Here is a 60,948-nt window from a genome sequence, read left to right as displayed (position 1 = left end):
AGGAGAGGGCTCCACCCCTTCCAAGATGCCTCAGGCTGAGGGATGGGTATGTGATGAGGTGACCACCAGACTGGGCCCAGCAAGGGTTCAGCTGGATAGGGCACCCGGACCAGTCAGACCCCTGCCTCTGGCTCCATCAGATTCAAGAATGGCCCTAGGAGGGAGGTGACCATGGTCTGCATGAGGGGCAGTGGCAGGGGCGGGAGCTGGGAGCTCCGACAAAACCAGATTCAAGGAGTCATGAATATGGCATGGATCCACGGAGAAAGTTTCCGTATTGGTGAACCCCCTAGAGGATGGGCTCGTCTTGGTGCCTTTTTTTGACCGATTCCTTCTGAGAGCTGCCTCCCTCTCCCCACCCAACAGGATCTGCAGGTTGGGGGGCAGGGGGCGGTCCTGGCTTTCCCCCAGTGAGAGGACAGCCAGCACCTTGGGCGGGTCCCTGAGATCAGAGGAGCCAGGGCTCAGGCTCACCCCAGCCCAGCCACAGAGGGCCTGACCAGGGGCCCAGAACTGAATCGCGACACTGCCAAAGGCAATAAAAACCCAAATTCGTGCTTCATCTCCAATGTCAGCTGTTTATTATTGAGGGCCAGGGCCCAGGGAGGGGAGGGTGTTGAACTAAAGCAGCATTGCTCTCTTTCCAGGAAATGTTGCGAGCTGCAGTGAGCGCTTGAGATGTTGCATTTTTTTTTCAACTCAAGCATGTGTTTTTCAGAAATATCATCCTTCCCCACCCCTTACCCCACCACTAATTTTAGAATCAGACCAAAGCCAAGCTACTGTCCTCTGTTTCTGTTGGGGAAATACTATATTTATTCGAGATGCAGAAGTGTGTCTCTGCAAACCTCCGATTGCTTCAGGAAAACAAATCTGCTTTAGACTATACAGAAACCATGATACAAAATTTATTTCATGCTAGAATCGCTTTGCATAACATTGGGCATGCAGTTTTTTTACTCTGAAGTACTAAATTGCATACAATGCCGGGTTGTGCCTTAATAAAGGTGGAGGAGGACCAGCCCTCCCGCGGTCCTGATCTTTTTGGTGCTCTGAAGGAACACTTGGAAAATCCATAAGGTGTTGATTATCTACTATGAACAATTTGTTATGAAAGTTGGTCGCACTGAATCTACACACCGCTAAGATGATCGAATCAACCTAGACTAGCCGCTGTCAGGGGTCTTGGGGAGACGTCCGCTGGGTCGCAAGCATGCCAAACAGAGGGAAGAAGGCGGCAGTGTGTTTCCACAATTCTATTTGGAGCAAAGTTCTCAGTTTCCGCGTGAGAGATGAACTATGAAGGTGAGGTCAATATGACCGATGACTGACCGACTGCCCTTTTGGGAACCTTTACTCTCCATCTCGATCTCGTGTACAAAATGGAAGCAATCCGTTCCCCATCCCCACCCCTCCCCACCCCCCACTCCATTCCCCCCCAAAACGTACAGGTTTCTACCAAATGCCATTTACAGTTTGGCTCCAACAACATGTATAAAAGGAAAGCGCTTTGAAAGAAAATAGAGGACTCTGGCTTGTTTCTCTTCGTTGTTGCCGTGGTTTAGGGTAATCATACAGTTGCAGGGGATTGGTGGGTTTGGATTGCTGGGTTTTTCTGTTGAACTTCATGCAAGTCATGCTAAGGAACCCTTCCATCCCACCCCTTCCCCGAATAAAATAAAATTTTTAAAAAATGAAAAGAAGGAAAACAAATCCTCTACAGTCAGTTACCATTTGGCCGTAGAAAAGCTACGTCCGTCCTAGTACAAGGCCTGGGCCACTCGGACTCGTCCGGCAAACCTGCATGGCGTGAATTTACTCTGTCCGAGGGTGAGGAGGGGCTGCAGGTCCACCCAGATGCTTAATAGCCACCAGTGTCCTGGGCCAAGCCGCCTGGTCAAGTCACTCTCACAGCCTCTGTCGGCATATACTTAGCAATGACAGGGCTTTCTTTGCAAAGATCTGTATGTAAAGAATACAATTAACACTTGAGCTTCTCTTCTTGGCTTTCCCATCCCGCTTGGTACTTAGTTTTTACGGAAGGAGGAGGACAGACAGAACAGCCGCATGCAGAGGCAGGCAGATTCTTCTCCAGCTGGCTTGGTTCTCCCATGCAGTGAGCCAGCCTAGCACGCCTCTTTCTCTCCCTCCTGGGGGAACGGGTTAAGCTCCTAACTCTTCTCTACCCTGCACGTGGCTTACGGCCTGGAATCATCCTGAGAAAAGCAAGTCCTCGGCGGCTGTCATGACTCCATAAGAGCGGGGCCGGGTGGATGCCGGTGGGGGCACTTCACCCTCGATGCCTCTGTGGGACTGCGGAGTGGGTACCACCTGTGGACAGTGGTTGCCACTGGACTCCCTGGCCACTACAGGCTGCTTCTGTCCCACACAGCCTGGGCTTCTAGAAGCCCGGTAAAGAGACTCTCCTGTCTGCTCTTTTAGGCCACACAGATTGATCCAACATTCAAGATGAAGGAGACAGGCAGCCTACGAGACCTTACCAGGCAGAGCACAGCCACTGGGAATGGTCTACCTGCCATCCCCTGAAACCCCCTGGGCTGCCCAGTTCCTGGCTTTCTAGAGCCTCCACTTGGGAAAAAGCCAGTTGTGAAGGGGAGCATCAGGCCTATCCATGGAAGGCCAAGGATGGGGCCCGCCCCCGGGGCCAGCAGCCCCCCTGCCATGCAGCACCATGCGGGAGGTGGTATGCCACACTGGGGTCCAAGGGACCTCCAGGCCGGGCAAGGAAGCAGGGACCAGCCTGGATCAGGTGAGCACACTAAGCACCAGTGACCAGAAGGACTTCCCCCGTCTCCCTGTGGGCTGCCTCTCCTCTTCTGGGTTTGCCCTTTATTTTGAGTTCTATGCTTTCTCCTTGCATATTGTTGAACCATTTCAAATACTGGAGCAGTTGTGAATGGCCACCGGTTACCCCAACTGTTGCTCTAAAAAACCAACTATCTGGCCCAGCCTGCTCACCCCGGTCAGCATGCACCCCATGTGAGCCTTTGAGCTGCTTCCCAACATGCATGAGCCGCCCAGCCAGTCCACTGTGCCGAGGATGGCTTCCTCTGCCTTCCAGGCCCTGGCCAATGCCTGGAGCCTGGAGCTAAGGTGCGCTGGGCCCCCACCCCAAGCCTCTCCGCAGCCCATGCTCAAGCTCTAGTGGAAGCCTTTTCCCCAGGGGGTCAGCCTAAGATAAGGGTCCGATCCAAGGAGACTTTGAGCAGAGACCGCCACGGGGCTCAGCCTTCACCAACCACAAGGGGGCGCTGACCACACCCAGGGCCATGGCTGACGGGCGCTGGGGACAGAAGGGGTTGCACAGAGTCCTCCGTAACCACCTTCTCTTGGCAAGTTCTCTATCTGCCACTAGCAGTATTCTGACTGGCACATACCTTACCTCTGCAAGGACACTGGCCTCACCTCCAAGCCCTGAAGCTACCTTTCTCTTCATGCCTCCCCACCCACTGGTCTGTGGATTCTCTTTAAAGGATGCCACTTTCAGAACATGGATCTTGGTTGGCTAAGCCCACAGGGTCCTGGTCAGACCAGGCCCACCCCGTCGCCCTCCTCAACCAAGGGACAGGGGAGATCACTTTGCTTTTGGGGTCTGACCTGCCAACTGCCAGATCAGCCTGGGGGAGTTGAGGCTCCTCCCACATCCCCGGGTACCCCTCTGCCTTGGGGGCTGTAGTTGTCCAGCCTGTCCCCAAGTCCCTTCCTACCCCTCAGCTCAATTCCAACCCACAGCTAGCTGCCTGGACCTCCGGTTCTCTCGGCCAGCCGGCCATCCCACTTGCAACATTGGGACTCAGACCTCCGGGGGCCGACCCTGGGGCTCCTTGCCCCCCTCAGTGTGCCTGCCTGCCCCTCAGGGCCCCTTGCCCGCCGCCCCGCCCACCCATCTGCAGGGGTGCCAGGCAGCCTCCTCTACATACCCTTTCTCACTCCTCCACCAGGTGGGCACGCGTACTCCCCGGTTGATAAGAGGAAGCAGGGTCCGTATCTCTCGCGGGTGCCCGAGCGCGTAAAGGGCAGGCCCTCATCGGGAGTGAGGGCCTGGTCTATGTGGGGGCAGTCTTCGTTCGCCAGCGCGGCCTTCGCCACCTCCCCATTCAGTTTGGAATCTTCAAACATATAAGCAGAAGCTATTGAGACACTGAAAACTGTTTAGTGGGGGGAGGGGGGAGGGGGACAGGCCAGAAGTAGGGCATCGGCAAAGGGCAGCCCGTAACTGAGGATGGAGAAGCGCGCAGGCCGTGGAGGGAGGCACAAGGCTGGGGGTCCCCGGCTCATTCAGGCAGCCCTTGGGCTGCCCACAGTGCTGGGGAGGAGGGTTCCTGGGTTTGCTCAAAGTTTGCAAAAAGATGAGTTGGTGATGGGCCCAGCAAGCGCAGTGCTGGGGGCCGGGCCCCAGGTCCAAGGCGGGGCCGATGAGACAGGATGGTGCGGATGCAGTCATGGGTAGAGGGCCAGACACAGAGCTCAGGGAGAAGACAGACAGACACGCAGAAACACTCCTCTTCGGAGAGGCAGCCTTTTCTGACCCCTCTGCTGCCAACCAGGGCCCTGCTGCTTCCCATCCACATCCAAGCTGGCTGCTCAGGCATCTCTGGCCCCATCCAGACCCCATCGATCGGCTCTACACCAGGCCCCATTTGGATCCCCTCTGGTCACTCGCTTCACGCTGTCCCCCTCCACACCCTATCTGGTCACTCAGTCCCCCCATATGGACCCAATCTGGTTACGCTGTATGCTCCATCCCCCATACGGACTAGGCCTGGTCACACAGTCTCCTGGTCCCCCATGCAGACCCAGTATGACCACTCAACTGCTCCATCCCCACACAGACTTAAGCTGGTCACTCAGTCCACTCTGATCACCACACAGACCAAGCCAGTGTCTTCCACCCCGCTCTGCCCCAAGCAGTCCTCGTCAGCTTGCACAGGCGCAACAGGAATGTAGGCATGAGGCAGTGACAGCGGCCAGGATTTGGGAGGGGCTCCCATTCCTCTGTCTCCTCTCGGCAGCATCCCCCGCAAAGCAGAGCAAATGGATGTGTAAAGACAACAGTGGCTGATGGACTCGGGTGGGAGAGACGAGTCTTGGCCTCTGCGGTAGCCTGAGAAGGAACCTGGGAGGAAGTTTGGGGCGCATTTGGTGAGGGCGAAGCGTGGCCAGAGCAGGGAGCTCTCCCTCCCCCAAGTCCAGGAGCAGCGCCGTGATAGCCTCTGGAGCTGGCCGAGGTAGCTCCGTCGGCCTCCGTCCCCGCCCATCACTCTCGGGGACTGAGCCTGCCCCACGCTCTCTGCCCTCAAAGCAGACTCTTCCTGGCCAAGGTGGCGCCGACTCGGTCCCCAGGGTGGGCACTGTGGTTTCCTCAAATACTTCCTCTAAGATGACAGCCTCAAGGGAAGACAGACCCCACGGGGCGTGACCACACGGGGAGGCCCTCTGAAAGACTAAAGAGGGGCAAAAAGCTGGAGACAGTCTCCACCCGATTTGACCCTCTTCCATGACCCTGTTCACATCATGTAACTACACGCAGAAGTGATCCTTCTCCGTGTGCACACACTCAGCGTGCCCGCGGGCGGGATCACGGCCCGTGTACATATGTCACTACAAAGAGGCAGGCAGTCAAAAGAGAAATGGACCAATCAGGTTTATTCGTAAAGCAAATCCAAAAAAAAAAAAAAAATCCCATCATAATTTTGGAACTTAAAAAAAAGTCTGTCGTACAAGATGGCAAAGCATTTCACGTACAGTGCGTTTCTTGACAAATCCCAGGGGCTTCACTCCCCAATTTACTCTGAACGAGAAAGGCCAGTTACCAAGGTAACTCTGATACCACGTGACTGGGGCTGGGGCCTCTCTGGGGTCTGGGGGCTGCCTAGCACTTGGGGTGTGTCTGAGGGCACACACATGTGCGCACAGACAAGCCCGGTTCTGCCTCTCAGTCTGGCTGGTCCCGTCTTCCCTCCCAAGGGTCTCCGGAGAGAGGGCAGGGAAGTTTAAGGGAGGAGGTTGTAGATGAGAGGGCAGAGGTTGGGGCCCACAGTACCCTGCACACAGTTTCCTCAAGGGGAAAACAGCGAGTCCTACCAGGCAGCGTCTCCGTCTGGGAGGGGAGCCAGGACTTGCTGTCTCTCTGCTGGCCATCGTCTGTCAGTGGAGGTGTCTATAGCCTGCAGGGCTTACCCAGGGGTGGGTCAGAGGTAGGTGGTGGAGCCTGAGACCCCTCATCTGACTCTGCCCCCCAGCACTGTGCCCCTGGAGCAGCCAGCTCCCACAGCATTTAGAGGACCCAGAGTTGAGGCTGGTTTCCTGCAGGGGTCCGGCCAGGGGGCAGTCATAAGGGATCCCTGGGTGGATGTGAACTGGACACCCTTCCCTCCCTGGAGCCTGCTTCTTCTCCCAACCATGGCCTATGAGAAGGGGCTGAGCCTGGGGGCTGTTGGTGGGGGCAGTGTTTATGTCCCTCTCTGTGCAGGAGCCGGCCTCCCTGGGCTGCTGGCTAATCTCCAGTTTGGTGAGCTCTCAGGAACTGGGAACATGCTCCCTTCCCAACGCCAGAGGGGGGCTGGAAGAGAGACCACCCAAGGGGGGCCAGCTCTACAAACCTGGGAAAGCCATGGAAAAGGCCAGAGGTGCTAGCCCGCCCAAGACTCCCCACCCCCCTGCCTGCCCCCACCCCGTCCTTTAGATGAGATGGCCACCAGGTCCCTCGGCTCCCAGCGGCTCCCCAGGAGGCTGGGAGCCCTGCCTCCCCTGGCCCAGGGCCCCTCGGCCCCCACTAGACCCGAGGGCCTGTGATGATGAAATGGCAGCGTGGGCAGCGTCTCACGAAGATGGTTTCCAGGCTTTGAAATGGGCTGAGAGAGATGAGCGTCCGCGAGAGGGTCATTTTTTTTTAAACTTTGGAGCAAGGAGAACCCGATGTCCGGCCCTGAGCCAGCACGCTGGCTTCTGTGCCCTGGTCTCCAGGCACCGCCGAGGTACTTACTGTTCACACCAGCAGCGGGCGCGCCGGGGGCGCACGCAGGGCTGGGGCGGGGCGGGAGGGGTGGCTGGGAATTTCCTCGGGTTTAGCCCCGAGGGGGCTGCCCAGCCTGGGGCTCAGGGAAAAAGTCCCAGGCTAACTGGGGACAGTCTGTGAGAGACACGAGCAGAGTACAGTCACGAGAACCGGCACAAGTCATGCAACAAAACGAGGAGAGAGAGAGAGAAACATGATTAGTGGAGAGAGAGAAAGAGAGAGCATGTGAACAACACAGAAAAGAACACCCAGGCCTGGCCCTCAGAGCCCCTCATTTCTCCGCTCCTTCCCCCTTCGCCCGCCTGGGGGCCACACCGACCCCACTCAGGGCTCCCGCTGCCCACCCTGGCCCTGCCTCTGAGCAGAAACTCGGTCAGCCCGCTTGGAGGGGCCCTGCCCACACCCTTCCTGGTCACTGTTGTCCCAATCCCCGCCACCTCCCCTGCCCTGGGGGCTACACCCCTCCTGGCCCAGGAGGGGAGGGGTGGAGGGCTGGGGCCAGGGGCGCTTTGGACTCGGCAGCTCAGGGCAGAACCCAGAGGCTGCAGTGGTGGCTCCCAGGGGGCCCAGGCAGGGGCTTTTCGGGACCTCACTGCTGCTCTACGTGCTCATGGGCAGGAAGGGGGGTCTGGCCACCAGCCATCCCCCGTGCCAGCCCCCTCCCTGCTCACCTATGGGGGGACCCTGCAGCCCCAGACGCAGCACCCCAGAGGACCAACCCACATCACAGGAGCAGGGATGGACGAGACACATGTGAATGCACATGGCAGGACAGAGGGAGCACTCCGAACTGCCCAGAGCAGGTGGTCTGGGCCCCCGACGAAGGGGGGAGGGACCCCCCTTCTGGGAGTGGAGCAGCTTCTCCTGGGCTGTCAGTCCCAGGCAGTCCCTGACCATAGGGGCGCCCTCCTGGCATCCCCCCGTGAGGCCCTACAACCCCTGCCAAGACGAATCCCCCGAACACTGACGCCATGCCAGCCATGGTACAGAGGAGACCAGATCATCCCTCACAGACACACAGACCTGAGGTTTCAGGAGAGACCAAGAGATGGAGGTGGGGGGAGGGTGCTGCTGACACGACTGGGATGGCGTGCCTGAGTCCCAGGGGTCTAGCCCTGGAGGTAGGGGGTGCCCTCAGAGCCCAGCACGCTGCACTTGGCCCCAACCCAGGTTCTAAAAGTGGAATTGGAGAAGCCCAGCCCTCGCTGAGGCCACTTGACTGCCCTTGGGTGTGGAATGAGATTGGAAAGGCCCGGGGGGCTGCATCTCACCTCTCCACTCCTGTAGGGTCCAGTCTCCCCTCCACTTGCCTTCCTCACCTCTGGCCTCCCCCACACTCACTCACTGACTCACCGAAACCCCACGCCCATCTAGGACCATAGCTGTAAGCAGGAAAGGAGGCAAATGGGAAGGGACTCAGGGGTGCCGGGATGAGGAGACACCCCCTAAAGACCACACACCCTCTTGGTGATAGATAACCTGGGTCTCACACACCAGCTTTCAGAGGGAGGAGTGTTCTGGTGAGGTATGAGGCTCAGAGGGGTCTGGGATCTCAAGACAGCACCCTCAGGAGCGTGAGAACTTGGAAAGGGGGCGGGGCAGAGTTTGAGGATGGGAGGGAGAAAGGTAGGTGGAGTTGGGCATCTGGGCTCCAGAGGGCAAGCTCGGAAGAGACCCAAGTACCTCCTCAGCCATAGAGACCCGTGCAAGCCAGGACACTCTGGATCCCTGAGACCTGGGGCTGCAGCGAGGAGGTTCCCAGGAGCCGGGCTGCCATGGCTATGGGGCCCAGGGCCTCCAACAGGAGTGCACAGGCTTTACAGGCCTGCTGCAGCATGGCAAGAGGGCTTGTGTCCTGTGACTAGCTGGTGTACCTGCTAGCACACACACATCTGCACTCCGCGTGTGTGTGCACGTGCATGCACGTGTAGGTGTGTGTGCGTGTATGTACGTGTGTGCGTGCATGCACGCCCTCAGCACATGGAGAATACTGGCATTGTCTGGGAGTACTGAAGAATTTGTGCCTGACTGGAGTGAATGAGGGATCCTTGACAGGTGGGCCTGGGGCACCCATATTTGAGGCACCGATCCTGAAAGATTCAGCGTTGGGAGGATGTGAAAGAGGTCCAAGGAGCGCCATGGTGATGCCACTCAGGCCGAGCTCTTCCTGCTGGGGCCTGGAGTGAAGCTGGGGGGCTAGGCCCGCCCAGACCCTCCCCTAGGGCCCCAGGAATTTTCCTTGCCATGATGGCGGCTCCTGAGGTCAAACAGAAGGGCTAGCTAATCCAAAGCAGTGGGGTGGGGCAGGAGCTTTCCATGGCCCATGCCTGGCTTGCTAAGCAGGAGCCACACCTTGGCTGGGGAGTCCAGCCCTCCCGCCCCGCCAGGTCCCCCTGTTCCAGCCTCTGAGACCCCTGCCCAGTCCCTGGCCCAGCCCAGAACACTAGCCACGTTCCTCTCAGGTGCCTACAGTAATCCCAGGGAGTGGGGAGGGGTATGGGGCCAGGTGAAGGGGCTGGCAAGTTCCCATGGACAGAGAAGTGGGCCTTGGGGGTACTGCTCTGGGCAGCATAGCTGTGGGATGAAGCCAGATCAGGAGTAGGATGGGGGTGGGGGCCATTGGGGAAGAAAGGGTCAATCACCCACTGGGGGAGGCCACCCAGGCCAGGGGGCACTTGCTCCTCTAGGGCTGAGCTAGCCTACAGCCCCCCCTGCCTGCCCTGGGCACAGGGGTGTCTTCTGTAGACTAAACGCCACCTATCACTGACTCAGCCTTCCTCGCCCCGGCACGCCATCTTAGCTCAGTGTGGTCATTCTTTTCAGGGTCGTTCATTGCCTTCAAATCCCTGTGTCCACAGAATAAGTCGATGGTATTCCATGGGTAGAGGTAGACTATGGGCTTTATATCTTCGGACCAGAGCCCCATGATCAACTTTATGTGCTATGTGCAGGTTCTCATAAAACTGAGATAGTCCCATAACGAACCACTAGCCATGGAATATTAGAATATATCCCACGGTGACTAGTATTGTTTCATGGCCCCCCTCCCCCCTCCCTGACCCCCACTGAATTCACGGGAAAGTGGTTGTACACTGGTTGGGATGTCGTGTATTGCTGCTGCAGTCCCTACCGCCGGAAACGGGGAGAACTCTGGGTGGGAGGTTGTTTGCTGGTCTGTAGCGCTTTCATCTAAGCTGCCGGGTGGTGGCCCCCTCTAGTCCTTCGCTCACCAGCCGCTCCCATCAGAAGGCCACCGGAAACTCCCACTTGACCATCAACCCAAACAGACAACGTGAAAGCTAGAGTCACTCCAACAGGTTCCTAAAGATAAACGCTAAACTCTAGAGTGGTGGTGGAAGATGAGTTGGTTCCGCATGCTGTGGGGTAAGTAAGCTTGTTACGTACGGAGGGCAAGAGGCGTCTCCCAGGACGCGCCTGGAGCTAGGCAGCCGGCATCAGAGCAGGAACGCTACTCAGCTATGGAGACAGGCTCTGGTGGGGGTGAGAATCCTTGCTGCTGCCTTTGCAGGGACCTTCCCGCCAGATCCCATGCACCATCTGTACCACACGCACAGCCTGAAGGGAGCCGTGTAAAGACCGAATCAGCAGCTGTCTGGCATTTCCGAATCACACCCGCCCCCGCCCTGCCCCGACACTGGGTCAGTGGCCTGAGTCAGCGACTCATGCTCCACTCCTGCCCACCAAGCAGCAGTGCCCCCGGGGCTCCTGCCAAGAGAGTCCTCAGCAACCTCGCGGGCCATGTCATCTCTTCAGAACCCCACGAGACCAGCATGTTAACCTCCTTACCGGGGGCCACCAGTGAGGTTCTAGCAGGCTCTTGCCTCGTGAATTCGGCTGCCCAGCATCTCCCTGGGCCCCCAGACTCCACACCTCGAGATTGAGCGCAGGGTCCAGGGTCACCCATGGAACTAAGGAAGCAGTCTGACTGAATCTGGAATCATCGCTACAGGGGGCGGAGGTGAAAGGTCAGATCGACATGCCTCTAAGAGGTTTCCTACCTGCTCTGTTAATTTCTAAAATTTCTTCCTGGGCCAGCGGGCATGTGTCACTCTGAGTACTGTGGTGTGGAGAGTTTACGACAGATTTACAATAATTGGGAGATCCCAGCTGCGGTGGCCGCGGAATATGCTTCTTTTTTTTCTTTGGTAGTTTCTGCTTAGCCATGGCTAAGGAGTAATACATCCCGAAATTGTTCACAATGACGGGCACGGGCATGGCGATGGTCAGCACACCCGCCAGCGCACACAGCGCTCCCACCAACATGCCGGACCACGTCTGCGGGTACATGTCTCCGTAGCCCAGCGTCGTCATGGTGACCACGGCCCACCAGAAGCCAATGGGGATGTTCTTAAAGTGGGTGTGCTCACTGGCACTGGGGTCATTGGGCTGCGCCCCTATCCTCTCGGCATAGTAGATCATGGTGGCGAAAATCAGGACGCCCAGAGCCAGGAAGATGATGAGCAGTAAGAACTCATTGGTGCTGGCGCGGAGAGTGTGGCCCAGGACGCGCAGGCCCACGAAGTGGCGGGTCAGCTTGAAGATGCGCAGGATACGCACGAAGCGGACGACACGCAGGAAGCCCAGCACGTCCTTGGCTGCCTTAGAGGACAGGCCGCTCAGGCCCACCTCCAGGTAGAAGGGCAGGATGGCCACAAAGTCAATGATGTTGAGCGAGTTCTTGATGAACTCCACCTTGTTGGGGCAGAAGACCACACGCATGAGGAACTCGAAGGTGAACCAGACCACGCAGACGCCCTCGATGTAGGTGAGGAAGGCCTCCGTCTCCGCTTCCCGGTAGTAGCGCACTTGCGTGCCGTTCCGAACGTTCTCGATCTCTGTCTTGTTCACGATGGGGTTGAAGCGCTCGTGGGTCTCCAGGCAGAAGGTGGTGATGGAGACCAGGATGAAGAAGAGGGAGGCAAAGGCCACATACTGTGGAGGAGAAACACACAGTGTCAGAGGGGAGGCCCTCCCCCCAGAGCAAAGAGACCCGGGGTGCCTCTGGGCTGGGTCCAGTCAGGGGCTGGGCTGCGGAAGATGCCTGCAGGATGCCCCTCCTCACATAGGCCAGGCTGACAGGCCACCTTTCCCTCTTCAGAGCACGGAGCATGGGGTTAGGAGGCCCGGGGGTTAAGAGGTTGTGGCAGAGATTGCTCTGTTTTCACAAATGCCTTGCCTTTCCTCCTGGATGCACAGCTAGACCATATCTCCCAGCCTCCCTCGGGGCTGGGTGGGGTCCCGTGACTGCGCTCAGGCCAGTGGACAGCGCACAAAAGGGTGAGGGTGTGTACTAAGGCCGGGCCTGGCTCACAAAACCTTCCTGCTCAACCTTCCATGCCTTCTTTCTTCCCCCAGCTTCCAGTCAAATGCTGAAGCCCTAGGAAGCCAGCAGGGCCACCAGAAGGAAGCAGCCTGGGTCCCTGAAAAGAAAGACAGCCACTAAATACATGGGTGGGAAATAAACTTCTACTGTCTTAAGACACTGTGATCTGGAGGTGATTTATTAAAGCATTTAGCTCTCCCTGACCCCGACTAATAAAAGTGACCTAGGTGGCGGAGGCAGGGGTTGGCAAAGAAAGGAGAAGGGGGAGCTATGGTGGAGGCAGGTCCCTCAGAGGCCACATCTCCCATCTTTCTTTTGTCCCTACGCTAGTCTATTGACTCTCTTTTTCATGGATCTGTACCTCATTCATGCGGTCTCTTCATGTTCTATCCTATGTGGAATTGCAAAAGATATATCTGCCCCAGGGCCTCGGACATCTCTTTTACCCACTTTTCTCTATCATCCCAGGAACTCACACCACCATCTTGGAAGTGAGTTCTCCACCTTGGAGCTATTGAAATAGAGGCTAAGTGGTCATTTGTCAGAGATGGTGTGTTACAGGTTAGGGGTCCTCACAGGCACCATAAACCACAGGGTCTGCTTCTCTCCTACTGCTGCCTGCCAGCCCCAGGGTAGTGACGTGGGTGGGAGGAAAGAAGAAGCTGCTGGGGCGCTAGGCTTTCCAAACATATGTGGGCGCTTGCTCCTTTCAGACCCCCTCCCCGGTGAGAAGGAAATGGCCAGGATAACCCAGCCTGTCCAGAACCACCTGCTCTGGCCCTGAGCCCCTTGAGAAAGGTTTGGTTTGGTTTGGTGGCCCCAGCTGATGACCCCCTGGGCTTCTCTGGCCCCCAGCAGACATGGGTACCCAAGGAAAGAGAGTCAAGCAGCTGAGTTTCAAACCCTCCTGCTCAGACTGAATTCCAGGCAAGGGCGCTTCTTACAGCCTCCAGTCGGGGTCCCTGGAACACTAACCCCTGGCCAGGGGTTCTCCTCCGGGGGCCCAGCTGGTCATGTTCCCACTGCTCCCCTCTCCTCTGGGCCCCCCTTCGCCCAGCCTGTCAAGACAGACCATGTCCAGTGCAGGGCCCTCTCCCTGGAGGCAGCTCTGGGCTATAGTCTAGGATGGGCGTGGCCAGTTCATTCTCCAGAGCGGCCTCCACAGAAAGCTTCAAGGAGTGCCAAGGCCCCCCCTGCATCTGCCACAAGAGGCAGCCGTGCTGCTTCTAGCAAGTTCTTTAGTTTGTACTGATACACCTCCCCACCTGGTGGTGGCCCTGTCTGGGCTGACCGTGGCCACGGGACCTGGCATCCAACCTGGCACAGATCCAGAAACCAAGACCTACGTAGACCTTCCAAGACACATTTCGGGTTGGGGGAAGGGGAGAGAAAAGGGGAAGAGACAAAGTCAGCATTTTAGAATGTCAGAGTAAGAGCAGCCTTTAGAGATTATCTGGTCCAAGACACTACATGCTACAGATGGGAAGTCTGGGGCCCAGAAACAGGAAGTGGTCTGCCCAAGCCACTCATTGTGGCATGCTAATACTCCTGCTGGCTTAGAGCATCGTGCAGTTTTCAGAACCTTTGTCCTAGCCTGCTATCAAGTGTGACCCCTATGCATCCTTCCATCCATCCATCCATCCTTCTTCCCTTTCTTCCTTCCTTCCTTTCTCCCTCCCTTCCATCCACTCATCTTTCCTTCCTTCTATCCTCTCTCCCTCCTTTTTATCCACACATCCATTCATCCTTCTTTCCTCCCTCCCTCTATTCCTTCCTTTCTTTGTTCCTCCCTCCCTCCTCTCCCTCTCTTCCATGCATCATGCATTCATTCATCCCTTCCTCCTTCTCTTCTTTTTTCCTTTTTTTTCTTTCCTTCCTTCCTTCCTTCCTTCTTTCCACCTACCCATCCATCTACTGGCCCATCCATCCATCCATCCATCCATCCATCCATCCATCCTTTCTTCCTTCCATTCTTTTTTTTTTTTTTTTTTTTTTGCGGTATGCGGGCCTCTCACTGTTGTGGCCTCCCCCGTTGCGGAGCACAGGCTCCGGACGCGCAGGCTCCGGACGCACAGGCTCAGCGGCCATGGCTCACGGGCCCAGCCGCTCCGCGGCATATGGGATCCTCCCAGACCGGGGCACGAACCCGTATCCCCTGCATCGGCAGGCGGACTCTCAACCACTTGCGCCACCAGGGAGGCCCCTTCCTTCCATTCTTCACCAGGCACCAGGTTATGCCCAGCATAGAGTGGAACAAGACCTCAGCCCAACCCCCAGGGAGGCCCTGCACAGCTGAAGGTAAAGGACACACACAGAGAGAGACAAGTACAATGCAGTGGACTGAAAAGGTGAGTCCCCTCAGCCCTGTGATGCAGGTGGGGTTTGGACAAGGTGAGGCAGGGACTTAAGCCAGGTCTTCTGACTCCAGAAACAGCTCTTTAAGGATCCAGATAGTGCTGACCCGGGACACCACAGAGGTAGATCAGGAGAGCAAAGTGGAAGCAACTGGAAGAGGCCACCAGCTCTGACCCAGGTTGATCCGGCTCCAGAGCTCTTTCCATCACCAGTTGTCAAAGCCCTTGGAGCTAAGAACACATCCCCGAATGCTGGGTACTTGGCCCTACATTCCCTCTGGAGGGCCCCATCTTAGAGCTTGGAATTCACAGCCCAGGTTCCCAAGGGGCGGGTCACATTGCTCCCCTGGCCTTTTTGAGAGAGGGGAGGAAGACACACACTGTGAGTGTCTAAGGGATGCCAAGAGGCAGGGTCCGCTGCACCCCTGGGCTCCTGATCCTGGCCAGTGGTGGAAGGCAGGAGGCACTGCCCCGCCCCCTGCCCCATCAGCCACGGCATCCGCTTCCCCAACCATCCCACAGCTATCCTCCTCTGTCCCCTCGACTCATGTGGGACTCTCTCTCAATGGGGCCACTGCCATCAAAGCCAGCATGCGGTAGGCTTCAATCTCGGCCACGCCCAGTACAGTACAGCCTCCACCCAGCTACCAGAGGGGGTAACCGTTGGAATTCCAGCTCTCTGCCCGCCACCTGGCCATGCTGCCCACAGAGAAAAACCCTGACTCCTCAGCCTGGCACATGAGGCTCCCTGTGCCCTGGCCTCATCGACTTCCCAGGGTCCCCTCCCTGCTGCACCCAACATTCTTGCCTCATGCAGCTGTCTGCTATATGTGACCGCCCCCCCCCCCAACCATCTCCATGTCTTTGCACTGCTGTTCCTGCCTCCAGGGTGTTCCTGCCGACCTCCGTGTGGAAAAACCCATCCGTGCCCCACTAAGTAGCCCTTCTCCCGGACACCTTTCCCGGTGAGACTTCCTCTTGGCAGCTGGGGCCTTTAGGAGGCAGCAAATGCAGGGACCCCCCCCCCAACAAGGAATGTCTAAATCCCCCTCCAGGGAGGCAGTGAGCCTGTCTCCGACTCGTACTCGTTAGTGCTTGCGGAGTCTCACGGGAACGGCTCAGAGAGGGCACTGATGTCCCCGGAGCCTTCTCCCTCCCTCCCAGGTGCCCCCAAAGGCCCTCAGAGCTCTCGTCCCATTTGCTCCTCTCACAGGAGCAAGTACTGATGGGAAAACTGAGGCCCAGAAAGAGGTCAGGTCTTCTAAAATTAGGGTAGACAAAATCCTTGGTTCTCAGCCAGCAATGGCCATCCCGTCTAGATTCTTTCCTCTCTGGGCCCCAGTGACCAAGGAGTGGGGCCGGGGGGTGGGCAGCAGCAGCCAGGCCTAGAGCCAGACACCAGGACTTCTTCCCCAGGGGAGCCGGGGAGGTGGTAGCCAGGCCTCCTACCCTGCCTGGGCCTCCTGGGTGCCTTCCTGGACTCTGCGGCCCGTACACCTGGTCCTTGGCCACAGGCAGGGCCCCAGCAACATCCGGGTCCAAGTGGGCCCTTAGGAGGGCTGTGGAGGAAGGTGCCCCTGGCTTGCTCAGACTGCCACAATCTCCTAAGCCTAGCGACTAGCAGGTCAGCCCCAGCGCATCAAAGCCAAAGCAAGAGCCCACAGCCAGGTGAGTCCCCAGCGCCCTCCTGTCCATCCTCAGGGAAGCTGAGCCAGGAAGGAGAGAGGAGAAGCTGTCAGGGCTGAGGACCTACTGTGCGCCTTTAATCCTCCCACAGAGCTGGTGAGACAGGTGGTCGTACCCCATTGCGCCAAAAAGGAAACCCAAGTACAGAGAGGTTCAGGGACTAAACCGAGGTTTAAGGCTAGTGATGAAGCTGAGGCTTGAACGCAAGTGGATCCGGCCCCATAATCTAAGCTCTGTCCACCACCAGAGGTACCAAAGATCTCGGGGGCTAACAACACAGCTCTGCGCAGTGGGGAGCCAGCCCTAACGATACGTGCGTGGCTCCATCTTGGAGGTTGGCACCCACAGCTTGGACTTCCTGAGGGCAGGTTATGTCTGTCCCCAGTGAGGGAGAGAGCCAGGGTACTTGGATCCACAGGCTGGAGCCCAGGCACACCTGAAATGGTCTTGGGCCTCATTGCCCAGGGCTTGCTAGCACCTGGGGCAACGGCAGCCCCAGGGGCGGGGAGGCTGCCCCGTTCTGCTCAGGGAGGCAATGCCGACAGCAGCCCTGGATGCCTCAGCCTGCATGGCTCCCTGGCCCACCTCTTGGTACCACAGTTTGTTCAGGGATCTCAGCCAGAGGGAGGGGGTGGGTGCACGGGGACAGGGATGGGGAGTTCCGGGATCAGCTGATGCTGACAGGGAGGGAACCTCTGCCTGGCAGGCCCAGGTAGCAAGCCTTGGAAGCCGTTTCTGCAGTCACCCTGGGCTGTCACTCTCAGGACTGTAGGGGCTGCAGTCAAGGGCCGGGGCCTGCACCCCATGTGAGCTGTCTGCCTTCCAATCCCCAGTCACCCAGAGGACAGTCCCCCACAGACATGCACAGCTACCCGGAGCACGCGCCTCACCTGTTACCTAAGTACCTACCCTGTGGTGCATGACCGCACATACACAGAAGACACAGGGACGCATGGATCATACTGAAACATATCACTGCCCACCAAGCATGAGCACCCAGGCGCTGTACCGCGAGGCGCGCAGCCCCATACCTCCCCCTCGCAGCCTGTGCGTATGCACTCGGAGTACACGGACGGTCACCACACCGCGCACCTCCTACAAACACCCCAGACCCCAGGCATTGCTGCACAGCTGGCCCCTCCCCTGCCCACCTCGCCCCCGCTGGGTGGGACTGACTCGGTGTCTGTCTCTCCCACAGGACTGCAGCCCCAGCCCATCTCGCCTCAGCCTCCTCAGCCTTCCCTGATGCCCTCACCTGTCTCCTTGCCCAGACAGTGCCAGCTCCTGGACCTCCCGTCTCTACACCTGCCTGTCACCCACTGGCTTCCTGATTTCCTGCTACCTGCCGCACCCCATCCCCTTCCTTCAGCCCACCACAGCAGCAGCGCCCCACACCCAGGACCCAGGCCAGCTGGGAGGCCAGCCCTCCTGGGCTTCTAGTCTAATGGGGGACACAAAGGGAGCTTTGCCCAGCAGCCCAGGGCCAACTGTCACCCAGCCTGGCCACACCTCAGTGGCCACCCTGTGAAATTTCAAGACAATGCAGGCAAGATAGCCTGATAATGCAGCATAAACCCAAACTGGTAGTTCTGGCTTTTCTTTCTTTCTTTCTTTCTTTCTTTTTTTTTTTTCTTTTCAGAATCACAAACTGTGAGAGACCCACCAATTGTGTTCTAGAAAGAGGTAGCCATGGCAACAGAGCGAAGCATCCCATTTCTATGGTAACCGGGGTGGTGAGACTGTTGGCTGTAAAGTCAGACAAACCTACTAACGATCTGTTGACTTAAGAAGATATTTTATAAATCACCAAGTTATTTTTATCATAACCCCACCCCTGAAACTATAAATCAGAAAGGCAATTTACTATCTATTAAAATGACCAATATGTGTTATGACTTTCATTATAAATTATTTATGCCGCAGTCATCTTTAGAAAATTGAGCTTGTCTTTTGGAACTGTTCAGGGGTTCACCGTGGGGATCTGTGTTCTTGCAGTTCCAGGAGCAAGGCGATGGCTGTCATGTGGTGCAGGGACCAATATTCTGGTCCGGCGGCTCACTCGCTGCGTGACCTTGGCAGGCCACCTCCCCTCTCTGGGCCTCAGTTTCATCATTGGTACACTGAGGGCTGGACTTGGGCCCTTCTGAGGATTCTGAGACCGGCTGAGGCTGTAGGCAATGGGGCTAATCAGGGGAGCCCTGGCTCATGTCCAGGCCCCAAGCCCCTAGAGGCTTCAGGTCAGTTTTTCTGCCTAATTAAGTCTGCGCAGCGGGGGTGTACAGCGTTTGAGTTAATCCATGCAGAGTCAGTGATGCAGAGCAGGAGGGATGGCCAATTGGCCTAAATAAATTGTCGGTCAAGTTGAGTTTGGAAACTGAATTAGACTCGTCTGGACTTCCTTGGGCTGGGCATGCCCAGAGTAGGCTGTGCTGGCTGAGCACATCAGAGCTTATGGGGGGGCAGGAGGGGTCTTTGGGGTCCAGTCCCATTTTGGTCTGTTAATAAATGCCTCCGCATGAACCCCCAGAGGCCTGGCTCGTCCTGAGCACTCTGTCCAGCATCCGGGTCTCCACCCCATTCCTTCGCACTAATCGTCCCCTTTTGGCACCCAGCTCAGGAAGCAGCAGGTGGGAGGTGCTTCCCATGGTGTGGAGGGTGTGAGCGGGAGTGTGTGAAAGTGTGTGCAGAGAACATGCCGTGTAGAAGGTCTGTGTGCTGGGAGGGGAGTGTGGGGGAGGGGAGAGGTGGCGTGTAAATGTGGAGTAGCTGTGTACATGGTGAAGGTGTGTCACCTGTTTATGTCACCTGACTCTAGGCATGTGCCAGAGGCTCATGTAAGTGGTCACTGTGTGTGATGTATGTGGTTCATATAGGTGGTAGAGTGTGTTTGTGTGTGCATAAGGACATGCATGGGTGTGATGAGTGTGTGTATAAGGACATGTGTGAGGTGTGATGTGTGTGTATAAGGATATGCCTGGGTGTGATGTGTGTGTGCATAAGGACATGCATGGGGTGTGATGTGTGTGTATAAGGACATGCATGGGTGTGATGTGTGTGTATAAGGACATGCATGGGGCATGATGGTGTGTGTGTACAGGGACATGCCTGGGTGTAATGTGTGTGTGTGTATAGGGACATGTATAGGGTGGGGTGTGTGTGTGCGTGTGCGTGTGTGTATGGGCATCTCCTAGGAGAATCAGGGTCTGGCTGGGCACTGTGGACATGTGTTCTCTGAGTTGAGACCATGACCCTTGCCCATGCCAGAGATGGTCCCTCACACACTAGCCGAGGGGGGTGGTGCCCCTTCCCTGGAACTGTCTCTGATTGAGAGAAAAAGGGTAGACAGGGTGGAGGTGGGCTAAAGGCCGCTGCACCAGCCCAGGGAAGGCCACAGGGAGGCCGGGCTGTGCCCAGATGGGAATCCCCTCATCCTACTGCACTACCCGCCTCAGTCCCGGGTGCTGTAGCCTGGGTAGTGGGGGGCCAAGGTCAGGAAAGGCCATGCCCAGGCCTCAGGGAGCCCAGACTTTTCCAGTAGGACAACAACCGACTTCACTGAATTCATTCTCTGGATTCCAGACCCAGGTCATATCCAAAAAGGGCTGCCTCAACAGCTAGGCTGGCAACTTTTGAGGTGGCAGAGGTTCTGTGTTGCTTTCATTCCAAGATGCACATTTTGGAAATGAAAATGTCATAAAATATACACATCCTTAAAATAGTATATCTTCTCATATCCCCAACATGCTGTTATTTAGCTCATGGCATAGTTGAATCGACGGTACTTTGGACTTAGGAAAACAGTCCTTAGAAACGCAGAGCAGCAAGACAGAGGGGCCCTCAGAGGTTTTTTACCCAAAAGCCGCCCCTTGTGGCCGGAATGGGGAAATGGGGGCAGAGCCTCCCGCCCAAGGTCATGGAGCTCGCAGGGTGGAGCAGGGGTGAGAGTCAGGTTCTCCTGAAACGTCAGTTCTGGGCTTTCATCATCGTGGCCTCTGAGCCTTTGCTCATTTAACACGTGCTCCCAGGCCTCTCTGCTCTCCGGGTCCCGCCTGCCTTCTAGATCCTGGGTCAAAAGCAGCACAAGTCCGTCTGTCAAAGGAGGCAGCAGCTGGAGCAGAAATGGCTGGACCTTGAGGTCAGACCAGCCTGAGTTTGGGGCCTCGGCTGGTGACCTTGGACATCGCCCCTTTCTGAGCCTTCATTCCTGGACAGGGAAGGGGTGAATAACATTCCCTGCCTCCCGGCCGGTTGTGACGACGGGATGAAACAACACACAGAAAGTAAGCAGGAGGTGCTTGTATGTGTTGCTTCCGTCCCTACAAACTGGCCACCTCTCGCCTCAGTGGGCCCTCCCGCCCGGCCCTCTCCCATCACAACAGCACCTTCCGCATCAGAGCACCTCAGACGTAAAAAAGCCAAGAATCTTATAGTCACGGAAACGCTGAGCTGGAGGCACCCGGGAGACTGAGGCGGACATGCCCCTGCGTCACAAAAGAACACGACTGTCCTTCACAGAGCAACCCCACGCCCACGCTCAGCCATGTGGCACGAGTGAGGCCGAGCCCACGCTTCTGTGCAGGCCTGGCCGAGCAGCGCGGTGACCAGTCTGCCCCTCCGAGGGCCAGTCCTGGTCCCTGAGGACAAGGGGAGGGGTGTTTCCTGAGGGATGGCCCCTGAGGGACCCAGTGGGATAGGGTCAGAGGAGACGTCTCTGGATTTAACAACAAGGGGAACGTGGCGGGGGCCTAATCCAACGCCCTGGAAGGGTGGAAGGGAAAGCAGGGAGTAAGAGGCCCTCCCTGGGAGAGTTTGGTGGGGCACGAAGCAGGCGGCAGGGGGCGGAGGCCAGTGTGCTGGGGGAGCACCGCGGAGTGGAGATGCACATGCGGAGCCCTTGGCCTCACCCAGAGGTGTGGGTGGGACCAGACATTTACCTTTAGTTTGTGTCCTCAGTCGTTCTGATGCCGCCAGCCCCATCCTGGCACATGGGATCTATGAGGCCAGATAAGACCCAACTGCCTAGCAGCTCTGATACATAACGGACCTCATCAGCCTGAGACCACATTTAGGGGCTGGGAAGCAGGCGGCAAGGCAGAAGGAGAAGAGTCCTGGGCTTGACTTCAGAGACCTGAGTTCAAATCCCAGCTCTGCCACTGGCGGTATGACTGTGGGCAAGTCACCTTTTGGAGACTCAATCCCATCATTCTTAAAATGTGGACAATAATAAGAATAGTAACACACTCCAGGAAGTAAGGCACTATGGAAGGGCCTGGGGGAAAAGGCCAGGTGTCTAGGGCTTCCCCAGATCCAGGGTGGAATTCTAGGGCAGGAAGAAACCCCAAGACTGCCAGTTCCTTTGCTCACTGGTATTCCAGGAGCTGGGCCAAGGCTTCCCTCCACAAAAACCCAAACACAGCATTTTGGGTTTTTTTCCACCCAAATCGTTGGGGGTGGGAGAGTGACTGCAAGGGGAAGCAGCAACAGCTTAAGGGAGAAATGTGTCTAACTTCAGGGTTTTTTCCCCCAATTTTTTCTGCTCCTGTTGTGACCACTTGCCTGCAAACAGCAAACCAGGAGCAAAGGACAGCCTCGTGAGAGCCCACAGCACAGCCCGCAGAGCCTGTTTCCCGGGGCCGCGGCCCAAGGTGGGATTGTGTCCCAGACCCCGCACCGCAGCCTCCAGCTGGCGAGGGCCACGCTGCCCAGGGCAAGGGTGACGTAACATGCCCACTTCCATGGGGTCTTCCACGTGACCCCCGGCCTTCGGGCTGGGAGGAAATGAGGCTTGACGGGAAAGGACACCCAAGGTCACGCGATGAGCTCCAGGCTTTCCGGCCTAACTCCAGTGACAAGAGGGAGGCTGATAACAGCAGCTGCCTGGTCTCGAGCAGCCCTGCTTCCTGGGCTGTCTGTGCATTGTCTCATTTAAACTTCACACCAGCCCAGGGTGGTAACTTCTGCTGTTACCACTGCTTTTCAGACAACGAGTCTGAGGTTTAGAGAAGAGAAGATTCTTGCCCAAGGTCTCGGAGGTCCTCAGTGGCAGGATAGGTCCTACTTCAAAGCCCTGCATTCCAGGCCTCCCCCAGGCCCCTTAGGCAGCCAGGCAGGATGTCCACAGTGCAAGTCGGCTTGGCTGTGCCCCGTGAGATGGACACGCCTGCTCCAGCTTCGTTTCGACTTTAGCCAGCCAAAAGGCTGGGTGCCTTAGGAGAGTGGGGCTGCGCTGTCCCAGCGTGCCCCTGCGGTCCCACAGGCCAGGAAGGCTGGGTGTCAGGGTCCCAGGAGGGGCCATCAGGAACCAACTTCCCAACCACTCCTGTGACCTTAGAGTCCCTTCTGGAAAGTAGATAGTGAACACCCTCTCCCATTAGCATCTGAAACTTGGAGAAATACCAGTATTCCCACAGGAAATTCCTCTTCTAGTTTAGGACTTCGAACTGCGTCAACTGTTTCCTGACGTGCTTGTCTACTTTTCTATTAGTAAACGATGACTTATGGAACCCTTCATATTTCCTCTTTTGCTCTGACTGCTAGGGAGCTCAGTTAAATTTAATGCTCAGTTCCAGACCAATCTTTTACGTGGGTTTGGGGTATCACTATTTCTTCTCTTCATTATACGAGTCTTATTTTTTCTTTTATTTTCTTCTTTATTTCTAAGGATTCTGTTGTATGTGTATCTCATGGGCCTCAAACATCTTTGTGCTACAGATTGGAACAAGAAATACGCGACTGAGACACCCAGATGAGGAAGTGAGTAGGAAGGCACTCCCTACAGGGGCAGTTCAATAATCCCCTCTGGAGTAACCCTGAGCAGACGTCTCTGCTGGTGACCGCCAGTGATGGGGAGGTCCCGAGGCCACATTCTGTCTTTGGACAGCACTCCAGACATGCATTTCTTTCATGTTTAAGTCAACCTCCCTGCCTCTTTCTCCCAGTGATCCCAGTTCTGCCCTCTGGGGTCACCAGGACACACCTGCTCCCCTTTCTCCCTCTGACAGCCCTGCCCACACCTGCAGATGGGCCTCAGGACCCACCCTGAGCCATCCCTCCTGTGCACCAGGCTTCCTCCAGCTTCCGTCCACACTCCTTTTCTTGCGCCAGCTCCCCCGGCTGTTTCAGAGCCTGGTTTTGTTAAGCGCTCACTGTGCGTGGCCACATGGATGGCACACTTTGCCCTTTTCAATGCTCACAACCACCTCAGTAGCGGGAATATTTGTCTCTGTTGAGCCTCACTGACCTCTGCTATAAAGTAATAATGACGACTGTTGCAAACATGATCTCATTTATCTTTAAAAACCTCCCCAAGGGAAGTGTCATTAACTCCACTTTGCAGATGAGAAAACTGAGGTTCAGAGTGGTTAAGACGTGTGCAAAAAAAAAACAAACCCCACACAGTTCGGAAGTGATAAGCAGAATTTGAAACCAGGTCTCTCTGACTCTAAAACCAGCACACTCCAGGGCTTCCACTTATAAATCTCTTTCATATCCATCCACACACACACACACACACACACCAGCTGAGCCATCAGCCAGACAGCCTTGATTGCCCCCATTTGGCAGATGAGAAAACTGAGGCTCCAAGCTCCATGAAGTGTCCACTAGGAATCCACTGGGAAATTTTCCCCCAGTGCCCACTTATGTTTTAGCATCGAGTCAAGGGTCCCGACTCCCCATAGGGTGTGCATGTGTGTGTGTGTGTGTGTGTGTGTGTGTATATATATATATATATATATATATATATATATATATATATATATATGTTGGGGGCAGAGGAATAAAAAGATGACCCCAAGAGGAAGAGATCAGGGAGGGCAGTGGACACAACCCAGGTGGGACCACAGCTAACTGCCCACCTGTGCTCCCTCCAACAAAGATGTATGCCTTATCCCAGGCCTGTGCTGGGCACTGGGTACAGAATGAGCAAAAACAGCCACAGCTCCTAGCAGGGGAGACTGACATTTATCAGATAACCAGACAAGCAAATACGTACCTGTATGAGGGGACGAGGGCTTTGAGGGGAATGCACACGGCATTCGATGGGCCTTTAACAAGTCTTGGGGTTGGAGTGGCTCCCACGAGGAAGTGACAAGTGTACAGAGGTTGGAAAGATGGGTAAAAATCACTAGGGAAATGCAGGATGCAAGGAAGAGCATTCTAGGCAGAAAGAATGGGAAAAATTCCCGGTCCTCATGTTCCTTGACCATCAGCAGCGTCTGAGACAGCTGATCACTCCCTCCTTTTTGTTACACTTTCTAGGGCCCTGCAGTCTCTTGATTTTTTTTTTTTAAATTAATTTATTTATTTATTTTTGGCTGTGTTGGGTCTTCGTTTCTGTGTGAGGGCTTTCTCTAGTTGTGGCAAGCGGGGGCCACTCTTCATCGCGGTGCGCGCGCGGGCCTCTCACTATCGCGGCCTCTCTTGTTGCGGAGCACAGGCTCCAGACGCGCAGGCTCAGTAATTGTGGCTCACGGGCCCAGTCGCTCTGCGGCATGTGGGATCTTCCCAGACCAGGGCTCGAACCCGTGTCCCCTGCACTGGCAGGCAGACTCTCAACCACTGCGCCACCAGGGAAGCCCAGTCTCTTGATTTTCCTCCCGCCTCACTGGCTGTTCCTTCTTGATGTCCTGTACCATCTTGTCCCCAGCCTCTAACTCTTGGGGTGCCCCAGAGTGCAGTCCTTGGGCCTCTTCTCCATCTATACTCATTCCCTTATCGATTTACCCGGTCTGAAGGTTTAAATACTATCACCTATTCAAACACCATTGACTGCACACTCCCAAATATTTATCTGCAGCCCAGCACTTCTCCTGAACTCAGGACTCCGGCATCCAGTTCCCTTGCGTCTCTGTGGTGGAGGTCTACCAGCTGCCTCTCCAACTCAGCATGTCAACTGAGCGCCTGTACCACCTCCACTGCCGGCAGCTTTCTCCATCACATGAGATGGCAACCCTATCCTCCCAGACATTCTTGCCAAAAACTCTGGAGTCATCCTTGACACTGCTCTCTCTGTCACACCTCACAGTTAATTATAAGGAAATCCTCTTGGCTCAGACTGAAATAAATCCAGAATCTGACCACTTCCCAGCACCACTATTACCACCCCGTCCCAGGCATCATCAGCTCCCCCTAGATTACGCTAAGAGCATCTTAACTGGTCTCTCGGCTTCCAATATTCCTGGTGCTCTGGGACTGTTTTCAACACAGCAGCCAGGTGATCCTTTCAAAATGTAAATCTGATCGTGCCATTTCTCTCCTCAAAACCCTGCCCTGGGTCCCCATTTCTCTCAGAGGAAAAGCCAAGGTCCTCGCAACGCCCTGCAGGTCCCCGCGTGATCAGGTCCTCCATTCCCCTCCGAGCTCCTCTCCTATCACTGTCCCCCTTCGCATGTTCCAGCCACACCGCCTCCTCAAACATGATCCTTAAACACGCCAGACACATGCCCGCCTTAGGGCCCTCACACCGCCTGTCCCCTCTGCCCAGAGCCCCCTTCCCTGCATCCTCATGGCTCATTCCCTCGCCGTCTCACGAGTCCCACTCTGACCCTTCTAAAATCTCAGCCAGCGCCCCGCACTAACTGGATTTTCCTTCCTCTGCTTTCCCCCATTAGGCACGTACCATCTTTGAACACTAACTTTTCCCCAGCTTTACGGAGGTATAACTTATATACAATATACAGATACCTTTTATATACAATCTATACAGTAACATTCACCCATTCTAAGTATCCAGTTGGACGACGCTGGCACGTCACACCATCCAGTTTGCTTATTTTCATCTCTGTGGTTTGTCTCTCTCCGCCCTGAGCATGTAAGGTCCATGAGGTGGCTGGATCTGAGGACCAGGACCAGCCCCGCCTTCTCACTCAGCCATACCCCACCCCCACTAGTAGGGGAAGAGGGGCCCCTTCCCCGGGAACCAGGAGCACAGCTAAGCAAGAGCACAGCTGCCCATCCTGTGTGTCTGCTTGTCTCAACCCATCCACCTACACGATGGGTACCAGAGTTTAGTCCCGCAGCCTCCTTAGGAAGCGACCCCTCCTCCGATGCCCACTTTCCCTCACCTGCACGGGCAGTGCACACGAGCACTGACTCACTGATACCGCATCTGCCTCTACCCTGCGACGCACACAATTGTTGATTTCAGACCCATGTGGACACCAGCACTGGCCACACTTACAGCAGATGTGTGGCCACCCTGGGAAAAGGATCATCTCTATCCGTGCATCTATGACTAACCTGGCCACAGATGCAGTCGCTAATCATTCAGCTGTGCTCTCATTGGCTCCTTCCTCACAGAGGTTGTGTGTTACACTGGCAATGGGCAGTGACTGAGCGCAGATCCAGGTCTACACTGGCAGTGGGTACACCCATTGACAGCAGACTCATGTCTACACAGGCAGCAGGCGCAATCATGTTCATCTCTCGTCAGTGGGCACAGAGACCTGCATCCCCACTGGCCGTGAACGTGGATGAGGAGAGTGGGCACAAGGGCACGAAGTTCCTTTTCAGAGAGGGCCAGACATAGCCTCCCCTCCCAGCAGGCTGCCAGCTGAAGGCGCTCGTTGTGGAATTCCACAGCCCGAGTCCTGCCTAGGGGACAGAACTGGCGTGGGAATGTGGAATTCAAAACCCGCACGCGGGCCCTGGAGTGCAGAATCTGGAATCTGGGGCACATGGTGAGGAGATGAGGCCACGTCTATTCCCAGCGCCTTGCGATCACTCAAGGTGAGGAGAGACTCGGGCTGTGTGACTCCCAGCGCTGCCCGCCCCCTCCCCACCCCACTCCCAGGCCTGGCCCAGCCAGCCCAGGCTTAAAAAAGCACCAGGAAATGTCACTTTCTTTTTGAGGCGGTGCGATGGGAGGAGACGGCCCAGGCAGTTTAGCTGCCGGCCTATTCAAAGGCAGGGAACAGTGACAGTGCCTTCAAGTCCTGAAGCCCGTTTCCTACCCGGGCTGGATGGAATTCCAGCCCCTTCTCCGGCGGGCGGACAGAGCCCTGTCTAGTGCCAGCCCAGAGGCCCCAGACTGCCCGACAGCCCAGCCAGGGTTCTGACTGGGGCTGCATGACTCCTGTGTCTGCCCAAGCCAGGACAGGGCCTGTGGCCTGAGCAGGCTCAGGGACTCAGGGGCTGTGGCTGGACCAGGTACCATTCACTGTGCTGGGCCGCTGTGCTAGGCTGGCTCAGGGTGGCAGCTCTGGGCCCTGGCCACTGACTGCCGAATGTTTGGCCTGGATGATGCCTGCTGCCTGCTCCCACTGTGCTGCCATTTCCCCATCTGCAAAGCGAGAGGTGGCTCAGACACCCTCCAGCTCCTCTTCTAGGGTCCCTGTGTTACCCTCAAGAACATCTCGATCCTACCAGAGACACAGCCTGGATGAGGGACCAGTGAGGGTGGATTCCTCCTGAGGGAAGGAAGCTCCAACGCCATCCGGCCAGCCTTGCACGCAGCTTTCGCTAATTCGTTCATGCATTCAATCATCAAACATTCACTGCGTGCCTATTATACACCAGGCTCCACTTTTCACAGCCACCTCTGGAAATCACAGCTTTAAATAAAGCTCCGGGCCTCCCTGGTGGCGCAGTGGTTGAGAGTCCGCCTGCCGATGCAGGGGATACGGGTTCGTGCCCCGGTCTGGGAGGATCCCATATGCCACGGAGCGGCTGGGCCCGTGAGCCATGGCCGCTGGGCCTGCGCATCCGGAGCCTGTGCTCCGCAACGGGAGAGGCCACAACAGTGAGAGGCCCGCATACAGCAAAAAATAAAAAAAATAAAAAAAATAAAAAAAATAAAGCTCCCAGCACAGAGCTAGGCACATAGTAGGAATTCAGTAGTGAGGGTAAAGACACCTACTGTGCGCTACATCCTGAACCGGACTCATCCTAAGCACTCTCACACACCCCGTCTCATTGACTTCTGCACCACCTCTGGGGTCCTTACTGCGGTTACCATCCAAATGCCACAAAGAAGGAAACTGTGGCTCGCAGAGGTTTAGGAAGTTGCCCATGCTCACACACCTGGGAGGTGATGGAGTTAGAAATCGAAACCCAGCTCTGTGTGACTCCAGAACACACGCTCTTAACCACTCTCCTGGCCCCTCAACAAACGCTGATTGAATGAATGCCTGAGTTAATGAATGAAACTTTGTGTTGGTGCAATTTGGGGTTCATGAGTGTCCGAGGCCATCAGCGTGCATAAGTGTGGGGAGCATGCGTGTGCAGATGTTTGTGTGTTGGCACGCGGAGCTGTTTTATGGATAGACTCTCCCTCCATTGTTGTCTTGGCCTTGTGTGTACTGGAGCTATACATAGCTGCAGCTGTGACTGTAATGAACAGCTAGCAGCGCACCAGGCACTCTCATCAGGATCTGGTTTCCCAGGGAGATCGCCGGGGGCCTGTGTGTGTGTGTGTGTGTGTGTGTGTGCGCGCGCGCGCACATGCGTGGGGGTGGGGGTGGGGTGCAGCCCGGTGCTGGGGAACACTAGAGCGGGGCTTGGGGAGGGGGCCTGGAGTACTCAGCACTGTGCCTTGTGCAAAGGGAGAGCCTTAGCTCCGGCTGGAAGAGTCTGCTCCCAGCTAGCTCCCAGCTAAGCCACTAGGCCCTGCCAAGCTCAACTCTTGGCCCCCTGTGTCTGTGGGCCCTTGACTGGCCCTTGCTAGGCAATTAGAACGAAAGTCTTGGAGCTCACGTCTAGAGTTTGGGAATTGATGCAAAAAAGCAGTTGGGTGATCATGGACCTCAGTATACCTGAGCAAGGGCCATCCAGGGCCTCAGGAGGGGCCCCTCCTCAGCCAAGGGGCTGAGCATGTCCTGCCAGAGCCATCAGGGGGGCTTACTTGCCAAGGCTGGGGACCTGAGGAGGAACAGTGGCCTCCCCACCTCAGAACAGACTGAAATCACAGCTATGCTCAGTGCGGCCTGGGGTTCAGAGGCCAATCCCCCACTCACTGCCTGCCCTCCAGTGGCCGCAGGGAGTCTGGAAAACTCCGGGCCCTGAGGTCTTCCCTGTCACATGGCTCTGCCTGTAACTTCTTTCCAGCCTGTCCTGGGTCTGCTCCATCAGAGCTTCTCACCTTTGAGGTTGAGCCAGTCCCTCAGGTCAGTCCCTGCCCCCAGCTCTCAGCTCCCTCACTCCACAAACCATCCTCACATCCAGCAAACCCACACATGGGCTGGGTGGCTCCATCCTGCCTTCCACCCTGAAGTCCTCAGCTTCCAAACCCCATCCTCTAGAATGTTTTCATTTAGTGAGAGGTAGGACTTCTTCGCCTACCTTGAAGCCAAGAGACTAGAAATTTATCCATCTACCCTCACATCCATCCATTTGTTCACCCATCTGCCAAGCTACCCACCCAGCTGGGTATCCATCCATACATCCTTCCTCCCATCCATTCATCCGTATCCATCCACGCACCCGTCTTTTTATTCATTCTTTTATCCACTTGTCCATCACCCATCCGTCCATCCAACTACCTCCTTCTTGACCATGGAACCTAAACATAAGAGCACAGGAAGGAACATGAGCACTGCTCTAGTTTACCTTCTTAATTTCCCCAAGAAGACCTGGCCATGTTTCCCTTCCTCAATAAAATAGGGTTAATATCTAATCTTTCTACCTCACAGGGCTGTTGTGCGGTACATTGTTTTAGCAAAGATTTATTGATTCCATATTATGTAACAGGCACTATCATTTCTTAAGGTGGCCCTTGTCCTCTAAGAAGCTGCAGCTGAGTTGGGGAGACATGTCACCCCAATAGGGTAGCTGGGTCAAGGGCAGGAAAAGTTCTCTGGGAGAGCAGGCTGTTCAGGAGGGGAATCAGGAAAGGCTCCAGACAGGAAGCCTTTTCCAAGCTGGCCTCCTCGAAGGATGGATCCATCTTAGCTATGCAGAGGTGGAAGAAAGGGCATTCTTGGTGGAGCGAACAGAATAAGCCAAGGCAGGAGGCAGGGGAACTCGGGCATCCTGGGGGAATGGCTGGTGTGCCTGGAGGTCAAGGGTGGGCAGTCTGGAAAGACAGGATGGATGGGATTTCCTAGGCTGGCACAACAGGGTCTGCGGAGAGCCATGAAAGCGGAAAGACTCGTCAAGTCAGTACAAACCACAGTGATTTCTTACTCCGAGGCGTTTACTCAGATCCCCAGACTGCCAGCCAGGGAAAAAATATCTTCTTGGTGACCCCCAGGCCTCGGGAGACACGATTCCTGCCGCCTAGAAGGGAAGCCAGCACCTGGCATTTCTGATCTTTGTGCCACTAAATATATCATTGGTGACAGCGGCTCGTGCCCCCGATGTTATGGGGCTACCAGACGAGGCTTCCACGGCCTGCCTCCCTGTCTCTGTGGCTCAGCCAGGGCCTCCTTATACCAGCTCCCCTGGGGAATGTGAACTCAGGACCAGGTTCAATGTGCCCCAGGCAGCCAGCTCCAACACCCGGTAAGTGCCTCCCATGTGCTAGGCTCTGTGCTGGGGGCTCTGCCCCTCTGGGACTCTTCCCGATTCCACAGGAGGAAATGGCTCAGCCAGATGCCACCTGGCCGAGCCCACCCTGAGGCAGGGGACACCAAAACCCTGGCCTGGCCATGGCCAAGGCCTGTGCTCTCGCCTCTACCCTGTCCCCTCCTCACGTTCCCCCTGCCCTTGGGATCTGGTCTCCTCCCACATACAGCCTTGTTCTGAACCATATTTTCTCTCTCACAAACTACCCTTCTGCCTCTGGTCTGAGTGAATTCTCCCAGCATCCCTGAGAAGCAGGTGATGCCGTTATGTACGCGTTGCAGATGAGGGGACTAAGGCCCAGAAGGACAAGGGCCATGCTCCACGGGTGTGGGCTGGTCAGGGGGCCAAGTTAGGAGCGTCCATGGCAACACGAGGAGAAACACACTGCCCTGGGGCTGGCCCTTAGCAGATGACAGCCACATGCGCTTCCACGAGCCCTGCCCTCGGCCCAGGGCGCTGGCTGCCTCCAGGTGACCCAGCGGGTGACTGTGTTCCTCTCAGCTGCTCAGAGAGCCCCTGAGGTTGAGCATAAAACATTAAGTGCTAAGATGGTGGCCCTGGCGGGAGGCTTGGTCTGACATACATTCAGTCCTGCCCTGGTGACAAGGCCCAAGGGAGTCCCTCCTCCCCACTCTACCACCTGAATGGGCAGAGAAGGGCCCCGGGGGACCACCGAAGCCTCCACCCACCATTACGGCAAGCTGTCAGGTCCCTGTTCTCAGAACCCCCCGGGCGGGTGAGGCCAGCGTCTGCAGAGCGCCCTTTACAGCCGAGGTGGCCGAGGCCCGCAAGGTCACAGGGCTCACGGTCAGCGGAGCCAGGTTTGGACCCTGGCAGTCGGAGCCCCGCAGTCTGGCTCCAGTCTGGCCCGTCCCCACCACACTAACCATGTCTCTCGGCGCACCCGGAGCGAGGGCTCTGCCACCGGAAACTGCCGACAGGACCTTTGCCTGGAAGGGCCCCTCACCACTGGCTCCCTCACCTGTCTCCCTCCAGCCGCTCACCCCAGCCTGGTGGCAGCCCTGTGTGGCCCCAGCATCTCCCCCTGGGCACACCTGGCCTTTAGGGAGAGGAGGATGGAGGCCCTGGATTGTGGTGAGGCAGGAGCCCTTCTCTGAGGCCCGGCTCCCTGGAGGTCCAGACTGTGCAGCCCCTGTGGCCATGAGAGGGGAGGGGACGGCAGTGCAGGCGTGCGCGCGGCTGAGCGCTGGGAGGGCACACACAGGCGGTACCCACTGTCAGGGGCCCAGGGGGGCTGTGGGGAGCTCTGCTCTTTCTGACCTCCCGCTGTCGCCTGGCTCTGTGAGCCCAGCCCAGGACACTAGCCTCCCTCTGTGCTTAAGCCCCAGGCACACACCTGCTCAGGACTTTTGCATGTCCCGTTCGCCCTGTTCCCCAGATGTCACATGTCTCCCTCCCTCTCCGCCTGCAAGTCTTTGCCGAAATGTCACCTGCTCAGGGAGGCTTTCCCTGCCACACGAGTTAAGGTGCCACCTCCAGGACTTCCTGTGTCTTCCCTCCACTTTACATCCCCAAAGCGGTCCTCACCATCTGACACAGGATATAGTCCATGTATCCATTTGTTTCTTTTTATTCTCCCTGCGTGAGGATGTAAGTTTCTTGAGAGCAGGGGTTTTTGACTGTTTCATTCTTTGCTCTATTCCCAGCTTCTAGAGCAGCGCCAGCAACCTAGTAAGTAGGTGCTCAATAAATATTTATGGAATGAATGAATGAGTGCTAACAGCAGCCCCTGACAGGGGAACTACATAGACTGTCTTTATGTGTATAGTAGGGGTATAGGGAAAACAGTCCCTTCCTGCACTGTGGATGGGGAAGGAAGGAAGTGGTGGGCGGGCGCATCACAGGCAGTGGGCCAGGGGCTCACAGGCAGGAGCCAAAGTAGAGCAGGAATAGGGTTGCCAGGCTGGCAGGGGAAGGGTCTGGGTTGAGCCAGGGTGGAAGGGGCATCCGAGGCCCTGCACAGGCTTGAGTGAGCTTCCTCTGGCTGCTGTGGCCCGGTCCGAAGCAGCATCAGAGCCTGGGCCCAGTGAGGCTGGCTCCTGAGGCCCTCTGAGCTCAGCTGTGTGGGGCTGCCCCAGCTTATATTAGCTTATCCCCACCCAGCCTCAGAACGGGTACTGTCCAGTGGCACCAACAGGAGCCCCAGGCCTTAGCCCCCAGGCTCCTGGGGCCTGCCTGGCCCCCGCTGCCACTGCTCCCTGTGCCTGCGCATCCCCTATAAAGAGGAGACATTTCAACGCCCTGAGCTGTGGTGCATGGCTCTTGCCCACCAGCCCCACCACACTGGTACACTTGTCAGCATCTCAGGCCCCCGGGCTTGGCTCCCGATCAGAGCCTGATGTCAATGGCCCCCCCTCCTCCGCCCCCCGCAGGCGGAAGTTCCATCATCCATCTCTCTCATTCCCCTGACACCTGGGGAGGCAGGCAGAGCACGGACGAGTGGCCCAAGACAACAGATGGGGTGACTGAGCCCTCTGAAGAGGGCTATGACCCGCCCATGACACAGAGCAGGCTCATGGCAGGACCAAGAGAGAATCCAGGCCTGCCTTCCAGGCTGACCACTGAAATCTGGTCCCTGGAGACAGATTCTGGAAGAAGTGGCCCCTGGGGCCAAGTAGGTGAGGTGATCCCTAGAGAGGTATTTGAAGGGAGAGTCAGTTGCTGAAAAAAGGAAGGAGGTGGTGAAGAGGTGAGGGTTTGGCTCTTCTAAAGCCAAGCGCTGTTAAAAAGACAATAATGGAACCCACGATAATTAAGCACTTATTATGTTTCGGGTTCTGGGCTAAGTGCTTAACATATTCAATCCTCCCAACTTCCCTGTGAGTCAGGTGCTATTAATATCCCTCTCTTGAGGCACAGACAGGTTAGGGAACTTGTCCAAGGTCACACAGCTGGGAAGTGGAAGTGGGGCCGGGATTCAAATGCAGGCCTCCTGGCTCAAGAGGCCATACTCTTAGGAGATAATGGGGCTCCAGGGCATGTTGCCAATGTCAGGTAGCCAGGAAGTGGGGACCAGCCCTGAAGCTCATGCACTTTCTACTGAGCACATGACTGAGGCTTTAAGCAGGGGGATTTGGGACAAAAAGCATCCTAGGCCTTCGAGGGGAAGAGTCTGTATTGAAAACCACTAACTAATGCCTAGAACGTCCCACAAACACAGCTGACAGAGGAAAGGGAATCATGAGAGGGGAAAGGGGAGGGAAGGAGGTGGACGGAGAAGGAGTTGGGGAGGGAGAGGGAGAGGGAGGAAAAGGACCTGGAGGGCCTTCAGGAGAAACAGAGTCCCAAGGGGAGTCAGACGTGGGCATCAGGCTGGACCAAGTGTACCTGGGAACTCGGTGTCCCTGCAACGTCACCATCCTAAGAGCTGTGCGTCCTGGTTTTCGAAAATAGTTTCTCAGTCTCTGAGCTCTGGTTGTGGGTAGTGGTTGGGCCGCTGCAGAGTGAAGCAGGAGTATGGAGAGATGGAAGGGCCAGGACGTGAAGAGCCTCATCTGGCCCTGGGTGGTGAGAGCGGCAAGTGGGACACTGCCCTGACTGCGGTTTGCCCCCCACGTCCTGAGTAGAGCACTCCAGCTCTCCTATCACTGCCTCAGCCTCTGCCTCTCCATCACTGCTCCAGGCTTGGGGGGATGGAGGAATTGTGTTCCCAGATGAGGCAAAGAAGGGTAGGACCAGCCAGTAATAGGCTCAAAGGCGTCATGCCAAAGTCTGACCTAGGTCTTGAACTCTAGCCTCCTTATCCATTCTCTCAATGAGTACATATTTAGCATCCACTATGTGCCAGGCCCTGTTCTAGGTGCCAAGCACAGAACAATGGGTAAAAGAGACAAAAATCCCTGCCCTCTTGGAGCTTATATTCTAGTGAGGGGAAAGACAATAAACAAGGTAAATGAGTAGAATATAGTCCGATGGTGTTAAATGCCAAGGAGAAAACGGGAAAGCACAAAATGGGGGAAGGGAATGCAAGGGTGCCATCCGAGAGGATGACATCTGAGTCCAGGCCTGAAGGAGGCGAGGGAGTACATAGTGAGGGGAAAGGCTCCAGGTGGAAAGCAGGGCAAGAGGACAGGTCCTGAGGCAGAAGCAGAAGCGCTGTGCTGGCGGAAAACCAAGGAGGCCAGAACGAGCTGAGCAGGAGAGCGGCAGGAGAGCAGAGGGGGAGGTGGTGTGCGGGCAGCTCGTGTGGAGCCTTATAACCCTCGTAGGGACCGGGGCTTCTCCCCCAGCGAGACCAGAAGCCAGAACGAGCAGAGCACAGCGGTGGCCAGATCTGATGAGTGTTTTACCAGGAGGGCCCTGGCTACCCTGTGCAGAAGGCGTGTGGGCAAGGGCAGGAGCAGGGGGGACAGTTCCCAGTAATCCGGGGGAGAGAAGATGGTGGCCGCAGCCAGGAAGGTAGCCGTGGAGGTGATGTGATGAGGCCGGGTTCTGGCTAGGCTTTCAACACAGAGACTACAGGATTTGCTGATGCGCGAGAAAAAGAGCTGAATCAAGGATGGTGTCGAGGTTTTCGGTCTGAGCACTCAGATGGATGCGGCTGTCCTTTACTGAGCTGGGGCCTCACCGCCCAGGCACGTCGCCCTGATGTCAATGTCTTGGGCGCGAGGAAAGATCAGAATCACCCGTGAAGCTCTGTCAACCCGCATGCGCCCATCCAGGCCTCTCTGTGTCCTGATACTTCCCCTCCACTGGGAACTGTTGCCTGCCTCAGCACTTCTCAGAATCTGATGTGCGTATGATTCATCTGGGGATCTTGTTAAAAAATGTAGATTCTGAATCAGTAGATCTGGGGGTGGGGGTCTGGGGCCTGAAACTCTTCATTTCTAACAAGTGCCCAGGTGATGTGGATGCTGTTGGTCAGAGGACCACACTGAGTAGCAAGAGCCCCCACGTCCCAGACCCCACGGCAAGTCCTCCCTCTCTGAGTATCAGCTTCTCCGGGGAGTGGAGTAAGCATCCTGACCACCTCCTCCCAGATCTAAGAGTCAAATTCTCCTGGGACAGAGCCCAGGAGCCTGACCTTTTGAAGCATCCGAGGTAAACTGAGAGTCACCCATGGGTGGAAGTCCTCCAGCAAACACCCCTGCAGCCCCCATAGCAACTATTACAAACACCCCTACCCCAGCCCCGGCCCATCCAGCACAGCAGCAGCTCACTGTCCCCCTCTCTGCAGCGCCCCTACACCAGTGGAGTTAGACCCCAGACTCTGCTCCAGCCCCTACCGCCTGGCATAGCCTCTCGTCTCTGAGTGCACCTTTCTGCAGCTCCTGGAGGGCAGCCAGCCAAGAGAAGGGCCTGGAGAAGAGGGCGGCAGGTGCCACCCCCTGGGCCTGAGCAAGCGCACTGTAAAGAGGTGGTACCCCCAGGGCTGTGCCACGAGAGGGCTGGATGAGTCCACATGCCTGATGGCTCACAGGGGCCCCGCGTCCGTGGCGACCCCTGGCAGGACGGGATTACTATGCCTTAAATGAAGGAACGAGAGCAGGCTGAGGGAGCCTGAACGAATGTAGGAGGAAGCTTCTGAGACCCCCACTCCTGGGCTCCTGCCTGCCTGGTACCGGGAGAGCGCGCATGTGCCCTGGAGAGGAGAGCTGGGCCGAGGATGTGGAAGGAGAAATAGGGAAGGACTAACCTGGCTCCCACAGCGCCTCCGGGAAGGTGAAGCCTGGAATTCTTAAACTCCTGGAGTGTCAGACTGGAGAAGGGACTTGGTGGTCATTTAGAAGGTCCTCTGTCTTTCACAGGGAGAGAAACTGCAGCCTGAAGGGGCAATGGAACTTGCCTACGGAAGCCTGGTTGGCTTAATGGCCTGGGTACAGATCTTGCTCTGGTGTAGTTGCCTGATACCTACAACTGGGGTCTTGTCTGTGGCCTCATCTCTCCATGTCCCTGGGTGGGTGCTAAGCCTGAGGGCCTGCCTGTCCCCAGCCACAGGCCCCCAGAGCTGACCCACTGACCTCCAGCTGGAATCATGCAAGCCTGGGGACTTCCTGTCCAACCGAGACCCCTCACTCCCAAAGGAGGTCAGTGAGGGCAGGAGCAGCCAGGCTAAGCATTAGGGACCTCGGGGGATGGGCTTTCATGTTCAGCAAAAACTAGAAAGGACACTGAGAGAGGGAATGGATGAGCAAAAACCTAGAGGTTGGAATGAGGGCTGAAGATGAGGAGGCCAGGGGGGAGCCTGGCAGAAGGCAGCAGCGGGACGCACGGCCAGCTTCCAGAGCAGAAGGCCTCGAATGCCGAGCTGAGGAGGAGCCAGCATGCTCACCATGCGCCACCTCGTGCATGTTAACTTCTGATCCTCCCAAGCCCCCTGCTGTTTGCCTGCAGGCCATATGGAGCCCCAAGGCCTGCACAGCTGGTGGGGGCAGTAGAGGCCCCTTCTGAAAACCCTCTTCTTGGGGGCTACCAGAGCACCCTCTTACCCCACCAGGCTGGACCCTCACCTGCCATGGTTCAGGAGCCAGAACTCTCTGAGCAGGATTCCCAGACAGGTTTTTGGGAAACAGTGTTTGGTGAGGGAGGACGGGACCCAGAAGGAAAGCCGAGTCTGAGCCACAGTAAGCCACAGACCCCAGCATCCCTGGAACAGTGACAGGAGGCAATACTGACTAGTGGTTATGGACAGAGCTCTGGGGTCAGGCAGACCCACAGTTGAATGCTGCTCCACCACTCGTGAGCTAAGTGACCTTGGAAACGTTACTTAACCTCTCTGAGCCTCAGCAGCCTCATCTGTGGCATTGGTGTAATAATAATGATCCAGTTCCATGGGAGTTTGTATGAGAATTAAATGAGAATATGTACGTCAAACCCTTAAGGCTGTCTGACACATAGTAAGTGCTTTAGTAAACAGCGGCCATTAGTACTGTGACTCAAGAAAGGAAGGGGCTTCTGGAAAATCCTGCTTGGGGGATGATAACAGGATTTGGACCAAGTCTGGGTTGACTGGCTGAGGGAGGTCTTGACCAGCTGTACTGGGCCCTGGGAAGGGAGTGGGGAAGGGAGGTGGGAGGGCAGGTAACTGCAGATTCTCCCTCGCTCAAGGGAGGAAATCAGAGGCGTAAGTAAGGAGAAGAGTGTGCCCAGGTAGGATTTGATATTCTTTTAAAACTGAGAGCCAAAAGAAATGCAAACGGCCAGGCCCTGGGCCAAGAGGCTTGGGGTGTGAGTTCAAGCCTCGCTGATGGGCTATGTGGTCTTAGGCAAGTGTCTTCCCCGCTCTGAGCCTGTTCTTCCTCCACCGGATGAGGGCAGTGGCTAGAGGTGGCCTGGGAATACCCAACAGTGCCGTGCATGTGAAAGGTGGTCCCTCCCACACAAGTGTTTCCCCTAAACTAGGACCAGGCATCTAACTGTCCCTGGAGCCTGCACCCAGGGATGGGACGCTCAGGCCAAGGGTGTGGCCAGACTAGCCCGGGGGCTGATGGGAGACAGCGGCTTGACCTTTTGGTCCAGAGCAAATACACTGGTCATGAGACTGCTCAGAATAGCCGTATAACTATATTCAGCTGCCTTGGGAGGCCCCGAGATCCCTGGTCCAGGCAGCGGGCCCTGGAGCGAGCCCCCACCAGCCCCCCTCCCCCACCTCTGAGGAAACACGCCTCCCTCTCTGGGAGGCTCAAGCCAATCTCCTCCAAAGCTCTGGCAGATGCCAGAACGCCCAGAGTTAGGGAGCACAGACACCTGCCCCCAGAGTGCCAGACTCCAGACACTCCCTGAGGTGTCATAAAGTGGATGGGGTTCCCAGCCACAGAGCCAGGAGTTAGAGATATGGGTTTCTGAACCAGTCCCCAAGTAACGTGTTCACATGTGACCTTGGATAAAGCACTCCTCATCCAGTTGAGGTGGATGGGCCTCAACTTCCTCATGTGTCATAATAATACCTCCTATTATACTGAGTATGCAAGAAGCTTAGACTCTGGAGTGGGAGACAAACTGGAATCAAGCAAGGCTGCTAATGAACATTTTATTACAAACTAGATCGCTTCCCTGAAGGGAAGGACTCTGGTTCTGGACCCAGCCTGTGGGGTCCAGGAAGGCATTGCCAGGGAACTGATGTTTGAGGAGGGATGTCAAGGATAAAGAGGGACAAACCAGGAGGAAAGAGTGCTTCAGAGGGCACAGCATATGCAAAGGCCCTGAGGCTGGGAGACCTGGCATGTGCAAGAAACTGAAATGAGGCCAGGATGACTGGAGCTCAGTGAGTGACAGAGAGAGCCAGGCCAGAGGAGCCTAGAGAGGCAGGCAGGGCCTGAGGGCCACATTATGGGCCGGGGAAGCACCAAAGGGTTTTAAGCAGGCAAGGAGGTGAGCTGACAGATCTGTGAGTTGAAGAGGCCTCTGTGGCTGCAAAGTGGAGGATGAAATGGAAGGGCCAGGGGCTGGAGCTGGGATAGCAGTCAGGAAGCTGCAGGAGAGGTGGGCCTGAGGGACACAATGGTGGCTGGAACCAGGATAGTGGACGTGGAGACAGAGGGCAAAGGATGGAGTCTAGAGAGAGTCATGAAGGAAAAGGATAATCCAACCAATAGGAGTAATAACAGCAGCCAACATTTATTGAACACTTACTGCATGCCAGGCCCTGGGGCTTGGGGCTCTCCACCCAGATGCAGATAACTCAGTTTCTCTTTCCATCAACCCTCTGGAACAGGTTCTATCATTATGCCCATTTTAGAGGCGAAGAGGCTGAAAGATTCTGACTAGAAAACACTTGGTTTGTGATTTTCATTACTGGGAGGGGAGCTGGTGGGGGGCTGCAGCACCATTCAAAGACACGAGGACACCTGTAAAAGCATCGTGGGAAGGAGAAAAACACTGAATGGGGGACACACTGTGGTGGGGAGCACTTGGGGTGGCAGGAGGGGAACACCCCCAGCCCTTCTCCACTGCTCATGGGTCTCCTTCACATGTTACCATGACTCAAAGTGGGGCCCTGACCTGGGGGGGTGGGCTCTGAGGTGGGGGACAAGATGCTTAGGAAGTCCCCGATAGCATCTCTGTCCCCATTCCCTCTGTACGCCAAGCCAAGCCAAGAGCCCAGTGTCAGCTGGGACCCAAGGGAGGACCAGACGTCTCTGGCTATGCTCTGCACCCCAGGTTCCAGGTGAGATTCCTTCCCAGGGATTTGAGGAGAAGAGGACTACATCAGGTCCCAAAAAGGTGAGGACAAGGCAGAGAGACAGAGACCTGGCATCAGAGGAGAGCTGAGCAATGGGGTAGATGGAGGTGGGGCTTCCCAAGAGCGTGGCCATTGGCTCTTCTTTGTCATTAGAAAGCCAAGGGACTTCGGGGGACAGATATCAGCACGCACACACACACACACACACACACACACACAAGATACTCTCTGGACTGCAGCGCAGGAACTGCCGTTGGTGGTGTGTGACCTGACACAACAATGATTCTGATGACAACATGAAAATCATAGCTAAAAGCCAAGAGCCTCAGACCTGTGCTGGTCCCCGGGGAAGACAGGAGGGCAGGTTTCAAGCCAGGGCCGCCCCAGCACAGCCCTGCCTGCTCCCATATCTCCACAGCTTTGCACGCTAGCACTGCCGTCCCCGGCCATCGCCTGGCTAATTCCTACTTGCCCCTCAAAGCTTGTCCCAGTGTTACCTCCCCTGGGGTAGTTCTCACTCGCATAGTCCCAGGAAGCCCCTTCAGCCCTTACTGCAGTGTCATCATCATCCTTTGCTTCTGTGTCTGGGACAACACCCCTCACCCCAGAAGACAAGCTGGGCTATCCTGTCCCGGCTCACGTCCTCAGCCCTTACCCCCTTGGGCTGGGGGCCCAGGAAACCCGAGGAGAGAGGGGCCGGGGAACCCGCGGCTCCAGCTAGTACAGTCACTCCCGAAGAGCTCAGATGGGACCTTCCACCCCAGCCAAGTAGCCCCTATGTCCCAGGGCCACCGCGAAGGCCCGCAGAGGAGTGGCCTCACTGCCTGGCCTGTGCACCAACAACTGGCCTGAGCTAGAGCAGTGTTTCCACTGAGGATGGGGAATGGGGGGCAAAACCGCTCACTAAGGCGGCTCAGGAGTCCCAGGAGATGGAAGCAGCGGGCAGGAGGCTGGTGTGGAGTTTCATCGTCCTCAAGGCACACACACCCAGGCGGTGCGGGCCTCTCACAGACGAGCACACACAGCCACACTGATACCAGGTGCTCACACACAGCTTCCGTCTCACACACCCCTCACTACACACGGTCTCTGTCACACATCAGGCCCTCACCCCACACAGCCTCACACACAGATGGGCGCGTGCACACAGCCTCACATGCAAGGCCTCACAGCGTCGTGCCTGCCACACACAGAAATACACTCACCTCAAGTCTCTTACACACCCCAAGAATCTCTCTGTCTCCCTCTCACACAAACACACACACGGCATCTCTCTTACACATACAGTCTCTCTCACTCATATACGCACTCTCTCCCACGCAGTCTCATTCTCACACACGAAGTCCATCTCTCAAAACACACAGAATCTGTCTCCCTCACATTCACACAGAATTTCTCTGATACAGAGACTCACAGAATCTCACATAGTCTCAACACACACACACAGACACACACACACACACACGCCCAGAGTCTCACTCAGATGGTCTTTCTCACACGCATGAAGAACCTCTCACACCCACACAGAATCTCTCTTACACAGATTCTCACACATACAGCTTTTCTTTCATGCACATCTACAGCGTCACACACAGGATTCTGGTCTCGAATCCAGAATAAACATGAAAATCCCCACCCACAAATCTGAGGCGGCTTGGGGCCTGCGTGGGGAGGGGTAAACAAAGGTGCCAGCAGTGGCGGAGCAGAGATGGAGGGGGCAGGGCGGGCGGGCAGCCGGCTGGGCTCTGCGCAGATGCGCTGCAGAGAGGCGGCGCAATGCAGCTAGGCCAGCCGGGCGTGCAGCGGGAAGCCTGGGTTCTAATCCAGCCTCTGCCCTCAGCTCCTGCGTGCCCTTGGGCAGGCCCCAATGTCCTCATCTGTCACCCTAGGGAGCTAGAACAACGCTGTGTGCCTACGGGGGAAGGAAGGTGGCACAGATAGGCTGTGGGACGATACCTTCTAACCCACCTCCACCCCCCCACCTACTGCCCAGCTTCTCCCTCAGAATCTGCTCTTCAGTGGACACTGGAGAGAGCCAGGACTTTTCTGTAAGGTTTTGTACACCAACAAGACCCCATTTATCCAACCCATTTATCTGCATGGGGTGACGGCCACCCCAAAGCAGAGGAACGGCCAGTGGGAGGAGATGGACAGACAGGGCAGAGGGCTGGAACGTGCCCCACGTGACCCCTGCCTATCCTGAAGCTCAGGGGCACGGGCCAGAGCCCTAAAGCTGAGCCCAAGGAGAGGGGTGGGGGGACCCAGCCTCTTGCTGGGGGGTCCGAAAGCTGAGAGGACCCTATGGAAGTTGGGCCTACTCTGCTTCTGGGGCCAAAGGGGTGGTGGTCGTGGTGAGATGCTGTCTGAGGTCAAATGCAGGCTGAGTGGGCAGCTGCTCTAACCCAGGCCTCTGCCCCGCATGCCCCCCGCCCCACATGTGCCAGTTCAACCTCCCAGTCCCCTTCCTCCTGCCCCTCCCCACAGCTCAGCCATAGCCTCCAGTTACATAATCCCCTGGCTCTGGTGGCCTCTGTCAGGAGAGGGGAGGGGAGGGGAGACCTCCGAGCGTGTCAGTCCACTCTGGAGATGGCAGGGAGCTGGGGGCCAGCTCGGTGGAGGATGGGGTCCCAGGAGATTTGGGTTCCAATCCTGCTTGGCCTCTAACTCCCCAGGTGACCTTGGGCAGGGTCCTCAAAACAGGGGGTTTGACTCTCTCCCTATTACGGTGCTCCCCCAAACACACACACACACGCACATCTGAGCTAAGATTTAATATGTAAGACCTGCTGCCCCTCCCTCAGATGCTAAACCATGGAGTGTTTTATCTCAGTAACACATCCACCAGGCCTGCGCCTACACACAGCCTTTCTCTGCCATGGACACTTCAGTGCCCACCCTCCAGTCTCCTTTCCCCACTGGAGTCAGCTGGGCAGACACTCCTGCCCCCTCCCCTGCCCGAACCTCCATCCCTGGGCTCCAGGGGGCAGGAGGCAAGGGATGTGGAGCAGTAGAGGACAGCGGGGCAGCAGAGGCAGTGTTTGGACTGGTAGGGGGTTAGTGGGTAGCTCACACACGGGGGAGAGGCTCTGCTTTAAATTCCCAACTCTGACCCCTCCCCTCATGCCACAGGCTTGGTTCAGGCCTCTGAGGACAGAGCCCAGCAAACGCAAGACGTGTCTTCCAGGGTAGGTGGCTGCTACTGGTGTCACCCTTTGGGGCTCAGTTAAAGCAGCAAAAGGACCCTTAGAATTTACCAGACCCCCTCTCCCAGTTTATAGTTGAGGCAAGTGGTCAGAGAGGCCATCTGAGGGGCCACGGTCGGCAGCAGGGTGCCCTTTCTCCCTGGCAACAAGCTGCTGTCACTGAAGGGGAGCGGCTGATGAAGACACACCCACCTCTCACAAACCTTGTCCTTGCAGATCCCCCCGTAGACCCCCTCTCTGCCCCGGCAGGTCCGAGAGGAAGCATAGGCAGAAGCCCAGTGGCCCCCTCAAGCACCCTCTCCTTTTGACAAGGCAGAAGGGCAGGCTCTGTTCCCAGGAGCAGGTCTCAGAGGGATCACATCCCCCTCCCCAACTATCTACCAATTAATTAGCCATAAAGGTTCCCCCTTGACCATCTCCCCATGGCCTGAAGCTGCTCCCTGGGGAGGGGTGGTCTCTCTCAGGCAGCAGACCAGGTCTCAAGCCCTCTTCTGTGGGCCCTGGCTGGTTCCAGGTGGCCCTTACCTGGGAGAGAGGAAGGGCTCCAGCTTCCCTCCCCACACCAAAATCTACAGGACAGTTCACACTTTCACCCTGTACACCTGCAGAGACGCAAATATGCACACACAGGCACTCCTGCACATTCAAACATACACACATGCTCACTCATTCCCACTACATACCTTACCCACCCAAATATACACCACCACACTTACATAAATATACACACACAATCTACTCATACACACAAACACACCCATTCATACTCACCCATACACATTAAATTTGGAATACAGACACAGACTTTACATATGTACAAAGCTAGTCACCCTTCAGGAGAGTCACTCTCTGTCGCTTACACACGCGCACAAACACCCCCCTTTCATTTCTGACTCCCTAGGCACCAGTTTTCGAATCCACCCCTGCCCTCGGGAGGCAGAGGACCCTGACTTCACCGCCCTGCTCTTCAGATGGGTAAGTTGTCACTTACCCGCGCGTAGCGGGATGAGTAGGGGTCCTCGAAGAGCGCCCAGATGCGCGGCTGCCAGCGGCGCCAGAAGCCGCCGGGCCGGCCGTCCGGGGAGTCGCTGAGTGCCAGGCGCTTGGTCATCTCCAACTCGTCCTCGCCGTCGCCTGAGTCGCCGGGGCCGTCGGCGTCCGCGTCGTCGGCGCTGTTGTCCAGGGGCGCGCCGCCGAAGCTGTCCAGCGCCTCCTCGGCGTCGCGGTGCTGGCGGTACGTCATCCAGCAGCAGGGCTCCACGTCGGTCTCGTCGATGCCCCAGAAGGCCAGCTCCTCCTCGTAGAGTGGCCCGCACACGTCGGCCGGGCAGTGCAGTTTGCCAGTGCGGTAGTAGTTCAGGATGTGCGCGAAGACGCCCGGGTGGCGGTCGAAAAAGAACTCGTCGGCGCGCGGGTCATAGTCGAAGTGGCTGTGGGCGTCGGGCTCTGCCAGCCAGGCGAGCCGCGTGCCGGGCAGCGTGCGCAGCGTCGAGCGGTACGTCTGGTGGCGCGTGCCGCCCACGTTGATCACGATGCGCTCGCTTTCGTCCCCTTGGCCCATCGCGGCGCCTCCTTAGGCATGGCGCGGCCCAGCGACACCCATGGGAGCGGCCGCCAGGGGGAGTTGGCGCCGGGGAGGGGGGCGCGCGACCTCCTCCCCCCTCCCCCCAGCCGTCGAGGGGACAGAGGACCGCGGCTCTGGCTACCCCCAGAGCGACTCAAGCCCCTCAGGGCGCTTTCTGTCGGGTGCTGGTCCAAGGGCGTGTGCGCGGGATCCCCAGGGTCTCTAGGCGCCAGATGTGGGAGGGAGCTGGTCCGGCTGCGGAGGAGGCAGAGGAGGAAAGAAGGGAGGGAAAGAGGGAGGAGGAAGGGAGGAAGGGGGCGGCGGCGCTCAGCGGCGAGCCCCAGGAGGAGGGAAAAGAGGGTGGGGGGGCCGGGCTCCCGTCCCCATCTCAGCGGGAAAATGGACAAATCGACACAAAGCTTTCGGGGGGAAGGTCAGCTGCTTCCAGGGCCGGTCAAAGACCAGCCCCTGGAAGGGGGAGGGGAGGGGAGGAGAGGGAATCTGGAAATTCGCGCTCTGCTGTGAGGTGGTCGCCGCAGCACGCTCTCGGCGTGGGGGAGATGGATGCCCGCTGCCTTCCTCCCTGCGTGGCCCGGCTGCGCAGGGCGGACTCCGGCCCCCTCCCTCTCCTTGCCTGGCTGCCTGCTCCCACCCGGCGGCGGGCGCGCCCGCCCGCCCGCCCTCCTCGCTCCTTCTCCCCGCCTCTCGGAGGAGATGGCGGGCACCCTGGGCAGGGGCACCAGGGTTGGTGCTCCGTGCTGCTGCTGCGGAGCGCTGCACTCGGTGCGCTCCGGCTGGACCTGGGGCTCTCCGCTGGGCTGCGCTCCGACTCGACTCCGGCGGCGGTGCTGAAGGGACAGCTCCGGGACTGTTGCGGAGCTCCGCGGAGCCGGGAAAGGGTTCTCCGGGCTGGGCTCCGTCTGCGGGGCCGGTGGGCACTGACTCCGGTGCCTCTGCGCCCTGCTTGTGGCAGGCTGTTGGCTGTGCCGGCCGAGGCGAGGGGGCCGCGGCGGTCGGACCGGGGAGGCGGGGGTGGCGGGTCCGGGCGCGGCGAGGCAAGGCTGGTGAGGCCGGGGAGGCGACGTGCGGGGCGGCCGCCGCCGCCGCGACGCCGCTGCTGCCGGGGCTGCTGCTCGGCTAGCTGGCTCGCTTGCTCGCTCGCGCGGTCCGCGTCCAGCCCGCCGCTCTCCGGACACTGGCACACGGCGCGCGCAGCCGCACTCGCCCCCGGAGGGAGGCGCCGCGCTGGGTCCTAAAAAGCCCTGATTCCGCGCCCCCCTCCCCGCCCCGCGCGGAGCCCGGCCTCCCTCAACCCCGGCGCTGGGGGCGCCAGCCCGGCACCGATCCTGCGGCTCCGGGGGACCCGCCGACGCTCCGCCCCCGGGGAGCGCCACTCAGTGGGCGGGGGCTCCGGGAGACGTCTCAACCCGCGCCCCAGGGTCAGACTGAGGTGAGAAGGGCGTCGGTACCCGCCCCTGTCTTTCCAAACTAGGGACTGTCTGATTCCCTAGTGAAACAAGACACCCCTGACCGCTATCAGAGAAACCTCGACCCGGACCAGTATTGACCGCTCCAAGCAGCTGTTCAATACCGACCCTTGCAGGGAACCTGGAGCCCCCATGACGCTTCCATAGGTACCTTCTTGCATGGATTCCAAAATAACACACCCCGCGCTCCCCTATACACAGCACACACCTGTACTAGGTTGTGTTGTCCTCTAAGCCCTCTACTAAAAACCCAATAATCTTGGACCCCTATTAACCCCTTTCGACCCTTTTCTGACCCTGGGCCCTTCTTAACTCCAGGCTGACTCTAGTCTCCCGTGAGTGCCACACGCCCTGCCGTCCTGATACCAGCTCACTGATCCTCCCACACTAGCCCAGGATACTTAGGTGAGGATCCCTTGTGAAAAGAGCATTCTGTCCTTAGAGGTCAGAAGAAGCAACTGCCTCTAGCGGCCGCGAACATTGACAGCCCTCCTTTCTCCATAGGGCTTCAGCTGCCCTGGATGGGAAGCTGATGCTGTGTCTGGGGGCTGGATAGGAGCAGCCCCCTGCTGTGATTCCTGGCTTCACGGTTGATCCTGGGGCGGGAGTTGCAGTTTGGGCCTCCGAGGCTTCCTGGACCACGTTTGCTGGCGGTGCCTCAGTTTACTCAATCGAGCAATCACTCCTTCACTTCTTACTTGTTCCAGGCTCTGTCCCAGGCACAGAGGCACAAGAGACCCTGCCCTCCAGGGGCTCGGGGCAGTCAGGGAAGTGGGCAAGTGGGTCTGGGCAAGGCTGGGGAGGTCAGGCCCAGCTCCAGGGGTGGCCGCACTTGGAAAGAGACTTATTGATCCAGCCCAGCCCAATCGAACACAAGGCTGCCTGGGCAAAGGGCTATTTAATTAAGAAGACATGAGGCTCTTATTTACCTGTCGGCACTTGCTAACTGCACAGACAGCTGTCCCTTGACACTGACCCACAGACCTGGTTGTGGGCCTGGGGATGAAGCTGTGTGGCAGACATCTCTCTCCTCACTTGGCCCAGCGAAATCTGTGTGTGCTGGGGCAAAGGTTTGGAGGAATGGAGAGGTTTGGAGAGGGCCAAGGGGCAGAGCAAGAGATGAGGGGTGGGAGGAGGACAAGGGGAAAGACAGAGAGAGGCAGAGTTATGGCAGAAACAGGGGCAGAGATGGGCAGAGGCAAAGAGAGAGCTGGCGTCTGGGGCCAGGATGGCACCTCCTCACTCCAGAGATTGATCTGTGTTCTTCTTCTAAATGGGAGCTTCTTCCCCTTCAACACAATTATTTCAGAGTAATACAGGGATGAGAGTGCGTTTCAGTGTCGTGTCCCTCTCACCCTGACCAGTGTGAGCCCTGTCCCCTACCCATGAGGAAGCCAGACCCAGTGCAGCTCAGCTTGGCTCAAATTCAGATTCCCAGGACACAGTTCTCTCAGAAAGTTCTGCCCCAATTCAAGGAGGTGATAAAACAGAGAAATGGAGTCCCCAGAAGGAACAGAAAAAGATGGACACAGAAAGATGGAGACACACACACACACACACACACACACACACACACACACAGAGCTGGGAGAAATCAAGATGGGGAGAGACAAGACAGAGGTCTCGCCAAAACTTCCCTTCCTTCCAGCCCGTTGTCTAGTCCCTCTTCTCCCCCAGGAAGCCTTCTGAGATTCTGTCAACCATAGGGGCCCAGGGTTCCACCTCTTCCCTCTCCTGCAGGACCACATGGATCAGAGTATGGCTCCCTAACCTTCACTATAGCTTATTTCATTTCCCAGTAAAAAAGGACTATCAGCTCCTCCAAGGCTCCTTCTTGCTTGCTTCCTTCACAGTGCTCAGCGTACACTAGCTCCTCATTAAGGGCTGGATGATTTGAGAAAGGCCAGGAGAGAGCCTAGGATCCTAGTATCCTAGTGTCAGAGGCCGTAGGAGTCTGGAGCCCTTAACTCAGGCTGAGTCAAAGGGAGACTTACCCAGGTTTTCTCGGGGAGTCAGTCCAGGGCCCACTCAGGCCACTACCCCATGGTGAGCCATAATGGGGAACTGAAGCATGCCCCAGATGGTGGGGAGAAGCAGAGGGAGAGGCAGAGAGAGGCCAAGGGCTCCTAGAAGGGGTAAAGTTGGGTTATTAGGAGCCCTGGTCAGGACTGGCCCTGAAGGGCTAGTAAAAGAGGCAGGCCAGGGTTGGAGGGAGGGGGAATGTGAAAGTGTATCTGTCGCACCTAAAATCCCCTACAAGGCAAGCGAGAGAGGAGCCTTCCAGGTGGGAGACGGGAGCCGCCCATGAGGTGCTCCACGCTGTCCCACTTGAGGATTCTCACCTTCATCCTTGATGACACCCCAGGCCTCAAAGGATCTCCCCCTTCTCTATCCTAAGCAGGGACACAAAAGTCCCTTCTCTCACTTCCCCTTCACACCGTAAGAAGGCTGGCATTTGCAGAAAGCCTAGAAAAATCAAGAGGGCAACATAGAAAAAAAAGCGAAAAAGCCCCAAAGAAATGGGTAGGGAGGGAGAATTGCTGAACTGAGCTTCTTACCAACAACCACTAACCACAGACCCTCAGCCCAGCTGAGAACCTCACCCCTTTCCACTTGTGCGCAATCCCCCTTATTCATAGCCATTCGCCCCCTCCCTTGAAGAGGAAAGCTGTGGTCCTGTGCCAGAGGCTCTTTGGGATCACTGGCTGTTGAGGGGCGGGGAGCAGCGCAGGGTGCAGTGGACTACCAGTGGGGTGGTGTTATTCAGTGGTCAAGAGCAAAACTCTGGGACCAAGGTACCTGTATTCAAATCCTAGCTCCACCATTGACAAACGATGACCTTGGGCAAGTTATTCAATTTCTCTATACATCAGTTTCTTTATTGATGGATATGAAAAATAATAAGCCCTATATCATAACACCTCAGCTCTGTCATTTCTCTTGTTCAGGCTAGAGGAGGGGGCTGATGAGAGGGGCTGGAGGACGAGCTGGGGCTGGGTATAGACAAGAAAAAGGTGAAGGGAATCCTGAAGCCAAGTTTGGCCTATGTCCTCACACCTGGCATTTGCAGGCCTTAGATCTGGTCCTGCTAGGCTCTGGAACTGGCTTAAGTCCAACCCCCAGGCCTTGGTCCAGGTTGGCCCATGCCATATGCTCTCTCCCAGCCCCAGAGCCTTCACATTCCTGGTGGGTTGGGGTGCCATCTTGTGGCCACATCTGGAAACTAACCTAACCAGGGCACAGAGCCGGCTTTGGAGTGATGATAAACAGTGCAACCGGCAGGCTATCTTTTCCACAGATCAGAACTCCTCTCTCCAATGGACAAGGGAGGGTGAAACTAGAAGTGCCATAGTGGGAAACTGGTGACTGTGGCTGTCAGATCTATAGATTGAGCACTGACCCTGGTACCTAAGCTGGGAATGGGGTGTACAGTTGTTCCTTTTGTTCCTTCCTGTGACCCCTGGGCAAGTGGATCCCAGATCTCTTAGGCCAGGGGAAGTCTAGAAAGGGGTCAAGGTAAAGAATACTCCGGGGAAGTGCAGAGTTTGTCAATCTCTGCACATTTTGGACCAGATAATCCTTTGTTGTGGAGCTGTCCTGTGCACTGTAGGATGTTTAGCAGCATCCCTGGCCTCTGCCCACTAGATGTCAGTAGCACCCCTTCCCCATTCGTGACAATCAAAAAGGTCTATGGACACTGCCAAAGGTCCCTTGGGGAGTAAAATGTCCTCTGGTTGAGAGATTTGGGTACAAATCTCATTTTGCTGTTTACTAGCTGTGTAAACTCGTCACTTTCCCTCTGTAAGCTTCTGTTCCCTCATCTACGTAAGGGGAATAATATATTGTGAGGATCCAATGAGACAGTGTCTCTCATTTAACTTCCTCTCCTTCCCTCTTCCCCCTCCCCTTGGGCTGCCCACCGCCCCCAAACCCTCTGTGACCAGCCTTTACCCCATGTCTCCCTCATGGACTCCTGCCATTCCCAGCAGCGTTGGTCCCTCAGAGTGGCAGTATGGCCCCAGGGGCAGAGCGTCAGCCCTCCCTGGGCTTGACTTTGGGGAAAATGGGCCTCAACACCTCGCCTCTCGTTGCTGGCTGTAGGAGGGGGGTGGGGAGCAGAGAACGATGATGGCTGTGGTGAGGGATGCACAAGGATGGTCAGGCGTGCATGTGTGTAAGCAGGACAGGTGGGCGTGGGCACTACTGCGAGTGTCCCTGGCAGGACCGAATAGGGGCAGTTGAGTTCTCCCGGAAGCAGCTGGAGATGTGTGGCTGCCCCAAGCGTCCTCCTCCCTCTGCGACTCCTTTATAGGAGCCTTGTGGGGTCTCCTGTGTGTGCTCCTGGTGGGCCCTCGTGCCTGAGTCAGCCTGTAGGTGAGCCTGGTTGGCAGTGTGCAGGGCTGGGTCCAGGTTCTATGAGGCCTGAAGTTTAGACATTTGGGGGAGGGGTCACATTAAAAAAAAAAAAAAGAACAGAAAGTTGGGTACAAAAGTGAATATTTATTTAGGCTTTGAAATCAGGACCAAATGTAAATTTTAGAAAGCTGACAAATACTAAAATGTTTAAAAATCCAGAAAAAATAGCTTAATATTGTTATTAACTGCTTGACACACCTACATAATACTTTTAAATAAGTTATATTTATTTGGAACCATTCATAATGCCAACAAAAACAGCTGCAACTTTTTTTGCAATTACAGAATGATGTTCCGTTAACAAAACAACATTCATTTTATTAAAGCTGTATCGAATATGACTGAAAATGAAAAAATCATCAACTTCCCCTATAGCTGTTTTTTCTGTGCACTAACATGAACCTGCGTTAAATTTCCATGCCACTTTACAGCTCCCATATTATATCAGGCAAGGTTTGTGGCTACTGAAAATACCACCGGGACAGGGCCACTTAAAGGTACATTCATGAGATGCACAGGACCCAGAGTAGCCAAAACAATCTTGAAGAAGAACAAAGCTGGAGGACTCACACTTCCCCATTCAAAACTTACTACAAATCTACAGTAAACAGACTGTGTGCTACTGGCATAAGGGTAGACACATAGATCAATGGAATAGAATTGAGAGTCCAGAAATAAACCCATACTTTTAGTGTCAATTAGTTTTTGCCAAGGGAGCCAAGCCAATTCAATGAAGGAAAGAATAGTCTTTTCAACAAATAGTGCTGGGACAACTGGATATCCACATGCAAAAGAATGGAGTTGGATCCCTTCTTCACACCATATAGAAAAATCAACTAAAACTGGGTCAAATACCCAAATGTAGGCACTAAAACTATAAAATGCTTCCTTGGATTAGGTCATGGTTTCTTAGATATGATGCCAAAAACACAAGCAGCAAAAGAAAAATATAGATAAATTGGACTCCAGCAACCACAAAAGACTTCTGTGCTTTAAAGGACAATATCAAGAAAGTAAAAAGACAACCCATAGGATGAGAGAAAATATTTGCAGACCATATATCTGATAAGGGTCTAGTATCTAGAATATATAAAGAACTCTCATAACTCAACAATAAAAACACAAATAAACTCATTTTAAAATGGACATAGGATTTGAATAGAACTTTCTCCAAAGAAGATGTACAAATGGCCAATAAGCACATGAAAAAAATGCTAACATCATTAGTCATTAGGGAAATGCAAATTAAAACCACAATGAGATACACTTCACACCCACTAGGATTGCTAGATTAAAAAGACAAACAGGGCTTCCCTGGTGGCGCAGTGGTTGAGAGTCCACCTGCCAATGCAAGGGACGCACGTTCATGCCCTGGTCTGGGAGGATCCCACATGCCGCAGAGCGGCTGGGCCCGTGAGCCACGGCTGCTGGGCTTGTGCGTCCAGAGCCTGTGCTCCGCAATGGGAGAGGCCGCAACGGTGAGAGGCCCGCGTACCGCAAAAAAAAAAAAAAAAAAGACAAACAATAACAGTGCTGTTGAGGATGCAAAAAAATTGGAACCCTCATACATTGCTGATGGGAATGTAAAATGGTGCAGCTGCTTTGGGGAAGACTTTGGCAGTTCCTCAAAAATTTAAACATAGAGTCATGATATACCCAACAATTTCACTTTTAGATATATACCCAAGAGGATTAAAACCATATATTTACATGAAAAGTTGTAAATGAATGTTCATAGCAGCATTATCATAATAGCTAAAAAAATGGAGACAAGCCAAATATCTATCACCTGATGAATGGATAAACAAAATATAATGTATCCATGCAGTAGAATATTATTCAGCTATAATAAGGAATGAAGTACTGATACATGCTACAACATGGATGAACCTTGAAAACATGCTAAGTGAAGGAGGCCATACACAAAAGGCCACATAGCGTGTGATTCCATTCATATGAAATGTCCAGAATAGGCAAATCCATAGGGACAGAAAATAGCTGAGTTGTTGCCTTGGGCTGGCGGGGAGAAAGAGAGTGGGGAGTGACTGCTAAGGGGTACGGATTTCTTTTGGGAGTAATGTTCTGGAATTTGATAGTGGTGATGGTTGCACAAAGTTGTGAATATAATACAAACCACCGAATTGGACACTTTAAAAGTGTGAGTTTTATGGTATGTAAATTATATCTCAATTTGTTTTTTAATTGGGAAAAGTTAAAGAAGGGTCAGTAAACCAGAGGGCTATAAATAATTTGCTTATGCTAAGAAAAATCTGTCATAGTTCCAGCTCCCTTATCTGCAAAAGACCTATTTTGTTATCTTTTTCTTTGAAATGCCTTGAGTTACTAAAGAATTTCAGAACTGGGACATACCTTTCACTAATTCATTACACAGAGAGAGAGCCCAAGTCCAAAAGGGTTAAATCACATTCCCAAGGTCTCAGAGTTGGTTAGGGGCACAGCCAGGCCTAGATCCCAGGAATTATGTGGCCATTGACATCATCTGGGACGTACTGCCCCCTGTTACTGGGAAAGTTCTATATGAATTAAAACTCACTGTTAAATATTGTCTAACAAATATTAAAAAGTTAACTATACAAAAATGACTCTGTACTGTATAAAAATGACTATTAGACAGCCTCACATTTTTTCCCCTTAGTACTAGTGAGTTGTGTGCAGAGGATTTAAGTGTTTTATAGATGAGAAAAAACTGAGCTAGAACCAACTTGTTTTTCCCATCATTAGCACCATCACCATTTTTGTCTTTATCTTCCTCCTCATACTTTCTGCCTTGATAGTATGCATTATTGCATCTTGCTCTTTTTTCTTGCCTTTTTCAGTCTTGCCCACTCCTTTCCACTTGCATCAGGCTGTATATTCTTTAAGTGCCTCTTCAATGTGATTCTGTAATATCATTCTCTATAAAGAGAATTGAGAGCTAATTCAGATAATCCAGTCTCTCCTTCCAACATGGTTGATCAAAACTTGTTTGATATCACTGATAATTTAGGGGATTTTCTTTCAGGCTCACCACTCTATTGGAAATGTCTATTGGAAACTGTGCCTAAAGTGTACACTTTTAGGATTGTCAAATTTGGCAGAAACTCCATCAAGTTTCTTTCATCTGTGGACTGTAAGAGTTCAAGGTATATTGAGTTTTCCTATGCAGTGGCTAAGTTTAAATGCTTTTAAATTGGCAGGGTTCATTTAAAAAGTTTGTTGATGCTAAGGTCTTATTATAGTGGCATATTATGAATTTTATTCTGTCTTTGTTGATGTCAGTATTTTGTGTTAGACCAGCAAAAAATTTAAATCACTTTCCAATATGTTCATATAATTCACTCTTCTTTGTTCATTAGATTATCAAACAATGAAAGAGGCTTTTCAATAATTCCATTAAAAAGTTATCACTTCCTTTTAATAAACTGCTTTTTGCTATGATCTAAATAGATGTTGGGGGTACAACTGTCTTCTCAATGTGTCAGAATCGTTGTAATTTATTTCACTGTTCATTGTCATTACTTCTGTCTTATATTTCATTGATTTAAAATATATTCCACTAAACCCAAACAAGATGTATACCTTTCGAGAGGACCCCAACATGCCCATAAATGCCACCCAACACAGGGAGGACGTCGGAATAGAGACAATGGTCATAACTTGTTGGCTAAAATATTTTACTTTGGAAAATTTGAAAAGAAACTAGACCATGTGAACATATTTCTAGGGCTTTTCCCAGCGCCTTAGAAGAAGCTCATGCAAGGGACAAGGACTTGAAGCTTAAACTTCCTTGGCATCAAGGTACACCAGCCTCTGGTGGTATGCTCTGGGGACATGTGTGCTGTTGTATGAGCACGTGTGTGTACAGACATGCATATGTCTCTATGGAGAGCATGGCCCGGTGTCTCCTCAGATCCAGCCCAGGTGAAAATGGCCCCAAGAGCAGGGATGTTTCATCTACACTGCAAATGGGGTTCAGCTAGATGTCCTCCCCCCTGCCCAGGCCAGGAGGGGACCTCAAATCCCATCATCCATGGGGTAATCCAAGCTCTAGCTTCTCCCCTCCCTTCTGATGCTCTCTCCTTCCTTCCTCTGCAGCAGTTACAGGGCCGGGCAGCTGAGAGTGCAGTCTCTGGAGCCTCACTGCCTGGGTTCAAATCCTGCCTCATGATCTAAGCTGGTCCAGTTAGAGCTCTTCCCTGGAAATTTTCTAAATGGAGTTAAGCAGTGAGATCTGAGGTAATCCCCCGAGTTGCTGGAGAAAACCAGTACGGACTAGGAGGGAGGGAAGGCAAGCAGAGGCAAGAATGGGGATGTATCGAACAGCAAGAGGGGCTCCAATCCCGGCTCTCGAGGCCCATGGGTGCTGTGGTGCTTGCAGCGCTGCTCCCTTATGCGAACTGCCCTGCGTCCTTCCCACATACCCCCTGTGGGGTTTAACCTTTTTAGATTGGGTTTCTGTCCTGTGCTAAGTCTGTCCCCGTGACCTCTTCTCCTCCAGAGGTCTCCATCTTTGTAACAGCACCACCGTCCCCTGTGAAGCAAACCAGAGCCTGAAGTCATCCTTGGCCCCTCCTTTTCTCTCCCTTCCTTAGGGCCTCCATGCACAAGACTCTGTGAATAGTTCTGTAGGTGGTTCACTGAAAAAGCACGCCTGGCCAAGGAGGTGGGTGGAGGCTGAAGTCCAGCCTGCTCTCTGTTTGCCTAGCCGTGAACCCTGGTGCAGAGCAGTGTTCTTGGGAAAGAAGGGACACCTTTTTCTAATGCACACTAGCTCCCTATAGGCTATAGTGACCCTACAGGCTGCTGGGGGCTTCTTCTTATATGTGGTTGGTTCCCTCAGTACAGAAGCTCTGCCTCCTCCTCCCTGTGCCTGATTACCGTCTCATACCTCATTATCATCCCTCACGGCGCCCTTTACTTTTCCTTATGGAGTTTCTCATCATGTATAACATCTACAAATGTATTTATTCACTTGATTCTTTGTCTAATGGCTATTTCCCCAGTGGATTTTAAGCTGTATGAGGGTAGGGACTGTGCCCTCAGGGTTCTCCATTGGACCGTCAACACCTACACTTTATCTGGCACAACTGTCTCTACTCCTGTGCTTTCTCTCCCATCCCCAGTCACAACCCCAGTTCAGGCCATGTCATGTCTCCTCTGAGCAACCCTGGTGGCCTCCTGACAAGTCTTCCTGTCTCAGGTCTTGTTCCCTCCTATCCATTCTGTCAGTCCAGACTGGCCTTTCTAAAATACAGATATGTTTGTATCTTTTCCTCAGTTAGATTCCTCTATGGCTCCCTATTGCCTTTGGGATAAAGCCCAAATAAGGTCCAATGTGGCCCTGCCTCTGCCTTTTCCCCATCTCACCTCTGGCCCCTCCCTGTGAGCATTTTTGGCCCCATGAAGGCACAGTTTGCTTTCTGTCACCTCTGGGTCTTTGCCCTTTTGCTATTTCCTCAGCTTGCAGCATCCTTATTTGGCGCCTCTTTCCTTACCTATTCCTTCAAGACTTTTATTAGGGGCTGCTTGCTGTCTATACCTTCTGTTCCTACTGTGTTCCTCTGCCACATACATCCCCATTATAGGACTTAATTCATCGTGATGTAACCAGCTGCTAAAAGATCCAGTCTCCCCAAATGTCTGGGTGCTTCCCAAGGTCAGGAACTGTGTCCACTGGTCTCTGTTTTCACCCAGCATGGGACCTGGCATCTGTTGAATGAATGAATTCATGAATGAGCCCCGAACAGTCTCAAGGGAGTGCAAAGAACCCCAAGGCACATCTGGGGAAGCAGCCAGATGAAAAGCAGAGGATCATTCGTAACAGAGCAGCCCTGGGTGGCTCCCCAGGGGCCCTACATTGGGGAGAGCAAAGGCTCTCCCAGAGCATAGAGCAGATCCTCTGCTCTGCCTTCTGCCAATATGTCTTGCTTGCATTCCCCAGGCCCTCTCCACACCTGCCCCTCCTTGGTAAGAAGAGCCCTTGAAAGTGGGCCTGTAGGGTTTTCAGGAAAAAAAGGATCTGTAGGAGTGGGAGGTAAGGGGAATTGAGGTCCTGGTGACAAGTGTATGTGAATTAGGGGGTGGGGTGGGCAGAACTTTTGCCAGGCCAGGGGTACCCTCCCAGAGGTACCTCTGTGTGTGTGTGTCCCCTGTGTGTGTGTGTGTGTTGGGGGGGGGGATCTATGGGCATTGTGGTTGTGTTGTCTTCTTTTGTTTCTCAAGACACAGTTCAAATGGCACCTCTTCTTCCAGGAAGCCTTCCCCAGCCCCCTGGCTAAATCAATGGCCCCTCCCCTCCCCTCAGAGTGTTTATCGCTTGATAAGAGCACTGATGCCATCTGTGATGATGCAGGTTTGCACATGCCCCTCTCCTTGCAGGCTCTGGGCTCCTGTCTTCTTATGAGATCTGACAATGCCAGGATGCTCTAAGTGCTGGGTTACTTAGAGTGGTCGCGTCTGTGCCTGTCTGGCCTTCTATGCATCCCCTTATGATTACCTATCACTGAGAGCCTGGAAGTGCCCTACAGCTTACAGTTTTCCTCATAATATTGTGAGCACCTTATCACATCCTCTGCCCATGAGGATTCCGAGTCGCATCTGGGGGACATGACTTTCCAGTGATCCTTCTGGACACCATACCTGGCTTCACTCTGTGTACGGAGGGGCATGATGCTCAACCGTGTACGCACTTCAGAATCACCTGGGGAGCTTTTGAAAAATACTAATTCCTGGCCGGGGGTATCTGCGGCAGATACTTTAAATCAGAATCTCTGGGTGGTGGGACAGGCATGGATCCTTTATTAACTACTCAGATCGTTCTAATCTCCATCCTGACAACGAGATGACCTGTGTGTGGTGATGTACGTCATGGTCAGAAGAACCTCCTCACATAACGGAAACATACGCACCCCTCCCTCCCCCAACTTCCTCCTTGCAATCCGTCTGCGGCCTACAGGGGTCGCTGCGGTACAGGTGGTCCAGTTCGCGGATTTCGCCCCCCTTCAAAATCCTGCCCCCAACCCTAGCGAAAGCCGGAGCCACCGCGGTATAAATTAGCGTCTTTATTGCGAACACCTGAGCGAGCGCCCGCGGCTCGCCCGCCTGCCGTATAAACATACAAAGTCCCTGTCGCACCGCACACCATGCCTCAGAGATAAATACAGCCCTAGGGGCTCCTGCTCTGGCAAAGCAACTCTTATTTACAGGAATAGATTACAAAAGTATTACAAAAAGTGGTCCTGAACCGGGGGAGGGGGTGGGAGCGGTTACCTTTACAGCTGTTACACTTGGCAAGGGAGCGGCGGGAAAGAGCCGACGTCCCGAGGGCTCCCGAAAAGAGAGGCTACGCTCCTTTAAGCATCCGGGGTGTCCGGAGGCGGGGCTTAGGTCTGCGTGGGTCCCACCCCCCATGGGGGAGGGGGCGAGGAAGAGGAAGGGCCTGGGCCCTCAAGGGTCAGCTCTGGCCCACGGAGTAACATCAAACGGCCATCGCAGCGGGTCTCAGGGAAGGGTGCTGCGTGGCAAAAAAGGACCATGTCCTTGCCCTGGGGTGCGGAAACACACATCAGTTCCCCCGCCTCTCACACCTCGGGAGGGGTCGCTTCTAAAGCGCTGTTGGGAGGGGAGTTGGCATTTAAGCTCAATCCTTTGGGCGCGAGGGACCCTAAGGGCACCATCCCTCGGGCCCGAGGGCAGCGGCACCCCCCGAAGTGGCCGCCCAACCCCTCAGAGCACCTGGTAGATCGGGTTGGGGTTCGCGCCCGCTGGGCACTGGGGGGCGGTGTCGGGGGAAGGGGTGGGGCTGCCGCGCTCGACCTCGCTCCCGGCGGCCGCCTCTTGCGGGCCTGGAGACGACGCCGGCGGCGCGTCGGCCAGCAGAAGAGCGGGCGCGGCGGGGCTCTCGGTGGAGATGCGCTCCACGATGCTGGACAGGCAGTCGAGGCTCGACACCGCAGCACTCTTCCCGGGCCGGGGTTCTGCGCGGGGAGGGGTAGATTAGTATGCAGAGGTGGAGCCGCAGACAAGTCTCCTACCTCTGGGCTCAGTGATTTGGGGCAGACAGGAAACTGAGGATGGGCCAGATTCGAGAGGATCCCGCGAAATTTCAGGGTGAAAAAGGAGGGAAGTACATGCTTAGTATTTCATTCCCTGTACCATCTCCCAGGATGGAGGCGAGGAGGTCCTAGGTAAAGAGAAGCCAGGGCAGCTCAAAAGGGAATGTGGGAAGGAGGCGCGAATACGCACCGTTGGGCGCCTCGCTGTAGTAGGTGCCTTCGTAGCAGTTCCGCCGCCGGGCACCTCTCGGGGGGCCGCTGTAGTCCATCTGCAAACGGCAAGGGCTACCGAGTCAGGCCCGGGAACCGCGCGGGGCCGGAGCATCACTCCCTGCAGCCGCCCCCTCTCCAACTCCTTAAGTCTCAGCCACGAGAGTTCCGGGCCCGGATCTGGCCGGGTTGGGGAGTAAGTGTGGGCAGGGGCTGTCTGCAGCATGCCGGGCCAAATAGAGGGCAGACAGTCACCTAGGAGCACAAATCTGCATGGGATAAGCGGAGAAAACGACACGATCTTCGTGTCGGCCCAGCAGTGTTCTAATAGCGCCCCCAATCAGGTGGATCGCATCCGTCCCGTGCACCCCCCAAAGCACTAGGCCACCCCAGTGACAGCTGCCTGGGGCACCGGGGGTCCACTCCTGGGAAGGTTCCCCGCCCAACACTCACACCAGAGGGTCCGCTACCCGCCCTCGGAAACACATTCCTGATATACCAAGAGCTGCGCTCACTTCTCTAGCCCAGCGTCCTGGCCTTACCATGCCGTCGGAGCAATTGGAGCGCGGACTGGACGCGTCCGAGTCGCCGCTGTAGTGCTCGCCGCCGCGGCCTGGGGGCAAAGGGCCAGGCGCGTAAAAGGCAGCGGCAGCACCAGGGGGCGCGGCGTCCTGGTCGCGAAGCAGCGCCTGCAGACCTTCGATATAGCGGATGGCGTTGCGCAGGATCTCCACCTTGGGCAGCCGCTGGTTTGGGTTGCTAGACGTGCAGCGCTTGAGCGTCTCGAAGGCCTCGTTGACTTTGCTCAGGCGGCGCCGCTCGCGCATGGTAGCGGCCTTGCGGCGGTCCGCGTTAGTGGTCTTGCGTTTGCACGCCTTGCAGGCCCACAGTAGACAGCGGCCCGCCTGGTGGTGCCCGCTGGGCGCGCGCACATGCTCATCCTCGCGCGCGCCCGGCACCGGGTGCGCGGCCGCAGGGAAGTGCGAGTGTTCCTCGGGCTTCAGGAGCGCGCCCACGTGCACGAGGCGCGGATCCAGGTCCTCGAAGAAGCGCAGGTCCGGGGAGTCGAAACACGGGTCATCATAGAAGTCGTCCGCTGTTGCAAAGTTGCAGAGAGAGCCGTCGGGGCCCGTCAAGTCTACGTCGCGGATCGGCGGCGAAAGCAGCTCCATATCCCGGCGAGGGGGCGGCGCAGTCCTGGCTTTGCCCAATCCCGGCGGCAGGGGTTGCCAGAAACTTTCTGCGGCTCCGGAGCACCGGCAGTGCGATAGCAAAGTACTGAGGGTCTGAATGTACACCCAGCTGTCCCCCACCCTGCCCTGTCCTGTCCCGCCTGACCGACGGACGGCGTGGAGAGCAGCGGCAGCGCCCTGGGACTTCCCCACCCCTACCTTCAAGCCAGGCTCCCGGGGCTATTTATCCCGTAGTAGCCTAAGGGCCCCCGAGCCCTAGCCGGCGGCTAGGGGCGGGGGCGCCCGAGGCCAATAGGAATAGAGCGGGGAGGAGCTTGGGATCCCCTGGGTGGCAGTAGGGACCAGAGACTGGCCAGCCCCCTACCCCTTGACGCTTCCGCGCGCGCACTCCGGCCCCTCCCCAGGCAGAGAGACAAGCAGAGGCTGGCAGCCCAACGCGGCAGCACTTGGCTCCCGGGCACACTCTCCAAATGTCTCCAACACCGGCCTCCTCGTGTGTCCGCGGGGAACACTGGCCGCGCGCTCACCTTTGAACTGACTTTGGGGTCCCCTCAGTCCGCTGATTTGTGGGTGACCAAGGAGCAGGATAAGGGTAGAAATCAGATCGGGAGAGATTTGCAAAGAGACACATGGCAGTAAGGCAGAGACACACTCAAAGCTGAGATAGTGAGATGGTGAGCGGTAAACCCAAGAGGCTGAGACATTCAGAGAGCAGAACGCTAGAGAGTCAGAGGCAGAGAAGCGAGGAACAAGA

General features: G+C 55.7%; 2 protein-coding genes across 2 annotated transcripts; both read right to left on the bottom strand.

Annotated features, from left to right (window-relative positions):
- Window positions 1-1,897: 1,897 nt before the first annotated feature.
- On the bottom strand, window positions 1,898-44,831 carry KCNC1 (potassium voltage-gated channel subfamily C member 1). Its single transcript, XM_060104265.1, has 4 exons — window positions 44,262-44,831; window positions 11,059-11,992; window positions 3,942-4,130; window positions 1,898-1,962 (listed from the first exon to the last, which is right to left on the bottom strand). The coding sequence occupies exons 1-4, from the start codon at window positions 44,829-44,831 to the stop codon at window positions 1,898-1,900; spliced, it is 1,758 nt and encodes a 585-aa protein (XP_059960248.1).
- Window positions 44,832-58,462: 13,631 nt separating this feature from the next.
- Window positions 58,463-60,173, bottom strand: MYOD1 (myogenic differentiation 1). The gene is made up of 3 exons (XM_060104917.1): window positions 59,544-60,173; window positions 58,982-59,060; window positions 58,463-58,713 (listed from the first exon to the last, which is right to left on the bottom strand). Exons 1-3 carry the CDS (start codon window positions 60,171-60,173, stop codon window positions 58,463-58,465), a joined length of 960 nt encoding a protein of 319 aa, XP_059960900.1.
- Window positions 60,174-60,948: the final 775 nt, after the last annotated feature.

Source organism: Mesoplodon densirostris, chromosome 7 (genome assembly GCF_025265405.1).
Source record: "Mesoplodon densirostris isolate mMesDen1 chromosome 7, mMesDen1 primary haplotype, whole genome shotgun sequence".
NCBI classification, from domain to species: Eukaryota; Metazoa; Chordata; class Mammalia; order Artiodactyla; family Ziphiidae; genus Mesoplodon; species Mesoplodon densirostris.
This window is presented reverse-complemented; position numbering and strand designations above follow the sequence as displayed.

Bases quoted from the DNA above. Each gene is read 5' to 3' on its own strand.
- KCNC1 (XM_060104265.1), bottom strand. From the start codon at position 44,831: ATGGGCCAAGGGGACGAAAGCGAGCGCATCGTGATCAACGTGGGCGGC. The intron at 11,993-44,261 runs GTAAGTGACAAC...TCTCCTCCACAG, and splicing joins ACTCATCCCGCTACGCGCGG to TATGTGGCCTTTGCCTCCCT. The intron at 4,131-11,058 runs GTAGGAAACCTC...ATATGTTTGAAG, and splicing joins TTTAGAAATTAACAGAGCAG to ATTCCAAACTGAATGGGGAG.
- MYOD1 (XM_060104917.1), bottom strand. From the start codon at position 60,173: ATGGAGCTGCTTTCGCCGCCGATCCGCGACGTAGACTTGACGGGCCCC. The intron at 59,061-59,543 runs GTAAGGCCAGGA...TGCCGTTTGCAG, and splicing joins CCAATTGCTCCGACGGCATG to ATGGACTACAGCGGCCCCCC. The intron at 58,714-58,981 runs GTGCGTATTCGC...CTCCCCGCGCAG, and splicing joins CTACAGCGAGGCGCCCAACG to AACCCCGGCCCGGGAAGAGT.